The sequence below is a fragment of the Nicotiana tabacum genome, chromosome 24 (genome assembly GCF_000715075.1).
Source record: "Nicotiana tabacum cultivar K326 chromosome 24, ASM71507v2, whole genome shotgun sequence".
Taxonomy (NCBI): domain Eukaryota; kingdom Viridiplantae; phylum Streptophyta; class Magnoliopsida; order Solanales; family Solanaceae; genus Nicotiana; species Nicotiana tabacum.
Genome location: NC_134103.1, coordinates 7,171,436 through 7,243,524, shown reverse-complemented (window position 1 = coordinate 7,243,524; position 72,089 = coordinate 7,171,436). Strand labels below are relative to the sequence as shown.

The window sequence follows — 72,089 nt, the reverse complement described above, 5'->3', positions numbered from 1 at the left end:
CTGACTTAATTGTTGGAATAAAAGGTGAAGTTGAAAATTTACTACAAGATCTGAATGACTTCAATGCTTTCCTCAAACAAGCAGCTAAATCGAGGAGAGACAATGAAGTCTTGAAATCACTAGTAAAGAAGATAAGGAAAGTGGTAAATGATGCTGAAGATTCAATTGATAAGTTTGTGATTGAAGCTAAAAGACATGACGATAAGAACAAATTTGCTCAGTGGTTTCATCTTACTCATGTTGCTAGAGCTAAAGGGGTTGCTGATGAGATTAAAACTATTAGGGAAAGGGTGAAGGAAATTCGCCGAAATGATGCTTATGGACTTCAAGCTATTACTTTTGATGATAATTCAAACAAAAATGCTCAGGAAAGGAAGGTATGAGAGTGGATTTTGTGGTCTTTATTTCGAAATTATATCACAATTCATTTGATTTATTGGGTTCAAAATTAATTATTTGTACTTATTTAGAAGGGGAGCCTAGGTGTAACCGGTAAAGTTACTGCCAAGTGACAGGTCACAGATCGCAGATATGCAGAGTAAGGCTACCTACAATAGATATTTGTGGTTCGGTCCTACCCGGACCCCGCACATAGTGGGAACTTAGTGCACCGGGCTGTTATTTTATTTAGTAAACTTATTAAGACATACAGAGTCTGAGCCAAAGTTATTGGGCAGGGTGAACTTATAGGTTGATCTCTACATACGACCTTGCTAGTTGTTTTCGTACCTTTTTTATGCGGTAGAAAATATAAAGAACGTCTAGTCTAGTCTAGTGCTTTTCATTTTTATTTTATAATTATGTTGAGTGGATATGAGCTTGAATAGACCGACATAGATAGTGATGATTCGTATAGCGGTATGGAAATTGTATAATGATTCTTTAAATGTACCTTGGTTATGCATCAAATGGTATTTATGTATATTAAGCGCAATATATTAAGACTTAAGTTTTACCACAGGTTTGGTGTTCACAATATTTTTAATGTTACTTCATAGTTTAAACCAATTAGGATTGGACTAAGTAATTCGGAAAGGATAGAATTCGTGTTTTTGTATGCTCTGCACTTGAAATTAGAGAAATTAGATATATGAAAGAAAAGGTAACACTGTGAAAGCTAAAGTATTCCCAACTAAAAGGAAGATTTTGAAATGTGGTTGCCATCAAATTTGTTGCTTTTTAATATAAAGATGGCTGTTTACTACTAGAATCTACATGTAACCAAAATCGCGTTAAGAATTTTGTTGTATTGAGTGCCGACTTTCTACATAAACTGATGTGCTCTGTGTATTGTGTAAATGGAGTCACATTGATCTATCTGACAAAGAAAGTAGGGAAAAAAATATAACACTCCGAGGATGGCTATATACGTGTTAAATCGCCACATGCATAATGTCAGCATTTCGTAAAATCTACTTACATTAGCACGTTTGTTTCAATATCATGTTTTTTCATCTTTTATTAAAAGTCAATTCTAATATCATTTCTGTGACCTTTTTCCTTCTTTAAAAACAGGTCCCTGTAGTAGAGGAAGACGACGTGGTAGGTTTTGATGAGGAAGCGAAAACTGTAATTGATCGTCTCATTGGAGGATCGGATTATGTTGTGCCAGTCGTTGGTATGCCTGGTCTTGGAAAAACAACTTTGGCATATAAGATTTACAAGGATCCTAAGGTTGAGTATGAGTTTTTCAACCGCATATGGGTATGTCTCTCAATCGTTCAACAGAAGGGAAATATTTCTCAACATCATCAGCAAATTCACTCGAAACACCAAACAATACCATGATACACCAGAGGAGGAATTAGCAAATGAAATAAAGGAGCTTCTTGGGAAGGGTGGGAAATATCTTATTGTTTTAGATGATGTGTGGACAAGAGGGGCTTGGGATCGGATCAAAATTGCTTTCCCCAATAATGATAAACGGAATAGAGTCTTGATGACTACTAGACAAAGCAATGTGGCTAAGTGCTGCAATGATAAACCTCATGATTTGAAGTTTTTGACTGAAAATGAAGTTGGGAGCTACTTGAGAAGAGAGTTTTTCACAAGGAAAAATGTCCACCTGAGTTAGAATTACCTGGAAAAAGTATGGCCGAAAAATGTAGGGGCTTACCACTTGCAATAGTTGTTATTGCCGGAGCTTTGATAGGCAAAGGAAAGACGACAAGGGAGTGGAAGCTGGTGGCTGACAGTGTGGGTGAGCACCTCATAAATAGAGATCCAGAGAACTGCAAGAAATTGGTGCAGATGAGTTATGATCGTTTGCCTTATGATTTAAAGGCGTGCTTCTTATATTGTGGGGCTTTTCCTGGCGGTTCTGAAATTTCAGCTCGGAAGTTGATTTGTTTATGGATCGCGGAAGGATTCATACAATACCAAGGACCATTGACTCTAGAGGATATAGCAGAGGACCACTTGAATGATCTTGTCAATAGGAACTTAGTGATGGTAATGCAAAGGAGTTCTAGCGGTCAAATCAAAACATGTCGTGTTCATGACATGTTGCATGAGTTCTGCAGACATGAGGCTATGATGGAGGAAAATCTTTTCCAAGAAATCAAACGAGGGCAAGAACATTCTTTTCCAGAGAAACAAGAGTTAGCCACTTATCGTCGCTTGTGCATTCATTCGTCTGTTTCTGAATTCTTGTCAACAAAACCCTTTGGTGAGCATGTTAGGTCGTTCTTATGCTTTGCCTCGAAAAGATTTGAGATGCCTTTAGGTGAAATACCAGCCATCCCCAGAGCCTTTCCTTTGCTTAGGGTACTAGATGCTGAATCAATCAAGTTCAGTCGTTTTTCTAAAGAGTTCTTCAAATTATTCCATTTGAGGTACATTGCTTTCTCAACTGACACGATTATGACCATTCCTACAAACGTTGGGAATCTTTGGAATGTACAAACACTTATAATTGAGACACAACAGGGTACTCTTGACATTAAAGCAGACATTTGGAATATGACAAGATTAAGGCATGTGTGCACAAACGCCTCTGCTACATTGCCTTCCCCTAAGCGCCCCAAGAGCAGCAAGGACAACTTGGTGAATCGTTGCCTACAAACACTTTCTACTAAAGCACCTGAATGTTGCACGGCAGAAGTTTTTACTAGAACTCCTAATCTCAAGAAATTAGGTGTTCGTGGAAAACTAAATGCTCTTCTAGAGACCAGTAAGGACGGGTCCAGTTCTGGTTTGTTCAGCAACATAGGTAAGTTAGATTGCCTCGAAAAGCTGAAGTTGGTAAATGATACTCGTCAAAGTAGTAAACAGCTACACCTTCCACCAGCATATATTTTTCCTCAGAAGCTAAAAAAGCTCACTCTGATAGATACGTGGTTCGAATGGAAAGATATGTCTATATTAGGTCTATTAGATTACCTTGAAGTGCTGAAGTTGAAAGAAAATGCATTTACGGGACAGTCTTGGGAACCAGAGGAGGGCGGTTTTCCTCGTCTGCAGGTCCTATGGATTGAAAGGACAGATCTATCTTCTTGGAAGTCCTCATCCGGGAACTTTCCACGACTAAAACGCCTTGTTCTTATAGCATGTGATAATCTTAAGGAACTACCAGCTGAACTGGCAGATGTGGAAAACCTCCAGTTAATGGAACTCCAGAGTACCAGTGTGTCTGCTGCTAAATCTGCACGAGCAATACTAAAGAAGAAACAAGAAAAAGAAGGCAGCGGATTCAAGCTTTCTGTAATTCCTCCGGATCTTGGATTGTAACTTTAAAGACTGCTTCATTGACACTAGACAGGTTAGCTTCAAATCTGCCTTTGTCTTCAAATGATTTTATTCCACTGTTAAATTTCCTAAAATTACCAGTCCGATGAGTTGGCGTGGAATTAATGTGTTAGCTTGTCACGACCCAATTTAGGATCATGACCGACGCCTGGGAGCAAGTGCCCCCAAGTAAGCCTCATCGGTATTTTACAGAAAATCGGACAGAGTTTCCTCTGTTTTAGGACTATCCAAAAATAAACCTGTATTAGAAATCAACAACACAACCAAGGGAAAACCATAACTGTATGCTAGTTATACCTTCTCACTAGCGAGGGCTATAAATGTACTCGGTAATCGGTAAATACAAGGTGCACCAAGTCTAATGAACTCGCCACTAGCTACGGGATCTTTCAAAATCTCCTCCCATTAATACTCTTTCTTGTAAACAGTAAATACTCGTACAAAAGCATTTTCAAAATAATGAAGGGCATATCATTTCTTATCAAATCTTGTAATTTTATTTCGGTAACGGTAATCATGTCTCGAGTAACAGTAAAACATGTTCAGTAACAGTGAAAACATTTTAAATAACTGTTACATCTTAAGTAACGGTAAAACATATCTAGTAACGATGAAAATATTTTGGTTAACCGGTAAACATTTCAAGTAAACTGTTCGGTACCATATCAAGTAAAGGACTTGTCTCACATGCAAATTTCAAAGCATACGTAACACATTTATTTTCAAAATCATATATAAACCATGTAGGTTATGAAAATATAAATTATGGTAAGATTACTACTCACAGTACTCGTGTCGCAATACCAAACACCTCAAGCAATCTGTATGACTTCTAAGCGATCCAAGTGCTCAATTCGTGTGAAATCTATAAATCAATACAAGTTTATGTTACCATCTGCTAACCACGAAATTCAGTAAGTTTAAGTGATAGCGAGTCATAATTCCTATGACCCATGTCTCAATGTTACTCAAAATACCATCCGCCAGACTACCTATAATGCTATCAAAACTAACTCTTAATAGCTTTTTTTTTAATTCCAGGTTCATGGTTATTCGTGAACTAGTTTATTTCATCATGAAAATCCATGTTACTGTTACCCACCATAGTTAAATACCAAACTTAATTCTAGTATTCCAATTGAAGAGTTAAACAATATGAAACCAAAATTCTTCTAGAAGACTTACGTTGTTAGTTCTTGTAGTTTCTTGTTATAACTCTTTGATGCCAAACATAGTACTTTTACTCAAGAAAAAGAACTGATGCGTATTGCTCCTCCTCAAGCATCGTGTCCCAGCAGCAGTTTGGGTTTTTGACTCCAAGTTGCTGTTAAATTTCTCGTTCTCACTTTCCTTACGGATTAGAGTTGTAGATATTTCTCCAATTTTCCAAGTTGTACTCTATTTGTTGGCTGGCAAGTCTCCTCTCCAAACCCTTATCAAACCCACGCCACACCTCTGATGGGCTTTGGCCTTTTAAATTGCTTTATCCCCTTTTTTTATAGCTAAATGACCAATTTGTCCTTGGTTAAAATTATGGGTTATTACATTCTTCTCCTCTTATAAAATTCGGTCCCCGAATTTCAAATAAAGTGCATGCCTATAGACTGAAATAAGTAAGGATATCTGACTCACATAGTATCTTCCACTTCCTAAGTAGCTTCTTCAACGAAATAGGTTCCAGAAAGACCTTCGCAAACATAAATTCTTTGATCGTAACTTTCTTATTTATCTGTCAGCACTAGCGATCGACTCTTCTTTGCAAGTTAATTTCTCATCAAAGTTGGATAATCAGTGCTACAAGCATATAAGAGAAGTCCAATATATATTGTTTTAGAATAGAAACATTGAACACTAAATGAAAAAAAATAACTCAAGAAGAAGTGTCAAACGATAAGTATGACTTCCATCCCATCAAGTACCTCTTATAATCTTATAAACCTTAGATTCATTTTCACTCTTTTTTTTTTCAAATTGCATCACGCTTTTCATAGGGAGACTCGTAGGATCATTCGGTCTCTTGCTATATATTTTAAGTTTATTTTCATGTTATTTGCACAAGACTTTTGTCTGCTTTGTGATGTGAGCAATCCTATTTGAGTCAAATGAACTTATCAGTCACTTCTCATAACAAGTCTAGTCCTAATTATTTTTTTAATTTGTAAGTATAGTCTTAATACCTTAGTATCACCGACTTAAAACCAACTGACAAGGCTTTATATGGATCCATCTCGATGCTTAACTACAAGCTAGTGTTATAAACAAACTCAGGTAAAAAGGTCGATAAGCAATCAACTATCTCAAAAATAAAGAACATTTATTCTCCAAGATTTGTACATTATGTTCAGATTACCCATCTGACATCGGATGAGAGGCATTACAAAGATCTACTCGTGTACTCAATACTTGTTGGAAAGATATTTCAAAAGTATGCGGTAAATTGTGATTCTCTATAAAAAATATTGGACAATAAAATCCCATGGAGTCAGATAATTTTTTTTCCATTCATGCATATATGTGCATATTTCACCTCATTGCTAGAAGTTTTGACTAGCAAGGAATGTGCCTACTTTGAAACCAATTACAATTTTTCAAATATAATCATAACCTTTAATCGTTTGAGATAGTTCTATCATAAAATTAACTATAATTTTATTCCATTTTCACTTTAAAATCTCGAGTTGTTGTAGTAGTCCTGCAAATCGCAAATTCTAACCTTGACATGCTACAAGTCAAATAATCATAAACAAGTTAAAGAAATCTTTCTTCTTTATTTTCTCACAAATATAATTTTCTTCTAGTCATGGTACATTTTATGGACCTGAGATATACAGTGTATCTAGAGTTGTGAGCTGTATCACGAATAGCCTGTCTCAATCCATATATGTTTGCTACACCTAATAGATTACCTAGTCGGAGAATATTATTACTATTAATAGTCATATCCTTATTTGTTTTACCAGCTAGGATCTAATCTCGGTACTTGGACAATCGCTCATCCTCCTATTGACTAACCTTTATGCACTCTACATCAGGCTTGACCAATAGCCAATAATATCTTTGATTTTTTTTCTTTTCACATTGAATCTAATACGTGTACCCTCCGGTCTATGCATATTTTTGTCTTATCTTTACAGGAGCTATATGCGCCAAATTATCCATGTTTTCTTTTTTGCATAAGTTATAATATTTATCTTTCCCGAATAGTACAAAATAGTACAGTTATATCTTCAGTAGTTCCCTCCATTAGCATTGCTACATATTTATATCTTTGTTGGTTTTAAATGTACTCCAGGCTTTTGTGCTAGGTATAAATCTCATAGTTTTCTTCGTATAAATAGTGTCTCTAAATCTTAAAAAAAATACAACTATGATCATCTCCAAATCATGAGTGGCATAATACGACTTGAGCTTCTTCAATTTCCTTGAAGCATAGGCTATCACGCGGCCATTTTGCATGAAAATATATCATAATCCTACTCTCGAAGTATTATATAACATCGTGAATTCTTTATAGCCTATTGGAATAAGGCTAACATTTGTGTGATTGTCAAACACGCTTTGGGCTTCTAGAATCTCGTTGTACATTTCTCTATCCACTGAATTTTAGCGATTTTCTATTTTAACTTGGTGAATGGTGGTGCTATTCTAGAGAAATCCTACACAAATGCCAATAGTAGCATGTCAAGCCAAAAGAAATCTCTGTAGGAAAAATGGGTCTCGGCCATTTATGAACTAATTCTATCCTCTTAGAATCTACCATCTTTTCATTCTTAGATACCATGTGTCATATGAATACCATTGAGTCTAGCTAATTGAAGAACTTGGTAAAAAGCTAATTTTCCTGCAACGTCTTTAACATATTTTTCAAGTAATTCTCGTGCTCTTCCTGGGACCAAAATATTGTAAGTAAAAACTATGAATTTTGTTTCAAAAATAACTTTGAACACCATATTCATTATATACATCTATAAAGTTGGAGCATTGGCCAACCTAAAGGACATCACAAGTAACTCATAATGTTTGTATTGAGTACTAGAGGCAAACATCGAAATATCTTCCTTTCTTATTCTAAGCTGATGATAACAGGCCAAAGATCAATGACTCCTTGTAACTGATCAAACAAGTTATCTATACAAGACAAGGGATATTTGTTGTGTATTGTTATCTTATTTAATTATATGTAGTTGGCGCACATACTTAAAGACTTATCCCTTTTTTTCCAAATAATATTGGCGTACCCCATGATGCAACATTCGGTATGATATAACTTGTATCCAGTAAGTCTCTCAATTATTCAATTAGCTCTCTCAACTCTGTTGGTGCCATATGATATAGTTTGTGTATTAGGTGTCAGCTCAATACCAAAGTTAATTTTTCATATTGGAGGTAGTCCTAGTAAATCCTAAGGAATAAATTAGAAAATCTCTAGATGCTTCTTTTTTTCTCAAACTAAGTGTTTCTTCTCTTGTGCCCCTTACCGTAGCTATGAGACCCAAACAACCTTTCTTTTATAACCTATAATCCGCTTTTTGGACAAAAGCTAGCTTCTAAAGTCCACCAAACCTAATAGTATTTCCATAATAATCGAGGGTAGCGTGGTAAGAAGATAATTAATCCATATCCATCTGTACGTTAAAGTCAACCATATTAAGTACAACTTGGTTAGTTAGGGTTTCCTTCTCTTAACTTGAATCTTAAAAATTTTAAACACATGTCTAACTACTATAGTTTTTTCACAGAAGTGGCAACCCGAAAAGGATCGCTTAATATTTCAAAACGTTCTTGATTTTTAAATCTTTGACTCATATTAAAATCCATACTAAAAGATATTCTAATCTCGAGATCTTCTTATGTGAGTTCTTGCACGCCTATCATGTCCATATTTTCAATCTTTCTGGTAAGTACAACTGCTAAAAAGTAGGTTTAAGTCTTCAATCTTCATATATACAGTTACTACCTTATTTAAACAACTAACCAACCTTTCAACAAGCCTCTAAACTTAAGATGTTGCTTGCGCATGCAGATAAGAAATTTTAGTGTTATATGTAAGTATACTCATCGTCTAAATCAATTTCTTAAATGATCTAGCAGGCAAGTTCACGTTACAAACTGTCAAGAAGGAAGTGATTCATAAACACTTTAGTAAAATTATTCCAAAATTAGCTGTGTTGCTCTTGTTGGCATCGCTAAGAGTACAATAGCATTTCATGTATTCGCCATGTTCTCTAGTCTAAAAGTTGCCTGTTCCATAGACCTCTTCATGAAATATCCTATAGCTCATAACGTGGTAAGTATTTTACTACAACATTTAAGGATCCTTTGAATTATCAAAAATAATAAACTTAGTAGTTTCAACTTTAGGAACTTTATTAAGAATATTGTGTTGTTCCCTATAATCTTCTAGGTACATGAGGACTTTAGAGCCCCTGTTCTGTTGCTCATTCTTCTTATGTTTATCCATTATACCCATAAAGATCTCAATTTTTTTTCTTTTTCTTTCGTGGAGGTAAGTACCTTTTTGTGATAGCACTCCTCTATCGGTATAGTGGTAGACTAGTATAAATTTTCAAAATAGACTCTATTACGCATCTTATTAGGAAGCACCTCATATGGCACAATAAACCTTTCACTGGTTTTGTATACTACTTTTGTAGCATTTCTTTGCTTGGAGATGGTTGCATGTCCATTGGCGAAATTTGACGTCTTTGAAGTTTGAACCTCTAGCCAAATTCTATTATAGGGTAATTGGTCTGAGCCATACACGAATAGAAAAAGTAATGACAGATTCAGTTATTTGACTCTAATCGCCACACACGTAGGGGGAATAAGAAAGAAAGAAAGACAAGACACATCCTATCACACCTTCGTAAAATCACGATTATGGGAATGGCCGGCTACATAACCATAATTGAAATTCTATTATCGACGTGTGCTCCATTAGTCACAAGAATAACCTAGGCTCCGATATCAACTTTGTCACGACCCAATTTAGGATCATGACCGGCGCCTGGGAGCAAGTGCCCCCAAGTAAGCCTCATCGGTATTTTACAGAAAATCGGACAGAGTTTTCCCTATTTTAGGACTATCCAAAAATAAACCCGTCTTAGAAATCAACAACACAACCAACCTATATCGACCAAACAAGTTATAATCCTCATTCACGAAATATTTCCAACACAATAATACTAACTTCATCTCCAATTATAAGATAGAAAAGTCTAATACGAGCCACCAATTCTATATCAATAAAAGAATACTTATGACACTCGTAAAAATGACTATGGAGCGAATCTAAGGGTTTCAAGAAAGAGACTATAATAAATAAATAACAATCTTTGCGGGCGAATAAATGCGGGGCTCACCAGGAACTGTCAAATCGTGTACTCTAATTAACAGAATCATCGCCTGCGTCTACTGCTGTCTCTGTAAAAATAATAGCGGGGAGTGAGTCGCTAGCTCAATGAGTAATAATACTTAACCATAACCGTTTTAATAGGGGACAAGTATGCTTGTATAATAATCACAAAATAATATGCTTTTTGTTTTAAAAAAAACGGTAATAATAATCAATCTCATCATGTGTTTTCCGTAATAAAATCAATTTAACAATTCAGTAATAAACTCGGTAAATACTGTATCATAGCAAATCTTTATATTTGGGAGATTTCTAGAAAAGGATCATGTATAGAGTATCATGTGCTGCCTAAAGCCGAATGTTAACCATCTTTATCAAGACAAACATTATAGAGTATTATTTCGGTTTCTTTAATATCTTCCATAGGTTCCATTGTCCTGGTAATATGTGGCCGATGTTCACTTAAGCTCATCATGCATTGATTTGCACAGATTTGCTGAATTCTGATACTGGAGGGACTCAGCGATGTATCAACCTTTCTGCTTGCTACTATACTTCATTTACCTCGCTGGTTTTAACAGAGAAGTCTCCTGCATTTTGTTTCAAGTTGGATGAACCTTAAAATAAAAGCTGCATTTGGCTTCAAAGAGAGTTCAACTGCACTATGTCAAAATGCAGATCAGCTTGGAAGATTCTTATCTATTATTGTGTCCGGATATCTTCACATTAAAGCAGAGCCTGAAGAATGACATTAGCGATTGTTTACACTTTTTTCTATGTGTACTGTTGCCATGTTGATTGTGACTCCATTCTTGAAACTTGTTTTTGTGCTCTTTTTAATCGTTGGTCTATCGAAAACAGTCAGACTCTCTACCTTCACAAAGGTAGGGTTAAGGTTGCACATACACTACTCTCTTCGTTGGGTATGTTGTTGTTATTGTTTTTGTGCTCTTTCTTTGTATTTCTTTAAATCGTCTTGTTTTTTCCCTCTCTGGAGTGAGTTTTTGATGTACATGAATGAATTGTTGCATAACAGTAGAAGGTTATCGTTATTGTTGTTATTTATATATCTGGGTGAAAATAAAAGGAGAAGAACCTATAAGGTACTAAACGAACAAGAAAATATTCTATTGTGATGTTAATTATGTTGGGATATACTATTAACTATGCGGTTTAGACATAGTATTGTGTTTTATGATTTATGAAACAATTATTTATTTAAATAATTCAATTCAATAAAATACTATTTTATATAGATCATTTGTTATATGTGTGTCCTTTAGTTATGTAGTAGACAATTTAGTGTATGGAGTCTTAACTCATGTACAGAAGATTAAATTGTCGGTTCTCATAATTAATAAACTATGTTCACAATCGAAGATATTATTGGGCAAAATATCTTGATGATTGTAGCACAAGATTATAGTATAATTTGTCTTGAGTATGATAGTGATTTTACTCTGATTTCTTGTGCTAGTATACTTAGTGTATATTGAACGGACCAAGTAGAGAAAAAATATTTTTGTACTGAATATATATAAAATAATTTCTCTAATTCATTGAATGAGCTTATACTCCTAATCTTGATATAGTTATTATGATCAATGTGATTTGTTTATTGGTTTGTTTTATAAAAAATATACAATTCTATTTAGAGTTAGTGTATGCCTGATAGATTGGACAATAGCGAATAACATTTGTGAAATAATAATTAGTTGATAAAATCCATGATTCGTTTTTGAGTTTGATGATACCCCTTTATGTAAGCTTATAAGTTTTCATGTAAAAATCCGGCCGGTGGATTTTGTATCCGTCACATGAAATAGTTTAAGCGGAATTATAAAGAATTTAATTAGTTGATTGAATTAAATTATCAGTGATTAAATTTAATTGACTGGTATTTGGGATCTTAACATGGGGAGTTAAAATAAGTGTTGGTAAATTTTTGAAATTCATATTGAAGAGTTCAATTGCACTTTTTAGTGGAATAAACTGCAATTAATTATAGTAGGGATTAATTCATGCAAAAATTCGAATTAATACTATAATTAGTAGCCTCTTATTATTTTTGTGGTTCCTATTATACCTAGTAAAAATCTGGACTGACTTAGATAAAAAGTGACTTGGGAGAAAAGTCATCCGGTAGAGTTAGAGTAGGATTCTACTTGCACAAGCAGAATCCTACACGTTTTTGGAGCCTTTTTTGGCTGAAAAACGAGTCTACATAAGGAAGATTTTTATTTTCACCTAATAACTTTTTAGAATTGCATTGTTCTTTCCCACTCAAAGAAATTTCGTCCAAGGTTTTACTAGGATCATAGCAGAAGACTGCAGCCCTGGATTCTTGCTCTGTGGATGACCTGTGCAACGATTTCAAGAGGTTAGTGCTTCTAATCTCGTAATAATATCATTATCTAGTTTACATGTATGTGATGCCTATATTGTATGCTTGCTTCCACTGCGCATGTTCTAACAATTGGTATCAGAGTGCCGTCTTACATCTAATTAGATAATGTAATACAACATGGATAAAGTAATATTAAAACGTGTTGTTTAATGATACATGTTTGGTGTGATTATTCTATGTCAAAAACGTGACTGTTTTTATTAGTATTTTAATTATGAAATTATGAATTGATATACATATGCATAAACAGTGGTGTTACATTTAATGACAATCTGTTTAGTTGCGTTTTTGTCCATAATCACAGTATTATTTTAATAAAAATGTGTCTGTTTTGAATGCTATTAGTCATGAAATTATGGATTAATATACGGAATTATGAACAATGGCATTTGAACGGGTGAAAAACATTCTGTTTTTTAACAATTTTGTTCGAAAATAGTTTTTATATAACACTGTAATAATAATATTATTTTGAGTTCTGAAATCATGAATTAACATACATAAGTATATTATGTGCTTTGAACGAGTCAAAATAATCAGAACCCTAAAAAACGCCAAAAATAGAATTCTACAAATAGGTCATGAATTTGGAATTCTAAAATTCTGTCGAACTCCGATTGACCTCACATTTGGTAGATTCATCGAAAATGTAACGACCCGGTCGGTCGTTTTGAGTATTACGGCCCCGTTTCCTTATTTACTGTTTAATTTATACCTTACAGTTAATTTATGACTTATCGAATTAGTTGGTTCGGGTCCGAAAAGGTTTTAGAGTGAAATGAGACACTTAGTCTCATAATTGAAAACTTAAGTTGGAAAAGTTGACCTGATATTGACTTATATGTAAACAACCTCAGAATTTAATTCTGATAATTTCAATAGCTCCGTATGGTGATTTTGGACTTAGAAGCGTGTCCGGAATTATTTTTTGAGGTCTGTAGTGGAATTAGACTTGAAATGCCGAAAGTTGAATTTTTGGGAAGTTTGACCACGGGGTTGACTTTTTGATATCGGAGTCGGAATTCAGTTCCGAAAATTTTCATAGCTCTGTTATGTCATTTATGACTTGTGTGCAGAATTGAGGTCAATCGGACTTGATTCGATAGGTTTCGGCATCGAATGTAGAAGTTGGAAATTTCATAAGACTAAAGTTTCAAGTGAGTTCGCACAAGACCTAACTTCAAACGAGCATACCTCTCTTGATATGAAGAGTTATAATATGCGTTACCTATCAAAAGAAAGGTCTATGTGTCTAGTTTCCAACGCTTCAAATCGTTCGTCATTTAGACATTCCTACATGAAGTTATGACCAAATTACCAAAGGCTGGAAAATATACAATTCTACGGTCAGATGCGCGACCGCTGAATTATTATGCGATCGCATAATGACACATTGTGCGACGGCAAAAATGGTCGCCGATATGCCCAGCGCAGCCCAATTTTCGACAACGATTTTGCGGTCCATTGTGCGACCCGCATACCCATTGTGTGGTTCATTGTGCGACCGCATACGTGTTTTCGGAGGGGTAATTTTTCTATTTTCATAACTCTACCCTATTTTGATAAATAGGTTTTGGGGCATATTTTGGGGCAATTATCTGATGATTTTAGAGAAAAGTGAGAGTGTTCTAGAGAGAGGAATTAGATAAAGTGTCTTATTCATCAAATTCTTGTCCAAGCCTTGAAATCCAACAAGAAATCCCTCAAGTTCTTCATCAAAGAGGTAAGGTTCTAACCCATAATCTTCAATTTCGAGTTTGGGTAATGATGGGTGATTAAGAGTATGATTCATGGGTGTAAGAGTATTATTAATACGTATCAATAAGGTTTATGGAAAGAGTGCTGAGTTCAAATGGGTAAAGATTGGGTTGAAAATGGTAAAAATCTTTAATGACTTTAATTGAAGATTTGAGGGTCGAGTTGATGTCGGAATTTGGTAAAATTTATATGGTTGGACTCGTGGTTGAATGGGCTTCCAGATTTTATAACTTTTGTCGGGTTCCGAGACATGGGCCCCATGGGCAATTTTTGAGCTAAATTTTGGATTTTTATGGGAAATTAGTATTTTCTTATGAAATTAATTCCAATAAATTTTATTGACTGAATTGAATTATTTGTGGATAGATTCGAGGTGTTTGGAGGCCAATTCACGAAGCAAAGGCATAGCGGAGTAAAGAATTACACGGTTTGAGGTAAGTAACACTTCTAAACTTGGTTCTGAGGGTATGAATCCCCGAATTTGGTATGATATAAATTGTTTTGAGGTGACACTCACGATAGGTGACGAGCATGTGGACGTGCACCATATAAATTGTGTCTTGAATAAATCCTGTGCAGTTGTAAAGATTAAAGAATCATGTTATTATCTGAACATGTTAGAGAAATTGAGTCGAGGTTTTTATTAAAGATCATGTGTAGGCTACGTGCCGATATTTTGGGACCCATGTGGTCGTATTACTCTTGAATTAATTATTTCAAAAATATACATTTCACACTCAGTCATATTCGTCCATTGTGAGGATATTTATGGGATCGAGCTGCGCGCCGCAGCAAGCCATATTGGCTTTTATATATGTTATTATTAAATGGATCGGGGCTACCCGCCTGCAGCAGGCCAGAATGGCTTTATACATTATTATTGTTCTGGACCGGGGTTGCCCGTCTGCAGCATGCCTTATTGGCTTTACTATTTTATGGATCGGGGCTGCCCGCCTATAGCAGGCCTTATAGGCTTTGTTATTATACGAATCAGGACTGCACGCCTGCAGTAGGCCATATTGGCTTTGTATTACGCTTGGGCTGAAGGAGTCTCTTCGGAGTCTGTACACACCCCAGTGAGCGTAGATGATCATCGATATTCGGGATGGACTTCCCAGGGCATGGACTTGCCTTACTTACTGCTTATACATATATATTTGGGATGGATTTTCCTAGAGCATGGACTTGCCCTACTTATTTATATTATAATGAATTTACCTGGATATGGATCTTGTCCGTATCATTTGCATTTGGGGATAAATTACCCAGGGCTGGATTGGCCTTATATGGTACTGAATGACTGACTGTCAGTCGATGTGTATATATATATACGGGTTGGAACACCCCGGGGCTGGACTGTCCATAAACTGTACCGAGTAATAATTGGTGACAAGTATCTACAGGAGGTCTTGCTACTGAGATGTCATATTCCTCATATAATGCAATATCGATATATTTTACTTGTACTGAGTTTAACTGTTGAACTTGAAAGCATGCCTACATTTCTGTACCATTATTTTTACTGGACTGTACCTGCGGAGCTCATCATTTCTTTCATCCTAGAGGTTAGTCTTGTTACTTATTAAGTTAGTTGTACTCATACTACACTTTGCACCTCGTGTGCAGATCCAGGTGCTTTCGGACACGTAGATTTGTTAGATTTCAGAGTACTATCAGTTGGAGATTATCAAGGTAGCTTGCGTCCGCTGACCTTCTCCCTCTTTCCTTCAGTTATTGTACTATTCTATACTTTCAGACAGCGATTTTTATCAGTCAGACATTGTATTCATATTAGATGTTCATGTACTCAGTGACACCGGGTTTTGGGAGTGTTATATTTGAAATTGTGAGATTTTTTCAGTTGAATTTAATTATTTATTTTCAAATTTAAAAGATATGGTGGATTATTGAGATTTTCGGCTTGCCTAGTATTGAGATAGGCGCCATCACGGCAAGTGAGATTTTGGGTCGTGACAAGTTGGTATCAGAGCTCTAGGTAACATAGGTCTCACGAGTCATGAGCAAGTTTAGTAGAGTCTTGCGGATCGGTACGGGAACGTTTGTACTTATCTTCGAGAGACTGCCGAACCCTTATAAAAATTTAACTGTCTTCAAATTTAACTTTCTTGTATTCTATCGTGCGGAATCGATTCAGCTTGAAACATAACTCTTTGAATTCCTTCCATGCATTCGTATGCGCACATGAGCGCTCGGTATCAGCTGTGCATCGCCGACTTGTGATTCTATGAATGAGGTTCAAGATGTGTATTCTATGTTTTGGTGATGGGCCAGTCTAGAGGACTTGAGGCCAGGTTTAGACCGCAACTTAGGTTCGGTAGCTTCAGTTGTAATCTGTACATTTGGACACATATGTCCGGTAATGTCCTTATGAGTTGAATTTGTGGCTCGATGAGCGGTGGAATAGCTTTGTGATGAGTATGATATGACTGCGGGATATGTTAAAACGATTTGAATGTGACGAGAAGTGTTTCCTTGAAATGTAAAGGAAGGCCATTGGGTGCTGCATAAGCTTGAGAATAATTTTTGTTGAACTAACCGCAGTATTATGGCAGTAATGAAGTATGGGTATTATGAGTTATCGAGTGTTTTGTTCTATGGCTTTGAGCCAAGTGAGGGAGTCTGCTATTGACGATTCAATTTCATGGATATATGTTAAATTTTAGTTTTTGTTTGAGGCATGCTTGCGGGTTGGTTATGACTTACAAAGGTTGAGATTGGGGATGACTTGAGTAAGAAAATTTCTTGAATGCGGGTTATATTGCACTTTATGAAAAATTATGAGACAATTAAATTGTTATTTTGAAGGATGTAGTGCGCATGGAGTATGAATTTGATAGGTGGTATTAAAGTAGAGTTACTCCTTTGAGTGTTGTTGTGCTAATGGGGCACGTGTCTTTTGGCTCATTTGGGCGGTGTAATGTGGATTTGAACAAAGGGGGTGACTCTCGAGAAAGTTCTAATGGATTCTAGATTAATATGTAACAATTGAGAATTTTTGGCGAATTTGTTTATGGCTAAAATCTGAGATTTAAGTTGGATGGTGTCGAGACTTGTGGCATTTTTGTATATCATTATGAATTTTATATTTCGGTATCAAGAAGGTGAATGGAACGACCTTAGACTCAAATAAGGTATTTTCAGAGTGTGTTTCGGTTGTGGTATTTATAGGGGTAATTATGATGTGGTGAGACTTTACAGATATTTTGGTGGCAATATTCTTGGGTTTTGGTGACCTACGTGGTTTGGTCGAGTTAGAGGAATTTAGTTCTAATAGCTTGGTTATGTGCAGATGGATTTTAAAGTGTTCTTGATGGTTTCTACCATGGTTTGAACCAGATATTTTCTACTAGTGTGGGAAACGTGTTGTGTATTGTGATTTCCTCCTGGAAGGAAGCAAGAGGAATATTTCTAACTAACCGGGTATGTAATTTGCTGGTGACTCAGAGTTAGTAATGGGATTCTTGTGCTTGTCACATGATGGCATAATAGATGTGGTGTGTTGTGAGGGATTAGGATTTACATGTACAAGGTGTCAATTCAGTCTTGAAGAGAAGGTAACGAATGTTGGACAGCATGGTCAGTTTCAGATATTTAGATGAATATTATAACTACGCGGTAATCCCTGAGAAGGGTGCGCATTTCAAAAGACGCATTGTGTTCTGACTTTCGGATGTAATCGGTATTGCGATACTCACCTAGTTAATAGACCACTGATATACGAGTTATTGATATGTGGCACGGAGGAGTTATGGAAATATTCCTAGTGGGATGATCGTGCATGAAGGATGTGATAGCCATGCGAGTGTTGTAGTTGTGATTAGTTACGATGGTTCATGTGTACTTATTTGATTGCTCCTGTATGATATGCTTGGATTAGAGGTCTGTGACAATTCCAGGTGGATTATGTTATTAGCACGTGAGTTGTCCGTGCAGATCCATGTACTGATAGTTTTGGCATGTGAGTTGTCCGTGCAGGTCCAGATATTTATATTATTGGCACGTGAGTTGTCCGTGCGGGTTTAGATATTTATATTATTAGAATGTGATTTGTCTGTGCGGGTCTAGATATTGATACTATAGCACGTGAGTTGTCCGTACGAGTGATGTTAATGTGAGCTCTAGAAGAGCCGATTACAGTTATTAAATTTGCGTGTCTTGGTTCTACTATATAATGAGCTTATATCATTACAGGTGTAGTGGTGGCTGGAGTTATATTGATGTGGCGTGTCTGTGGGATAGTTGTGTTTAATAATATAAGGTCATTGGACCTAGAATGGGTACTATTAGGTTTGATTCCGGTATATTGGAAGGATAATATTGAAATTCGACTTAGAAAGTGATTATGGTTCTAGTTGGGGCGAGAGAGCTCCATTACTTGTTGATCTGATAAGGGGTCTCGAGATTTCTGCGTGTTTCTTTCATTATCAGCAGTGTGCGAAAGTTTTAGAATGAGGTTTTGTTTGATATGGGGTTTAATACTATTACCGGGTTACTTAAGCGTAGTTAATGTGATAGAAAATAGTGTTGCGAGCATGCGAGTTGTGTAGTATGTTAAGTGATTATATCTGGGGTTATGGTTATGGCTCAATACAGCTTGTTCAGACTCATACAACTTGTTAATGTAAGATTCGTGTCTTGAAAAGAAATTCTGAAGGTTGGGAATTGAATTCCAAGGTTTTTGGGCTAAGGTTAAATTAAGGATTTTTAGTTGTATTGTGTTGTCAGGCCTATATAGAATAGGGTGATGTGAGATCACCCCCGGGTACGTGTGTGGTAAGATGGAATAGTGATGTGGTGGATTGGAAACAACTCCTGTCATGTTCGAGGATGAACGTATGTTTAAGTGGGGGAGAATGTAATGACCCGGTCAGTCATTTTGAGTATTACGGCCCCATTCCCCCATTTACTTCTCAATTTATGCCTTACAGGTGATTTATGACTTATCGGGTTAGTTGGTTCGGGTCCAAAAAGATTTTAGAGTGAAATGAGGCACTTAGTCTCATAATTGAAAAAGTTGACCGGATATTGACTTATATGTAAACGACCTCGGAATTTAATTATGATGATTCCAATAGCTCCGTATGGTAATTTTGGACTAAGGAGCGTGTCCGGATTTTTTTTTGAGGTCTGTAGTGGAATTAGGCTTGAAATGCCGAAAGTTGAATTTTTGGGAAGTTTGACCACGGGGTTGACTTTTTGATATCGGAGTCGGAATTCAGTTCCGAAAATTTTCATAGCTCCGTTATGTAATTTATGACTTGTGTGCAAATTTGAGGTCAATCGGACTTGATTCGAAAGGTTTTGGCATCGAATGTAGAAGTTGGAAATTTCATAAGACTAAAGTTTCAAGTGAGTTCGCACAAGACCTAACTTCAAACGAGCATACCTCTCTTGATATGAAGAGTTATAAGATTTGTTACCTATCAAAAGAAATTACTATGTGTCTAGTTTCCAACGCTTCAAATCGTTCTTCATTTGGACATTTCTACAAGAAGTTATGACAAAATTACCAAAGGCTGGAAGAAATGTGATTTTGCGGTCAGATGTGCGACCACAGAATCATTATGTGATCGCATAATGACACATTGTGCGACCGCAAAATGGTCGCCGATATGCCTAGCGCAGCCCAATTTTTGGCAGCGATTTTGCGGTCCATTGTGCAACCCGCATACCCATTGTGCGGCCGCATACCTGTTTACGGAGGGGTAATTTTTTTATTTTCATAACCCGACCCCATTTTGATAAATAGGTTTTGGGGCATATTTTAGGGCAATTATCTGATGATTTAAGAGAGAAGTGAGGGTGTTCTAGAGAGATGAAGTAGATAAAGTGTCTTGTTCATCAAATTCTTGTCCAAGCCTTGAAATCCAACAAGAAATCCCTCAAGTTCTTCATCAAAGAGGTAAGGTTCTAACCCATAATCTTCAATTTTGAGTTTCGGTAATGATGGGTGATTAAGAGTATGATTCATGGGTGTAAGAGTATTATTAATACGTATCAATAAGGTTTATGGAAAGAGTGCTAAGTTCAAATGGGTAAAGATTGGGTTGAAAATGGTAAAAATCTTCAATGACTTTAATTGAAGATTTGAGGGTCGAGTTGATGTCGAAATTTGGTGAAATTTGTATGGTTAGACTCGTGGTTGAATGGGCTTCCAGATTTTATAACTTTTTTTGGGTTCCGAGACGTGAGCCCTACGGATAATTTTTGAGCTAAATTTTGGATTTTTATGGGAAATTAGTATTTTCTTATGAAATTAATTCCAATAAATTTTATTGACTAAATCGAATTAATTGTGGATAGATTCGAGGCATTTGGAGGCCAATTCACGAGGCAAAGGCATAGCGGAGTAAATAATTACACGGTTTGAGGTAAGTAACACTTCTAAACTTGGTTCTGAGGGTATGAATTCCCGAATTTGGTATGATATAAATTGTTTGGAGGTGACACTCACGATAGGTGACGAGCATGTGGACATGCACCATATAAATTGTGTCTTGAATAAATCCTGTGCAGTTGTAAAGATTAAAGAATCATGTTATTATCTGAACATGTTAGAGAAATAGAGTCGAGGTTTTTATTAAAGATCATGTGTAGGCTACGTGCTGATATTTTGGCGCCCATGAGGTCGTATTGCTGTTGAATTAATTATTTCAAAAATATACATTTCACAATCAGTCATATTCGTCCATTGTAAGAATATTTATGGGATCGAGCTGCACGTCGCAGCAGGCCATATTGGCTTTTATATATGTTATTATTAAATGGATCGGGGTTGCCCGCCTGCAGCAGGCCAGAATGTCTTTATACGTTATTATTGTTCTGGATCGGGGCAGCCCGCCTGCAGCATGCCTTATTGGCTTTACTATTTTATGGATCGGGGCTGCCCGCCTGCAGCAGGCCTTATAGGCTTTGTTATTATACGGATCGGGACTGTCCGCCTGCAGTAGGCCATATTGGCTTTGTATTACGTTTGGGCTGAAGGAGTCCCTCCGGAGTCTGTACACACCCCCAGTGAGCATAGATGATCATCGATATTCGGGATGGACTTCCCAGGGTATGGACTTGCCTTACTTACTGCTTATACATATATATTTGGGATGGATTTTCCCAGGGCATGGACTTGCCTCACTTATTTATATTGTAATGAATTTACCTGGACATGGATCTTGTCCGTATCATTTGCATTTGGGGATAAATTACCCCAGGGCTGGATTAGCCTTATACGATACTGAATAACTGACTGTCAGTCGATGTGTGTGTGTGTGTGTGTGTATGTGTGTGTGTGTGTATATATATATATATATATATATATATATATATACACACACACACACACACGGGTTGGAACACCCCGGGGATGAACTGGCCATAAACTGTATCGAGTAACCGAATAATTGGTGACCAGTATCTACAGGAGGTCTTGCTACTGAGATGTCATATTCCTCATATAATGCAGTATCGATCTATTTCAATAGTACTGAGTTTAACTGTTGAATTGGAAAGCATGCCTACATTTCTGTACCATTATTTTTACTGGATTGTACCTGCGGAGCTCATCATTTATTTCAGACCAGAGGTTAGTCTTGTTAAAATATTGAGTTAGTTGTACTCATACTACACTCTGCACCTCGTGTACATATCCAGGTGATTTCGGACACGGAGATTTGTTAGATTTCAGAGTACTATCAGTTGGAGATTATCAAGGTAGCTGCTTGGCGTCCACTGACCTTGTCCCTCTTTCCTTCAGTTATTGAACTGTTCTATACTTTCAGACAATGGTTTTTATCAGTCAGACATTGTATTCATATTAGATGCTCATGTACTCAGTGACACCGATTTTTGGGAGTGTTATATTTGAAATTGTGAGATTTCTTCTGCTGAATTTAATTATTTATTTTCAAATTTAAAAGATATGATGGATTATTGAGATTTTCGGCTTGTCTAGTATTGAGATAGGAGCCATCACGACAGGTGAGATTTTGGGTCGTGACAGGAAATGACCCAGTGAGCAATACACATCAGCTTCGCTCATGATGTACGTCATTTTTTGGGCATTCGGAGTCGTTTAGATGGGTTTTTGGCCATTTTTTTATTTTGTGAAATAATTTTTTTTTAAGAAAACAGTGATGGTAGGGTTCAATTCCCATGGTTTCCAATCATGTTTTACTATAATATAATGAATTTATATGTTGACATAGGTCTTCTTCCACACCGGACAAGTTCATTATAGATGATTAATGTAGCTTTGCCTCTAGTTATTTGATTACTTGTATTAACTCTCCAACTGAGTTACATGTTGATTCAATAAAAACTAGAGTTTATAAAAGTGATATTTACCTATCTTAAATTAACAGTTTACTCTCCACCTGAGTTGGTCCTGTTTTAATTTATGGGGTAAATATCTTACGTAACTCATATATTTTGCATGAATAGTTAAGTTTCCCTAACAAATCTAACTGTTCAATGAGCATGGTTATATGTTGTCACGACCCAAAATCCAACTAGTCGTGATGGCACCTAACCCAACCCGCTAGGTATTCCAGTTAACCACTAACCAATTCCAATAACAATCAATAAAGCAATTAAGTAAAGAAATAATCTGAATATGATACATTCCCCAAGAACTGGTAATACAAATCATGAGCTTCTAAGAATAGAGTTTACAAAGCGGAAATGAAATAAATACATCGTCTATTTAAAAAGTACATAAACAAAGTCTTATAGATCTAAGGCTACCACGAACAAGAGGCAGCTACAACCGGGACACAGGTACATCTTCAAATCCAGCTCTCATCGAACACAACAACATTAATAGCCAACATCTGCACACAAGGTGTAGAAGTGTAGTACGAGTACAACCGACCCCATGTACTCAATAAGTAACAAACCTAACCTTAGGTTGAAAGTAGTGACGAGCTAACAGAAAGGTCAGGTCCAACACCAATATTCTACAACAGTTCATAACAGCATAGTACACGTAACCAAAAGAGTATCTCAGAAATAAAAGGCTCAGTCCGTTCACAGTTCCAGAAAATTAGGCATTTCTTTTCAAGTATCTCAGTGAAAATCTAAAATCTTTTACCAAAAAAGCCAAAATATGAGTAAGTTTGAAAACTGTGATTTTCCCTAAAACTCCTTTCAACAAATAGTAATATGTTTCATTTTCAGATAGCATGAGGAAAGTACTTCTCTATGCCTACATGTCAAGATACAGGTAAAATCACAAATGTCCCCAAAACTAGGCAGCAGAAGGAAATGCACCTCTATGCATGTACCTCAAGTACGCATGTCAAATGCAATGCATCTTGATGATGAGGTCATGTACTCACACTCTCAGAGTACTCAATCTACTGTCTCGCATTCTCTCTCACTCTGCTCAGCACACTCAATCACTCAGCGCTGTACCATACCCGTTGTGGCGTGCAGCCCGATCCATATTTATAGTCGACTGCGCTCACTGGGGTGTGCAGACTCCGGAGGGGCTTCTTTCAGTCCAAGCACTATAATTCGTACGGACAACTCACGTGTTGCACGAACAACTCACGTGCCATAATATCAATATCTGGAATCACACGAACAACTCAAGTGCCGCACGGAAAACTCACGTGCTATAATATCAACATCTGGAATCACACAGATAACTCACGTGCTGCACGGACAACTCACGTGCTATAGTGACAACATCCTCACAAACAGGTCCCCGGCCTCACTCAGTCATCAATCTCTCCAGTCTCACTCACATGCTCACAATGTCATGAAACTAGCCCGGAAATAATGATATGATGCATCAATAAATAACTGAGACTGAGATATGATATGAATGCATGAATATGACTGAGTACGAAATATCAATGAAATTAGTGAGATGACAGTAACAAACGACCACTATGGGTCCAAACAATATCGGCATAATGCCTAAACATGATATCTAGCATGATTGACAGCTTAACTACTTTATCACATGGTGAAAACACAGATATCAACAAAGTAGGACCACTATATTGTGCCATGGAAACAATAGAGTCCCAATTCACATGGTGCACGCCCACACGCCCGTCACCTAGCATGTGTGTCATCTCAATACCAACATAACACGTATTTCGGAGTTTCATACCCTCAACACTAAGATTAGAAGAGTTACTTACCTCGAACAAGCCAATACCAATGCCGAGCAACCCAAGCGGCACTCCAAAGATGCCATCTCGCGCGTTCCGACCTCTGAATGGCTCGAAACTAACCAAAAACAACCCAAGTACATCAAGCAATGCTAAAGGAACCAATCTCGATCGAAAAAGATCAAATCTTGAATCAACAGCCCAAAATCGGCCAAAAGCCCAACCCGGGCCCACAGCTTGGAACCCGAAAAAATTCACAAAATCTGATAACCCATTCAATTACGAGTCCAACCATACTAATTTCACTCAAATGCGACTCCAATTCGATGTTCAAAACTCAAATATTCATATTATAAAACTTTAGGCCAAAACCCCCAATTTCCTCTTTAAAGTTCACAATCCAATTACCAAAAATGAAGGTAGATTCGTGATATAAGATTAAAAATGAGTAGAGAACACTTACCCCAAGTTGTGTGGAAAATTTCCTCTCCAAAATCACCCAATCCGAGCTCCAAAATCCGAAAGTGAAGAAAGAAACCAAAAACCTCGAATTATAGGTTCTGCCCAGCGATTTCCATATTTGCAGACAATCGTCGTATCTACGACCACCACTTCTGTGGTAAAAACTTCGCTTCTGCGAAAATAGCCTTGCCCAGCAACCCCCGCAGCTAGGGATATCAAATTCCGCTTCTGCGAAGATTTTTGCTCCTGCGCTTCCAATCTTGCACCTGCGCGCACGCAAGTGTGCTAAAAAAACTCGCTTCTGCGGTCTTCCTCACCCAGCCTCTTCTCACTTCTGCAACTTCACCAACGCTTCTGCGACCATCGCACCTGCACAAACCAGCCGCAGGTGCGGTCATACCAGAACCAGCAATAGCAACATTGAAGAAAATGATCCGAAATCAATCCGAAACACGCCCGAGCCCCTTGGGACCCCGTCCAAACATACCAACAAGTCCCATAATATAATACGGACCTAATCGAGGCCTCAAATCATGCATAACAATATCGAAATGACGAATCGCACCTCAAATCAAAATCTATGAACTTTGAAACTTCAAACTTTCACAACCGATGCTGAAACCTATCAAATCACATCCAATTGACCTCAGATTTTGCGCACAAGTTCCAAATAACATAAAGAAGCTATTCTGATTCCCAAAATTACAATTCGAATCCGATATAAAAAAATCCACTCCCGGTCAGACTTTCCAAAAATTCAACTTCCGCCATTTCAGGCCAAATTCCAATACAGACCTCCAAATCACAATTCGAACGCGCTCTTAAGTCTAAAATCATGCAACAGAGCTAATGGAACCATCAAGACTCCGTTCTGGGTTCAAATTCACAAAAAGTCAAACTTGGTCAACTCTTTCAAATTTAAAGCTTCTTACTGAGAATCATTCTTTCAAATCAAATTTCGAATAACCTGAAAACCAAAACCGACGATTCACATAAGAGATAATATATCATATGGAGCTACTCATGCCCTCAAACAACCGAGCAAAGTGTAAATGCTCAAAATGATCAGTCGGGTCATTACATCCTCCCCCACTTAAACATACGTTCGTCCTCGAACGTGCCCAGAATTATTCTCAAAGCCATCAACTGCCGTGTAACCTTACCATGCACACACCCGGGGGTGATCTCAAGTCACCCTATCCCATATAGGTCTGATAATACAACATAACCGAGATTTCCTTAATTCAACCTAGCCCATAAGCCTTAGAATCCAACTTCCAACATCCAAAATTTCTATAAGATCAGAATCTCGCATCTACATACTGTATAAGTCTGAACACGCTATACCAAGCTGCAACCATAACCTAAGACACAATCGCATGATATATCACATAACACAGATACTCGAAGCAATGATTCCTAATCACAGCAGCTTCTCAAAACAACCCAAAGCCGGTAATAAACCTCATATCAAACAAGACTCCATTATGAAACCTTCGTACACTACCGATGATGAAAGGAACATGCATAAACTCATAACCATTCATCAGATCAACCAGTCATGGAACTCTCTCTCCTTCGACAAGAACTATAGCAAATTCCTAAGCTGACTTTCGATATTATCCTTCCAAACATGCTGTAATCAATTGACATAGGGCAATGTAGGTCTAGGTCCAGTGATCTCATATCATCTAACACAACCACTATAGTGACATACCACATCAATACAATCTGACGCCATAACCCGTGCAATCCGTGCACCAACAAGCAATCTTCCAAATATACTCAAATCATGGAAAACTGATTCAGATGGGAGAACTGTCCCGCAAACTCAACAAGTACCACCACAACGCAATACACATCACCTTCGCTCATGAGGTACATCATTTTTTGGGCATTCGAGGTCGTTTAGAGGGGTTTTATTTCCATTTTTCTATTTTCTGAAATAATGTTTAATTAAAAAAAACAATGATGGTAAGGTTCAATTACCATGGTTTCCAATCATGTTTTACAGTAATATAATGAATTTATATGTTGGCATAGGTCTTCTTCCACATCGGATTAGTTTATTATAAATGATTAATGTAGCTTCGCCTCTAGTTATTTGATTACTTGTATTAACTCTCCAACTGAGTTACATGTTGATTCAATGAAAACTAGAGTTTATAAAAGTGATATTTACCTATCTTAAATTAACAGTTTACTCTCCATCTGAGTTGGTCCTGTTTTAATTTATGGGGTAAATATCTTACATAACTCATATATTTTGTATGAATAGTTAAGTTTTCCTAACGAATCTAACTGTTCAATGATCATGGTTATATGTTGTCACGACCCAAAATCCAACTAGTCGTGATGGCACCTAACCCAACCCGCTAGGTAATCCATTTAACCACTAACCAATTCCAATAACAATCAATAAAGCAATTAAGTAAAGAAATTATCTGAATATGATACATTCCCCAAGAACTAGTAGTACAAATCATGAGCTTCTAAGAATAGAGTTTACAAAACGGAAATGAAATAAATACATCGTCTGTTTGAAAAGTACATAAACAAAGTTTTATAGATCTAAGGCTACCACGAACAAGATGCATCTACAACCGGGACGTAGGTACATCTTCAAATCTAACTCCCATCGAACACAGCAACATCAGCAGCCAACATCTGCACGCAAGGTGCAGAAGTGTAGTATGAGTACAACCGACCCCATGTACTCAATAAGTAACAAACCTAACCTTAGGTTGAAAGTAGTGACAAGTTAACAGAAAGGTCGGGTCCAACACCAATATTTCACAACAGTTCATAACAGCATAGTACACGCAACCAAAAGAGTATCTCGGAAATAAAAGGCTCAGTCGGTTTATAGTTATAGAAAAATAGGCATTTCTTTTCAAGTTTCTCAGTGAAAATCCAAATATTTTACCGAAAAATCCAAAATACGAGCAAGTTTAAAAACTGTGATTTTTCCCAAAACTCCTTTCAACAAATAGTAAGATGTTTCATTTTCAGATTGCATGAGGAAAGTACTTCTCTATGCCTACATGTCAAGATACAGGTAAAATAACAAATGTCCCCAAAACTGGGTAGCTGAAGGAAATGCACCTCTATGCATATATCTAAAGTACGCATGTCAAATGCAATGCATCTCGATGATGAGCTCATGTACTCACACTCTCAGAGTATTCAATCTCATTGTCTCGCATTCTCTCGCACTATACTCAGTGAGCAATACACATCACCTTGCGTTGTACAATACCCGCTGCGGCGTGCAGCCCGATCCATATTTATAGTCGACTGCGCTCATTGGGAGTGTGCAGACTCGGAGGGGCTCCTTTCAACCCAAGAACTATAATCCGCACGAATAACTCACGTGCTGTACGGATAACTCACTTGCCATAATATCAATATCTGGAATCGCACGGACAACTCACATGCCGCACGGATAACTCACGTGCTATAATATAATCATCTGGAATCGCACGGACAACTCACGTGCTATAGTGACAACATCCTCACAAACATGCCCTCGGCCTCACTCAGTCATCAATCTCTCCTCTCTCACTCACGGGCTCACAATGTCATGAAACTAGCCCGACAACAATGATATGATGTATCAATAAATAACTGAGACTGAGATATGATATGAATGTATGAATATGACTGAGTATAAAATATCAATGAAATCAGTAAGATGACAGTAAGAAACGACCACTATGGGTCCAAACAATATCGTCATAATGCCTAAACATGATATCTAACATGATTGACAGCTTAACTACTTTATCACATGGTGAAAACATGGATATCAACAAAGTAGGACCACTATAAAGTGCCATGGAAACAACAGAGTCCCAATTCACATGGTGCATACCCACACGCCCGTCACCTAGCATGTGCGTCACCTCAATACCAATCACATAACACTTATTTCAGGGATTCATACCCTTAGCACTAAGCTTAGAAGAGTCACTTACCTCGAACAAGCGAATACCAATGCCGAGCAAGCCAAGCGGTGCGCCAAAGATGCCATCCCTCGCGTTCCCACCTTTGAACGGCTCGAAACTACCAAAAACAACTCAAGTACATCAGACAATGCTAAAGGAACCAATCTCGATCGAAAAAGATCAAATCTTGAATCAAAAGCCCAAAATCGGCCAAAAGCCTAACCCGGGCCCGCACCTCGGAACCCGATAAAATTCACAAAATCCGATAATCCATTCAATTACGAGTCTAACCATACTAGTTTCACTCAAATTCGACTCCAATTCGGTGTTCATAACTCAAAAATTCATATTATGAAACTTTAGGTCAAAACCCCCAATTTCCTCTTTAAAATTCACAATGCAATTACAAAAACGAAAGTAGATTCGTGATATAAGTTCAAAATGAGTAGAGAACACTTACCCCAAGTTGTGTGGACAATTTCCTCTCCAAAGTCGCCCAATCCGAGCTCTAAAATTCGTAAATGAATAAAGAAACCAAAGACCTCCAATTATAGGTTATGTCCAGTGATTTCCACATTTGCGGACAATCGTCTCATCTGCGACCACCGCTTCTATGGTAAAAACTTCGCTTCTATGAAAATAGCCTTGCCCAGCAACCCCCACACCTGCGAATATCAAATTCCGCTTCTGTGAAGATTTTTGCTCCTGCGCTTCCAATCTCGCACCTGCGCGCACGCAGGTGTGCTAAAAAAACTCGCTTCTGCGGTCTTCTTCACCCAGTGTAACGACCCGGCCAGTCATTTTGAGTGTACTAGCCCCGATCCCCTATTTACTATTTTTCCCGTATCTATTTCTGCTTATTTGACTTGCCAGGAGGTCTTGTTTTTGGTTTTGGAGTATTTTGGGACACTTAGTAAATAAAACAGAAGCTTAAGTCTTAAGATTTTGACTGTAGTCAGAAATGTGTGAAAAAGACTCCGAAATATAGTTCTGTCAGTTTCGTTAGCTCCGTTGGGTGATTTTGGACATAGGAGCATGTCCGGACTGTGAATTTGAGGTCTGTAGCTAATTTAGGCTTGAAATGGTGAAAGTTGAATTTTTAGGAAGTTTGACCGGGGGTTGACTTTTTGATATCAGGGTCGGATTCTGATTCCGGAAGTTGGAGTAGGTCCGTAATATTGGATATGACTTTTGTACAAAATTTGAGACCAATCGGACGTGGTTTGGTATGATTCTGCATCGTTTGTAGAATTTGAAAATTTCAAAGTTCATTAAGTTTGGATTGGAGGGCAATTCGTGTTTTGTTGTTATTCGATATGTTTTGAGGGCTCAACTAAGTTAGTATGGTATTTTAGGACTTGTTGATATATTTGGTTGAGGTCCCGGGGGCCTCGAGGGTGTTTCAGATGGTTAACGGTTTGAATTTGGACTTATGCTAATGGCTGAAGGTTTCTGTAATCTAGTGGTTTCGCACCTGCGGTGGGAAGACCGCAAATGTGTACTCACACGTGCGGGTGAAGTAGCACAGAAGCGGGAGTTGAGGAGGTGGCCAGGGGTCGCAGGTGCGAGGACATTTCCGCAAATGTGCTCGAAGCTCCGCAGATGCGGAGAGTGAGATCGAGGGGAAGGTCGCAGAAGCAGACCTTTGTCTGCAGGCATACACACGTAGGTGAGGCCCCTTCGTCGCAGATGCGGACCCATCCCTTTAAGTCATTTCTACACCTGCGAGGGTAATTCAGCAGGTGCGGCGTCGCAGGTGCGACAGTGGGTCCGCAGATGCGGAAGAACTGGGCAGAAAATGGGATTTCGACGGTTTGATTTCCATTTCGATTTTGGGATTTTGAGAGCTCGGTGTGAGGCAATTTTTCGAGGTTTCTTCATAAAGATTATTGGGGTAAGTGATTCTAACTCATATTGGACTATATTTCATGAATCTATTGGTATTTTCATCATCTAATTTGGGGGAAAATGGTAGAAACTTCATAGGCTAAAATTTCGAGTTTTGGAAGGTGATTTAAGGTTGGATTCGAGTAATTCTTGTATAGTTGGACTCATGAGTGGATGGGTGTTCGTATTTTGTGACTTTTGTTGGATTTTGACACGTGGACCCGGGGCCGTGCGGATATAGCGCTTGGGCTGAAAGGAGCCCCTCCAGAGTCTACACACCTCTAGTGAGCGCAAATACCTATTGAGTGTGAGTACTGAGGGCTGAGAGCCGAGTGATTGAGTTGTTGTGACGAGTTGAGTGTCTGTTGCCCTGAGAGGCTGTACTTGTTTTCCATTTGTTGATGCACTTAGTTGCTATCTGTCATTGTTGTGAAATTTTTAAAAGATTCTATATCCGGATTACCTGCACTGTAATTGTATAAACTGATTTAACTTGAACTACTGCATTTGAAAGCATGTCTATTCTTTGTTGGAATTATTGAAACTTATTTAATTCTGTTACTTGCTGAATTGGTTGTACTCATGCTACACCCTGCACTTCATGTGTAGATCCAGGTGTGTTTGATCACGGATGTCGTTGAGTTCGTGCGCGATCGAGTACCGGAGACTACAAGGTAGCTGCCGGCGTCCGCAGACTTTGTCTCTCCTTCTATGTTTTCTTTCTTTTCAGTATTGATACTCAGACACTATTTATATTAGACTGGATATCTAGATGCTCATGATTCAGTGACACCCCGATGTCGAGCTATTTTTCCGCACTTATGTTTTATTTGGGTTTTACTCCCATTTTTATGAAAGACTCCGGTTATTTTAAATGTCTTAATTCATTTCTGTTAAATTTTGAAAGTATTTTGGAAAGGTCAGCTTGCCTAGTACCACGATAGGCGCCATCACGACGGGTTAGGTTTGGGTCGTGACAACAACTGATCTATCACTAGGTTACATAGGTCTCACGAGTCATGAGCAGGTTTAATAGATTCTTGCGCATCGGTACAGAGATGTCTGTACTTATTTTCGAGAGGCTGCCGAACCCTTAGGAAACTTCACATTCTTGAATTCTTGTCGTGCGAATCTCTTGATTCTGGTAACTAAATTTCTGTTGTTCAAATTCTCTCACAGATAGTGAGGACGCCTACTACGGGGCAGGATAGACAATTACCAGTACCACCAGTCAGGGCTGCGAGAGGCCGAGGTCGCGGTAGAGGCCGTGGTAGGGGCAGAGGTGCAGCTCACACTGTAGATAGGACAGCAGCTGCAGATCCACCAGTTGCTCTAGTTTAGGAACAGGCTCCAGTTGTGGAGGAGCCGATGGGACCAGCTCAGGCACCACCTGTGCCCATGGTGATTCCAAGACTTCAGGAGGCCTTAGCTCAGATTCTGACTGCGTGTACCAGTCTTGCTCAGGCGGTCTCTGTTCCGGCCGCAGCAGCCACTTCTCAGGCCAGAGGAGGTGCTTAGACTCCCGCTGCCCGCACACCAGAGTAAGTGGTACATGGATTCCAGACACCGGGGGCACCACCAGCCCAGCCGGCTGCAGTTGCTCAGGACTATGTGGTGCATGTCATGCCTGATGATGAGCAACATCGATTGGAGAGGTTTGGGAGACTCCAGCCTCCATCTTTCAGTGGTACCGAGGGAGAGGATGCACAGGTCTTCTTGGACAGGTGTCAGAGGATACTCCGTACAACAGGTATTCTGGAGACCAGTGGGGTCTCATTCACTACCTTTCAGTTCTCTGGGGCTGCCTTCAGTTGGTGGGAGGCTTACGAGAGGCGTAGGCTAGTCGGTGCAACACCCTTTACATGGCAGCAATTCTTCGGTCTATTCCTGGAGAAGTTCGTGCCTCAATCCCGTAGAGAAGAGCTGCGCATGCAGTTTGAGAAGCTTTGTCAAGGTGATATGTCTGTGACGCAGTATGAGATGCGATTCTCTAAGTTGGCCCGTCATGCTATCTGGTTGGCTCCCACATATAGGGAGATGATCAGGAGGTTCATAGATGGCCTCACTTTTCAGCTGCGATTGCTTATGACTAGAGAGAGAGTGTTTGGTGCTACTTTCAACGAGGTTGTCGACATTGCTCGTCAGATTGAGATGGTTCACAGCCAGGAACGGGTTGAGAGGGAGGCCAAGAGGCCTCATGGACAAGGTGGATTTAGCGGTGTCCTTTCTAGGGGACAGTTCCATCACGGTAGGGGTCGTCCTTTTAGACATGCTCAGACGGCTTGTCCAGTCAACCGTGGTGCATCATCTGGCCACGGGTCGCACAGTCATCAGCAGGGCCAGTCGTTGTTCAGTGCACTACCAGCACAGAGTTCTCACCAGGCCTCGTCTACTCAGGATTCCACGGGTAGTTCCTCTGCGCATTAGGGCAGCAGTTCCATCAGAGAATGGGTTGTTTCAAGTGCGGAGATTTTGGTCACATTAAGAGATATTGCCCTAGGTTGTTTAGTGGGGCTTCACAATAGAGTACTCGGTTGATGGCACCAGCACCAACAACTCCACCACCCGCCCAACCAGTTAGGGGTGGGGTTCAGTCATCTAGAGGTCGCCCTAGAGGGGGAGGCCGATCAGGGGACGGTCAGGCCTGTTTCTATGCTCTTCCTGCTAGACCAGATGCCATTGCTTCAGATGTTGTGATTACAGCTATTGTCTCAGTTTGCCACATAGATGCCTCTGTATGATTTTACCATGGTTCCACTTATTCATATGTCTTCGTATTTTGCTCATTTTTTGGATATGCACTGTGAGTCCCTAGTTTTATCTGTTCATTTATCCACTCCAGTGGGCGATACTATCATTGTGGACCGTGTATATCGATCATGTGTGGTGACTATTGGGAGTTTGGAGACCAGAGTAGATCTTTTGCTGCTTAGTATGGTCGATGTTGATGTGATATTAGGTATGGATTGGTTGTCTCCATGTCATGCTATTTTAGATTGTCACGCTAGGACCGTGACGTTAGTGATGTCGGGGTTGCCCAGAGTTGAGTTGAGCAGCTCCATAGACTATGTTCCCAGTAGAGTGATTTCATACTTGAAAGCTCATCGGATGGTTGAGAAAGGTTGTCTATCTTATCTAGCCTTTGTGAGGGATGTTAGTGCAGAGGCCCCTACTATTGATTCTGTTCCGATGGTGCAAGATTTTCCGAATGTGTTTCTTGCAGACCTGCCTGGCATGCCGCCCGACAAGGATATTGATTTTTGTATTGATTTGGTGTCGGGCACTCAACCCATTTCTATTCCACCGTACCGTATGGCACCGGCTAAGTTGAAGGAGTTGAAGGAGCAGCTTCAGGAACTCCTTGATAAGGGATTTATTCGGCCTAGTGTGTCACCTTGGGGTGCACCAGTTCTATTTGTGAAGAAGAAGGATGGTACTATGAGAATGTGCATTGATTACAGACAATTGAACAAGGTCACAATCAAGAACAAGTGTCCTTTGCTGCGTATTGATGATTTGTTTGACCAGCTTCAGGGAGCGATGGTGTTCTCCAAGATTGATTTGAGGTCAGGGTATCACCAGCTGAAGATTCGAGACTCAGATATTCTTAAGACAGCTTTCAGGACCCGATATAGCCATTATGAGTTCCTTGTGATGCCTTTTGGGCTGACCAACGCCCCAGCAACGTTCATGCATCTGATGAACAGTGTTTCAGCCTTATTTGGACTTGTTCGTCATTGTATTCATTTATGACATTCTGGTGTACTCTCGTAGCCAAGAGGAGCATGCCCAACATCTGAGGATTGTGTTACAGAGATTGAGGGAGGAGAAGCTTTATGCAAAGTTTTTCAAGTGTGAGTTTTGTCTCGGTTCAGTGGGGTTCTTGGGGCACGTGGTGTCCAGCGAGGGTATTCAAGTGGACCCGAAGAAGATAGAGGTGGAGCAGAGTTGGCCCAGACCATCCTCAGCCTTGGAGATTAGGAGCTTTCTTGAATTGGCGGGCTATTACTGTCGTTTTGTGGAGGGTTTCTCATCTGTTGCATCGCCCTTGACCAAATTGACCCAAAAGGGTGCTCATTTCAGGTGGTCGGATGAGTGTGAGGAGAGCTTTCAGAAGCTCAAGACTGCTTTGACCACGACTCTAGTTCTAGTTCTTCCATCAGCTTTTGGTTCATACACAGTGTATTGTGATGCCTCGCGGATCGATATTGGGTGTGTTATGATGCAAGAGGGTAGAGTTAATGCTTATGCTTCATGCCAGTTGAAGCCTCATAAGAAGAACTAACCTGTCCACGACCTTGAGTTAGCAGCTATTGTGCACGCCTTGAGGATTTGGTGGCACTATTAGTACGAGGTTCATTGTGAGATTTAAACCAATCATCGGAGTTTACAGCATCTGTTCAAGCAGAAGGATCTTAACTTGCGTTAGCAGAGGTGGTTGGAGCTTCTTAAGGACTATGATATCACCATTTTGTACCATCCCGGGAAGGCAAATGTGGTGGCCGATGCCTTAAGTCGCCGGGCAGAGAGTTTGGGGACCTTAGCATATCTTCCAGCAGCAGAGAGACCATTGGCATTGGATGTTCAGGCCTTAGCTATCCAGTTTGTTAGATTGGATGTTTCTGAGCCGAGTCGAGTAATGGCTTGTGTGGTCTCTCGGTTATGATCGTATCAGGGAGCGTCAGTGTGATGACCCCCATCTTCTTGTCCTTAAGGTCACGGTCCAGCACAGTGATGCTAAGAAGGTCACTATTAGGGATGATGGTGCATTGAGAATGCAGGGCAGGCTATGTGTGCCTAATATAGATGGTTTATGTGAGTTGATTCTCCAGGAGGCTCACAGTTCGTGGTATTCTATTCATCCGGGTGCTGCGAAGATGTATCAGGACTTGAGACAGCATTACTGGTGGAGGAGGATGAAGAAGGACATAATGGAGTATGTAACTCGGTGCCTAAATTGCCAGCAGGTGAAGTATGAACATCAACGACCAAGTGGGTTCCTACAGAAGTTAGAGATTCTGGAGTGGAAATGGAAGCGGATCACTATGGATTTCGTTGTTGGGCTTCCACGGACTCAACGAAAGTTTGATGCAGTTTGGGTGATTGTGGACCGGCTGACCAAGTCAACTCATTTTATTCATGTGATGACTACCTATTCTTCCGAGCAACTGGCTCGAGTGTATATTCGCGAGATCGTCAAGCTTCATGGCGTACCGGTATCTATCATCTCTGACCGGTGTACGCAATTTACATCACGGTTCTGGAGGGCCGTGCAGCATGAGTTGGGTACTCGAGTGGTGTTGAGCACAATATTTCACCCTCAGACGGATGGACAGTCCGAGCACACTATTCAGATATTAGAGGATATGCTCTGTGCGTGTGTGATGGAGTTTGGGGGTTCGTGGGATCAGTTCTTTCCACTAGCGAAGTTTGCCTACAACAACAGTTATCACTCGAGCATCCAAATGGCACCGTATGAGGCTCTGTGGGTTAGTTCGAGCCGGGCGATGCTAGATTATTAGGTACAGACTTGGTTCAGGATACTCTGGAGAAGGTTAGGGTGATTCAAGATAGAATACGCACAGCCCAGTCCAGACAGAAGAGTTATGCAGATCGGAAGGTTCGCGATATTGCATTCATGGTTGGAGAGTAGGTCTTGCTCCGGGTGTCACCCATGAAGGGTGTTATGAGGTTCGGGAAGAAGGGCAAGCTGAGCCTGAGGTTTATCGATCCATTTGAGGTATTGCGACGTGTTGGGGAGGTTGCATATGAGCTTGCCTTGCCTCCTCGTCTAGCAGGAGTTCATCCAGTATTCCATGTTTCTATGCTCCGAAAGTATCACGATGATCCGTCTTACGTGTTGGATTTCAGCTCAGTCCAGTTGGACAAGGATTTATCTTATGTTGAGGAGCCGGTGACGATCTTAGATAGGAAGGTTCAAAAGCTGAGGTCGAAGAATATTGCTTATGTGAAGGTTCAGTGGAGGGGTCAGTCGGTCGAGGAGGCGACTTAGGAGACCGAGCATGATATGCGCAGTCGTTATCCTCATCTTTTAACCACTTCAGGTATGTCTCTATGCTCGTTTAAGGACGAATGATTGTTTTAAGAGGAGGAGGATGTAACGACCCGGCCGGTCATTTTGAGTGTACTAGCCCCCCGATCCCCTATTTACTATTTTCCCCGTATATGTTTATGCTTATTTGACTTGCCGAGAGGTCTTGTTTTTGGTATCGGAGTGTTTTGAGACACTTAGTCCCTAAAACGGAAGCTTAAGTCTTAGAATTTTGACCGTAGTCGGAACTGTGTGAAGACGACTCTGGAATAGCGTTCTGTCGGTTCCGTTAGCTCTGTTGGGTGATTTTGGACTTAGGAGCGTGTCCGGACTGTGAATTTAAGGTCTGTAGCTAATTTAGGCTTGAAATGATGAAAGTCAAATTTTTGGGAAGTTTGACCGAGGGGTTGACTTTTTGATATAGGGGCCGGATTTTGATTCCGGAAGTTGGAGTAGGTCCGTAATGTTGGATATGAATTGTGTGAAAACTTTGAGGTCAATCGGACGTGGTTTGGTATGATTCGACATCGTTTGTAGAATTTAGAAATTTTGAAGTTTATTAAGTTTGAATTGGAGGGCGATTCGTGTTTTTGTTGTTGTTCGACGTGTTTTGAGGGCTCGACTAAGTTCGTATGGTGTTTTATGACTTGTTGGTATATTTGGTTGAGGTCCTGGGGGACTCGAGGGTATTTCGGATGGTTAACAGTTTGAATTTGGACTTAGGCTAATGGCTGAAGGTTTCTGTAATCTTGTGGTTTCGCACCTGCAGTGGGGAGACCGCAGGTGCATACTCGCACGTGCGGGTGAAGTAGCACAGAAGCGGGAGTTGAGGAGATGGACAGGGGTCGCAGGTGCGAGGACATTTCCGCATCTGCGAGCCCGTAGATGCGCTCGAAGCTCCGTAGATGCGGAGAGTGAGGTGGAGGGGAAGGTCGCAGAAGCCCACCTTTGTCCGCAGGCGTGCACACATAGGTGCAGCCCCTTCATCACAGATGCGGATCCAGCCCTTTAAGTCATTTCTGCACCTGCGAGGGTAATTCCGCAGGTGCGACAATGGGTCCGCATATGCGGAAGAACTGGGCAGAAAATGGGATTTCGAGGGTTTGATTTCCATTTCGATTTTGGGACTTTGATAGCTCGGTGTGAGGCAATTGTTCGAGGTTTCTTCAAGAAGATTGTTGGGGTAAGTGATTCTAACTCGGATTGGACTATATTTCATGAATCTATTGCTATTTTCATCATCTAATTTGGGGGAAAATGGTAGAAACTTCATAGGCTAAAATTTCGAGTTTTGGAAGGTGATTTGAGGTTGGATTCGAGTAATTCTTGTATGGTTGGACTCATGAGTGGATGGGTGTTCGTATTTTGTGGCTTTTGTCGGATTCCGAGACGTGGGCCCGGGGCCGACTTTTGACCAATTTCGGATTTTGGCTTGTAATTTCATATTTTTCTTGTGGAATTGATTCCTTTAGCCTATATTAATTATCTCGTAATGCTTGTGGCTAGATTTGGGACATTTGGAGACTGATTCGAGGGGCAAAGGCATTGTGGAATAGAATTTTTACGTGGTTTGAAGTAAGTAAAAGTTTTAAATCTAGTTCTGAGGGTATGAAATCCCGAATTATTGGATTATGTGAGTATTTTGGAGGTGACGCACATGCTAGGTGATGGGCGTGTGGGCGTGCACCATAGGAATTGGGACTTGGTCCATTCCGTGAAACTGTAAAGTTGAATAACTTGTTGCTAGCTATATTCTCTCCCTGTGTTATAGAAATTTAAATTCAAATCATGTTAGAAATCATGCTTAGGCTATGTGATGGTACTGTTGGGACCCGGAGAGGTCGCGTACTTGTTGAATTACTTGCTAATTGCTGTCTTGTACTCAGTCATGGTTTTACTTGCATATCATATCTCAGCCTCTTTTTGATTTTGTTGATACACTATGTTATCTTTGTTTGGGCTGATTTTTGTAATCTCCGAGAGCCCGAGAGACTAGAGAGGTTGATGACTGAGTGAGGCCGAGGGCCTGTCTGTGAGGTATTTATGCTATGGCACATGAGTTGTCCGTGTAGCACGTGAGTTGTCTGTACTGTTCCAATATTGATACTATAGCACGTGAGTTGTCCGTGCAACACGTTAGTTATCCGTGCGGATATAGCGCTTGGGCTGAAAGGAGCCCCTCCGGAGTCTACACACCTCCAGTGAGCGCAGGTACCAATTGAGTGCGAGTACTGAGGGCTGAGAGCCGAGTGATTGAGCTGTTGTGACGAGTTGGGTCTCTATTGCCCTGAGAGGCTGTACTTGTTTTTCATTTGTTGATGCACTTAGTTGTTATCTGTCATTGTTGTGAAATTTCTGAAAGATTCTATATCCAAATTACCTGTACTGTAACTGTATAAACTGATTTGACTTGAACTACCGGATTTGAAAGCATGTCTATTCTTTGCTGGAACTATTGAAAATGAACTGTATTTGTATCGCTCGTCACTACCTTTTCAGTTCTTTATTAATTTATGTTACTTGCTGAGTTGGTTGTACTCATGCTACACCCTGCACTTCATGTGCAGATCTATGTGTGTTTGATCACAGAGGTCGTTGAGTTCGTGCGCGATCGAGTACCGGAGACTACGAGGTATCTGCTGGCGTCCGCAGACCTTGTCTCTCCTTCTATATTTTCTTTCTTTTCAGTATTGATACTCAGACACTGTTTGTATTAGGCTTGATATCTAGATGCTCATAATTCAGTGACACTCTGATATCGGGCTATTTTTCCGCACTTATGTTTTATGTGGGTTTTACCCCCATTTTTATGAAAGACTCCGGTTATTTTAAATGTCTTAATTCATTTCTGTTAAACTTTGAAAGTGTTTTGGAAAGGTCGGCTTGCCTAGTATCACGATAGGCGCTATCATGGCAGATTAGGTTTTGGGTCGTGACACCCAGCCTCTTCTCGCTTCAGCGGCCATCGCACCTGTGCAAACCAGCCACAGGTGCGGTCACACCAGAACCAGCAATAGCAACATTGAAGAAAATGATCTGAAATCAATTTGAAACACGCCCGAGCCCTCGGGACCTCGTTGAAACATACCAACAAGTCTCGTAACATAATACGGACCTACTCGAGGCCTCAAATCACGCATAACAACATCGAAACGACGAATTGCACCTCAAATCAAAATCTATGAACTTTAAAACTTCAAACTTCCACAACCGATGCCGAAACCTATCAAATCACGTTTGATTGACTCAAATTTTGTGCACAAGTCCCAAATAACATAACGAAGCTATTCCAATTCTCAGAATCACAATCTGAATCCGATATCAAAAAATCCACTCCCGATCAAACTTTCCAAAAATCCAACTTTCGCATTTCAAGTCAAATTCCACTATGGACCTCCAAATCACAATTCGGACGCGCTCCTAAGTCCAAAATCACGCAACGGAGCTAATAGAACCATCAAGACTCCGTTCCGGGTTCAAATTCACAAAAAGTCAAATTTGGTCAACTGTTTCAAATTTAAAGCTTCTAGCTGAGAATCATTCTTTCAAATCAAATTCCGAATAACCTGAAAATCAAAACCGACGATTCACATAAGTCATAATACATCATACAGAGTTACTCATGCCCTCAAAACATTGAGCGAAGTGTAAATGCTCAAAACAACCGGTCTAGTCGTTACATATGTGTAATGTGCTATTTTAAATTTAATTATTCTAAATACATAACTAATGATCTATTTAATGTGAATATCTCTCAGATTAACCATTTCTTCATTCAACCCACTTACCTTAATTTTGAACCAAAACAAGTTAGAAGGACCGAATTATGTTGATTGGAAAATGAACCTTGATATTGTCCTAACCGCTGAAGGTTACAAATTTGTAACCACTGAGGAGTACCCAGAAAAACCTGATGAAGATGCTACTGATGATCAGGTTAAAGCCTATGACAAATGGGTCAAGGCTGATGAGATGGCGCGATGTTACATGCCTGCCTCTATGGTGAATGTTTTTCAACATCAACATCAGTCTATTGGGTCTGCTTATGACATGCTCGAAAGTCTCAAAGAGATGTTCAGTGAGAAAAATCGTGCGGCTAAGCAGATAGCCATGAAAGCCCTTTTGAACACCAAAATGGCTGAAGGATCATCAGTCAGGGACCATGTTATGAAGATGATGGGTCTTCTTAATGAACTGGAGGTCCTTGGAGCTGTGATTGATAAGGAATCTCAAGTTGAGATGGTCCTGCAGACTCTGCCTGACAGTTTTTAACAATTTCGCTTGAACTATAATATGAACAAAATGGATTTGTCACTGGCAAAATTGTTGAATGAGCTGCAAGCGGCAGAATCTATCATCAAATAACAAGCTCCAGTTGTGGAACTGAATGTTGAGAAGGCTTCGGTTTCTAAGTCGAAAGGCGGTCAGAAAAAGAAGAAGGCTCAAAAGGTTTTGGTACCTGGAGGTGCGGCTGGTGTGAAAAAGCCCAAAGGAAAGTGTTATCATTGCAAGCAACCTGGGCATCTAAAAATCAATGCCATGCCTATCTGGCAAAGTTGAATAAGTAAGGTAATTCAAATTTAAATATCGTTGAAACATGCTTAGCGGATGTCTCTACCATGTTTTGGTGTGTAGTTTCAGGAGCCACTAATCATATATGCACTATTTTGCAGGGGTTTCAGGAAACGCGATGGCTAAGTAAGAATGAAGTTTGCATTTTTAGAGCCAATGGCGAGCCAACACCAGCTTTAGCATTAGGCGATATTAGAGTTTCGTTCAGTAGTAATAGTTTTGAAAGATGTTCTCTATGTACCTTCTATTAGAAGGAATTTGATTTCGGTTTCGAAAATAATGGATGCTGGTTATAATGTTTATTTTGCTAATAACTTTGTTGTTATTAAGTTTAATAAACGTTTTATCTGCACTGTTGCTAGAGTACATGACCTTTTTATTCTTGATATATCTCCTCATGTGCTACAATAACCAAAAGAATTAAATAACATTAATCTACCACATAAAAGAAAACCAATTTCTGAATTGAGCCAAACTTATATATGGCACTTACGTCTAGGTCATATAAATCTAAATAGGATTTCGAGATTGGTTTCTGATGGACCTTTGAGTTTATTGAAAGTAGAGGCACTGCCAACATGCGAATCCTGTTTAGAAGGTAAAATGACCAAGAGACATTTTCCCTCAAAAGAAAATAGAGCCAGCAATAAGTTAGAATTAATTCACTCTGATTCGTGTGGCCCTATGAATATACAAGCAAGAGGTGGTTTTGAGTATTTTGTGACTTTCACATACGATTACTCAAAATATGAATACATTTATCTGTTGCGCTGTAAGTCTGAATGCTTTGAGAAATTCAAAGAATTTAAGACGGAAACTATCACGACCCAAAATCCTAACCTGTCGTGATGATGCCTATCGATGGTACTAGGCAAGACGACTCTCAAAAATACTTCCAATGTTTCACAAAAGATAAGTCAAAAGCTTTTACATGACAGAGTTTTCGTAAAAATAGGAGTTAAACTCAAAGTACCGTGCGGAAAAATAGCCCCAAACATCGGGTATCACCAAGTCATGAGCATCTAAACAACCAGTCTAAGAAACAGTGTCTACAAGAGTCTGTGTCCAAAATACCAATACAGAAAGAAAAGATAACAAGGAAGGAGAGACAAGGACTGCGAATACCGGCAGCTACCTCGTGAATCTCCGATGCTCAATCACACACGAGATCAACGTCCTCCGTGACCAGAAACACCTGGATCTGCACACGAAGTGCAGGGTGTAGCGTGAGTACAACCAACTCAGTAAGTAACAATAATAATTAAGGAACTGAAAGGTAGTGACGAGCTATACAAATACAGTTCATTTCAGTAATTTCAGCAATGAAAGTAGACATGTTTCAATTCCGGCAAATTTAAGTCAAGTGAGTTACATATTACCCAATTCAGGTAAAACCAGATACGATATTTTCCAGAAGCTTCAGAACAATGACATAAATCATCTAAGTGCACCAACAAATGAAACAAGTGCAACCTCTCAGGGCAACAGTCCCTCAGGCTCTCTCAATAGATCAACACTCGGCTCTCAGCCCTCAATACCCACACTCAATAGGTACCTGCGCTCACTGGGGGTGTACATACTCCGGAGGGGCTCCTAGAGCCCAAGCGCTATAATTCGCACGGACAACTCACGTGCTGCACGGACAACTCACATACTATAGTATCAATATGTGGATCCGCACGGATAACTCACATGCTTCACGGACAACTCACGTGCTATAGTATCATATCAAGATCCGCACGGACAACTCACGTGCTATGGTATCAATACCTCACAACCAGGCCCTCGGCCTCACTCAGTCATCAGCCTCTCTAGTCTCATGGCCCTCAGTAATAAAGGAGAATCAGCCCAAAATAGAATGATATAATGTATCGGCAGGTAATAACAGAGACTGGGGTATGATATGCAAGTAATACTACGACTGAGTACAAGTAACAATAAGCAGGAAGGTTCAACAGGTATCACGACAACTGAGGTCTTTATAGCACCAACAAATAGCCTAAGCATGATTTCTAGCATGATTCACCGTCAAATTTCTATAGCACACAAAGGGAACATAGCTAACAACAAGTTTATTCAACTTTCCAGTTTCATGGAATGGACCAAGTCCCAATTCCCACGGTGCACGCCATACAACCGTCACCTAGCATGTATGTCACATCTAAAATACTCACATAATACAATAATCTGGGATTTCATACCCTCAGGACCAGATTTAAAACTGTTATTTACCTCAAACCGCGCAAAACTCTACTTCAAGGTGCCTTTGCCTATAGAATCAGCCTCCAAACATCGCGAATCTAGCCACAAGCAGTACAATACAATTAATATAGGCTAAAGGAATCAATTCCATAAGAAAATACGAAATTATAAGCCAAAATCCGAAATTGGCTCAAACCGGCCCCCGGGCCCACGTGTCGAAATCCAACAAAAGTCACAAAAACCTGAAAGTCCATTTACTCACGAATCTAACCATACCAAATTTACTCAAATCCGATAATAAAATCACATTCAAAACCTCAAAAATCTAACTCAAGAACACTTCCTCCTTTTCCCCAAATTTCCACCCCAAATCACAAATTAGATGATGGAATTAAAGATATAATCATGGAATTTAGCCAAAACAAAGTAAGAATCACTTACCCCAATCAACTCCACGAAAATTCCTTCAAGAATCGCCCAAATCCTTGGTCTCTAGCTCAAAATATAAAGAATGGGTTCAAACCCTCGTTTTTGAAATTAAATATTGTTCCCCAGATTTCCTTATTCGCGAACGCGACCGTCCTCTCGCGCTCGCGTAGACCAATTTGACTTCCTCTTAGTTTAACTCTTTGCGAACGCGACCAACGCTTCGCAAATGCAATGCTTTACCAACTCCGACCTCCACGAACGCAACCCATGCCTCGCGAATGCGTAGACCAAAAGGTTAGGGGGGTCCCCAGCTGCCTCACTCCTCTTCGCGAACGTGACACCACTCCCACGTTCACGATGAACACACAAAACACACCTTCACGAACGCGAGGCTCCTCTCATGAACGCGTAAGAGGAAACCAGAAAAACACAGCAGCAGACATCAGCCATCAACCAAGGTCCAAAACTGATTCGTTAACCACCCGAAACTCACTCGAGGCCCCCCGGGACTTCAACCAAACATACCATCAAGTCCAAAAATATCATACGAACTTAGTCAAATCCTCAAATGACCTCAAACAATATCAAAACACAAATTACACACAGATTCAAGCCTAATGAACTTCAAAATTTCCAAATTCTACAAACAACGCCGAAACCTAACAAATTACGTCCGATTGACCTCAAATTTTGCACACAAGTCACAAATGTCCCCACAAACCTACTGCAACTTTTGGAATCAGAATCCGACCTCGATATCAAAAAAATAACCCCGGTCAAACTTCCCAAAAATTCGACTTTCGCCATTTCAAGCCCAATTTGACTCTCGACCTCCAAATCACAATCCGGACACGCTCCTAAGTCCAGAATCACCCAACGGAGATAATGAAACCATTAAAATTTCAATTCGAGGTCGTTTACACATAAGTCGATATCCGGTCGATTTTTCCAGCTTAAGATTTCAATTAAGAGACTATGTGTCTCAATTCACTCTGAATTCACTTCGGACCTGAACCAACTAACCCGGTATGTCATATAACAATTGTAGGACACAATAGAAGAAGAAAATGGGGAAACGAGACTACAAATCTCAAGACGACCGGTCGGGTCGTCACAGAAACGAAGAAACGACATGATAAACATATCAAAACATTGCGATCTGATCGTGGTGGTGAATACCTTTCTGCAGAATTCATTAAATACTTATCAGATTGTGGAATGACATCTCAATTATCTGCTCCAGGAACACCACAACAAAATGGTGTGGCAGAAAGAAGAAATAGAACCCTTATGGAAATGGTTAGATCAATGTTAAGTTATTCCGATTTGCCTTCTTCCTTTTGGGGATGTGCTTTAGAAACTCCAGCAAAGTCAGTACCTTCAAATCCAGCAGCAAAGTCAGTACCTTCCTTTGGTTCCTTCAAAGTCAGTACCTTCAACTCCAGCAGAATTGTGGACTGGGTGCAAGCCAAGTTTACGGCACATTCGGGTTTGGGGTTGTCCAGCATATGTGCTGAAAGGGAAAACAGATAAATTTGAATCGAGGACAGAAGTATGCATTTTTATTGGATATCCAAAAGGAACTAAAGGCAATTTATTTTATTGTCCCAAAGAAAAGAAGGTAATTGTTAAGACAAATGCCATATTTTTAGAAGAGGACTATTTAATAAACCATATTCCTAGAAGTAAACTAGTTTTACAGGAATTAAGTAATGGAGTAACTAATGACTCATCTCTGAAACGTATCCCGAAAGCCAGTATTGACATACCACTGCATTATCGTAGTGGGAGAAATGTCAATAGGCAGCAGAATGCACAAGAGCAATTACCTGACATCACATTATCCCAAAGTAGTGGGAGTAATGTTGAGCAACCTCGGATTATTGTGCAACTTGAAATTGTTCTGCTGCCTGCACTCCAAGAAGAAGTTAATGATATCCCAGCACCGCAAGGTGTGGAAGATAACATTGAGGCTTCAATTCCAGAAAATGATGTTGTGATTCAACAAAAATATCAGACTGCACCTGGAGTGACTAGTCGTAGTGGGAGAATTATTAAAACACCTCTCCGGTTTGCGCTCTTGAGAGAATTTTATGATAGAATCCCTGAAGAGACTAATGTAGAATCTCTTAATTACGACGAAGCACTACATGATACAGATGCTGATAAATGAGTTGTTGCTATGAAATCTGAAATGGAGTCCATGTACTCCAATCAAGTCTGGGATCTTATAGAACCACCTACTGGAGTCAAACCCATTGGTTGTAGATGAATCTATAAGAAAAAGAGAGGACTGGATGGAAAAGTACAAACTTTTAAAGCTAGGCTTGTTGCAAAAGTGTTTACTGAAGGGATCGATTATGAGGAAACTTTTTCACCAGTAGCCATGCTTAAATCCATTAGGATTCTCTTATCCATTGCTGCTCATTACGATTATGAGATTTGGCAAATGGATGTCAAGACGACTTTTCTTAATGGAAGTCTTGATGAGTGCATCTATATGGCACAACTAGTTGGTTTCATAAAAAGTGGCAATGAGCACATGTTGTGTAAATTAAAGAAATCCAATTATGGATTGAAACAAGCTTCTAGAGCATGGAATACTTGTTTTGACACATCGATTAAAACCTTCGATTTTGATCAATGTGAAAATGAGTCTTGTGTCTATAAGAAGTGGGATGGAGATAAAGTTACATTTTTTATTTTGTACGTGGATGATATTTTGCTCATAGGAAATAATGTGAGCATGTTGAATTTAGTAAAGGAATAGTTGTCCTCGCGTTTTGATATGAAGGACTTGGGACAAGCGGCACACATCCTTGGGATCAAGCTTATGCGAGATCGCAAGCGAAGGATATTAGGCTTATCCCAAGCACTTTATATTGATACTATTCTCACCAGATTTAGCATGCAAGATTCCACGAAAGGCTTTCTCCCTTTTAGACATGGAATCTCTCTGTCAAAAGATCAGTCCCCAAAAACGACTGATGAGATAGAAAAGATGAAGGCGGTCCCTTATGCTTCTGTTGTAGGGAATCTCATATATGATATGCTATGTACTAGACCTGATATATGCTATGCTGTTGGCATGGTTAGTAGATTTCAGTCTAACCCTGGATGAGAATACTGGACTGACGTTAAACATATAATCAAATACTTGAAAAGGACTAGGGATTATATGTCGGTTTATCACTCAGGTGATCTTGCACCCATTGGCTATACTGATTCAGATTTTTAGTTAGATAGAGATTCTAGAAAATTTACCTCAGGATATATTTTTACCTTAGGTGGTGGAGCCATAAGTTGGAGGAGTATCAAGCAATCATGTGTTGTTGATTCCACCATGGAAGCCGAATATGTGGTTGCATCTGAGGCAGCTAAAGAGGTTGTTTGGCCTGGGAACTTTCTAAAAGAGCTTAATATAGTTCCTTCGGTTCAAGCACCGATTGTACTTTATTGTGACAATAGTGGTGCAGACTTTTGATAAACAGGTAGAAAGAATGGGTATTAGAGTTGTAGACGCATGGTTATGAGTCTAAGTGGGATATTGTTGGGATATACTATTATTTCAAGAGGTTAGTGCTTCCAATCTCGTAATGATATCATTGTCTAGTTTACATGTATGTGATGCCTATATTGTATAGTTGCTTCCGCAGCGCATGTTCTAAAAAATTACTGTATTTTTTTCTTCCTCCTTACTTTCCCTAATACCACAACAAGTTTCAAAAGTACATAACAAAATGGACTGAGGGAAGGTATACGTAACAACACTAATTGAATAATTACTAGTATCATCATTCAACAAACAAATTTATTAATTAATGTAATAATTACATAGTTAAACAGTACACACTATCAGTTGCGGAAGCACCCTTGTTCAATGAGTGTCAATTGATTTCATCGTGTTTTTACTTTTTTATATTTGGACGCCCCTTAGCGAGAATTATGGCTCCGTCACTACACCTACCAAATACAATCAAGCAAATATTGTAGCAACAACACCATTCTACATTTGCTCCAATTGGAAGGTATATATCAAAGAAAGAAAACGAAAACTCATAGCACAAACAAGCACACTGCACTCCAGATAAAAGAGCCTAACGACCCATGGTAAATGTAGGAATTGGTGGCACAGTTACTCCTTCTCGTTTCCATTTCTCCACATTACCTTCCCATCCTGATGTTATAAAAAATATTTACACAATCAGATTACTTATAAAATAATTATAAAAAAAATTACACAATCAGATTACTTATAAAGTAATTATAAATAAGTCTCTTTGTTAAACATTAGTTGATAACCTTATAAAATGATGGAAAATAAAGGAGCAGCTCGGTGCACAAAGTATTACACGTTTATGTAGGGTTCAGGGAAAGGCAGTGTGAGACAGTCTACCCTAATACAAACATTAGTAGCTGCTCTCATGGTCGAACCCGTGACATATAAGTCATATGGAGACAACTTTACTTGTTTCAAAGGTCCCCTTCAACCTTATAAAATGATGATAGCTTGTTATCATACGTTAAACTATACTGATAATGTTAAAAGTCTTTAAAACTAGTCTGTGTTTATAACTTGAATCCTTAGTTTTTAGTTTTTACCTAGGGATGGATCGACGCCGCGATTTTGAAGTTCCCTGTACTCTTGACAAATACCACAAACGCAGCAGCAGCAACTAATCAAAGTGTCCGAGTATGGAGTCTCTGGTAATTTGAAAAGTTCTCTCAATTTTCTTCGATATTTTCTTCCATAAATCCATCCACAGTGAATGGAACCCATAGCATAAGCAAGAAGACAAGCATCTCCTTTAGCTGTCGTTCATGTAAGTGGCACTATAGTTAAGCATAATGTGTTAGCTTTTTTATAAGCATATGGTTATTTCTGGTACTCACTGGCCCGACTAATTCAGATTCATGATGCATATAGGAACCAGTTATGGAGCCTGAATTTTTACCATAAGGAGATTCGAAATATTAAAGAATAAACATACAAACATGCTAAGGGTATTCAACATCTATTATTTATGCATAAAAAATAATTATGACCTTACATATACAGTTAATTTTTCTACGAAGAGGATTCAGATGAACCCTTTCCGCCGTCCTAACTTCGCCCCTGGCAGAAATTATTATTAAAGGAGGAAGCGCTTCCTACTAGGGATCCCGAGACCATTGATTAAGAGTAAAATGATCTTATCCATTCCACCACATTCATTGGTAATATGTTATAGTGTGATATTACAGGTAAAACTTTATTTGGTGTTAATTAAATTGAAAATTCTTGGTTTAATAAGGAAACCTGTTATTAAATGTTTAAAAGTTTTCTTACATGTAGCCCCTTGATCAAGTATCTCAACAACCTCTCCTGTGGTAACACATGGACAAAAGCAAGTCTTCACACCTTCAAAAAGATAAAATTACAAAAAAGTTAAAAAGATTTAAGGCTAGAAAAATAATTAGTAAAAGAAAAAAAGTATTCTTCCACCAAAAGAAGAGTTTATCAGAGTAATTACAAAGAGAACTATCATCCCAACAATCGAAGAGATTTGTTGTCCACTGGCCTTCAGATTTGTCATATTCATTCTTGTTTGCAGTCATATTTTTCTTCTTCTTCTTCTTCTTCTTTTCTTTTTTCTTTTTATTTCGGGAGAAAAGTAGGCTTTTTTTCTGGTTATTGCAGATATATAGGAGATTGAAAAATAAAGATTGAGATATTCCTAAAACTTAGTTAGGGACCCTTTTATACTTTCAGGATACTGGATAATATAAAGATTTTGCACATTATAATTTTTCCAGGAAATTTCATGAATATATCTCTCTAATATTCAATTCTTGTTTTTTTGGACTTAGGCAAATATATGAATGACCTCACTAGTTTATTTTATTATCTATGATTTAATGAATATCCGATTTGACTATAATAATTTAATGACTACCTTCAAAATCATAGTGACACACGAAAGCTTCACATTTTCTAGGATATTTCGTTTCTCCAAATGAAGGTTAATTCTTCTTTATATATAAATCTATAGTTCAACGGCTCCTTCGGAAAAAATAAAAATAAAAAACTTAGGGGTGTCAAATGGACGGGTTGGACTTATTTGGGCTAGGCTGAAATGGGCTGGGCTAAGATATTGAAAATATAGGTTAGCCCCACCCGCCAACTCTTATCAAACTTTAATGTGTATTATTCTCTTATGAATTGTTTACTTATCAAATAAGAATTTTCTTCTTTTGTTCTAGTCATATATAACATATCAGAAAAAAGAAAAAAGAAAAAAGAAAAAAAATATATATATATATATATATATATATATATATATGAAGGAAGGAATAGCAAAGTTACTCATGGATTAATTTGATCTAACAATCAGCCTAATCTTAAAGAAGCTGAGATGAGTTGGATCAAGATGAGATGAGTTCAATAAATGGGTAGGTCAATGACCGACCTAACTTTGGACGGATTGAGCGAGTTAAATGAGGTTGGGCTCAAATTGACCCCCAAGAAATAATGAACGTAAAAAGAAAGGAATGATTATGATAAAAAAAAATTAGAGTGCATTTAACCTTCCTTCATCTAAGTATTAAAGTTTCATTTATCTGGAAACTGTGGACAAATTTATAAATATTCTTTCTCCTTTTAGTCAAAATCTTTCTTTGACCACTTAAGGCGGTCAAAAGCAACTCCTACCAATAGTCATGGTATCGCTTACGTATCTTACAAGGTATTATGATAGTCACTGAAAATGTATTATACATTGAGTCAAAACTCAAAACAAATATCAGAAAAAAGAAAGTATTTCTTTTTTGTGCAATTACGTGTATGCTACATCTGCTTAAATTATTAATTGTCAATTCTTTTTACCTCTTCTTTTGTTTATCATTTCAATCAAATCAAAATATTCGAATCTTACACGTGGCCGCCCTTTCAACTAACAGCGGTAATGTATCAATTGTGTCACATCGTAGTGAGAATCAAAATTCAACAAAACCACATAAATTAGTATCATGATATGGTTTAGAGTCTTTAGACTAATTAAGAACTCATTTAGGTTTGATCAGTTACTTGATTGTATAATGAATTTGACTTAGCACAATTCATGTCTAGGTATTTAAATCTAATCCAAGTTTGCTTTGAATTAAAAGTTATGAAGCTATCCTTGTTTGTGAATGTATATAAAAAGGTCTTTGGCTTTTGAGGTTTTTTTAGTTTGAAGATTTATTATGAGCTAACTTTTGAATACTTAGTATTACTAAAAAAAGATATATTAAGCAATTTTTGCTCTAATTTGGAAAAGTTCTCTCAGCTTACGTCTCAAATAACGCCCAGAAAGTTGGCTTGGAAGGTTGAGACTTCAGACTTACGTGTAAGCGAACGAGTTATACTTGCGCCCCGCCAGTAAGACCTGATGTTTTTTTGGAATTTTTACCTTCCTATACTATATATGAAACTTTATTACCCTTCCTAATCAAGTTTTAGCTTAATTACATGGTCATATACAAGTTACCAATTATATACAAATTAGTTATAAATGAGTATCCCTTTATATTAGGAATTGAATAAGGAATCAGTTATTTTCGATCCATGTTCTCTCTCTCATGCGCTCTCTCTCTCCGTCTCTCTCTGTCTCTCTATCTCTTATTCTCTGTTCTTTCCCCAATTTTTCTTCCTCTGATGTTCTCTACTTTTTATCCTTTCATGTTGTATATATTTTTAATTGAATTCATCAATGGATTTCAATCGTTTTACTATAGAGTTTTAACTTAGCAATTTCCTTTCATGTTGCACAATTGGTGTTCAAATTGAAATTGACAATCAATAAATTTTGAAAATGTTTGACTCTCCACCATTGACAGCCATTAAAAAGCTTTGAATTTGAATTTGAATTTGAATTTTCAAAAACCATTATTTGTTTGGATTAGGTGTTGTTGCATACAATTGGGAATATTGTTTGGAGTTTATATCTCAATTTTAAGGGTGTTTGGTAAAGAAGAAGAAGAAGAAGAAGAAAAAGAAGAAGAAGAAGAAGAACACATGACATACAATATACTTACGAAATTGTAGTAAAATTATATTATAATTGTATGTAAATTATATTCTTTTGTAGTTATATTTTTTTTATTTGAATGTTGTATGAAAATTAAAAAATAATTGTATAATATATGAATCATTGTATAAAATTTGTATTTAAGTTATCAATACTATATTTTTACATAAAATTGTTGATATGTATCAAAACTGTATTAAGAGAGAAAATTTTGATTGGAATTTTAGAAAGGAAGAAGCACACACCACATACAAATTATATACAAATTAGATACAAAATATACAAAAGACATATTGTATAAAATTTGTATGAAAATTATATTTAAGTTGTATGATGTTGTAGTTATGTTTAATTGGGTATAAATAATGTATGAAAGTTGTAGATAAGTTGTATGAAATTTATTTTTACTATGTATGTTGTTGTAGATATTCAAATTTGCATTAAATTTGTACGAAATTTATTTTTAATTTGTATGTTGATGTACCATAGATTGTTCTTTTCTCAGTTGATTTATTAAGGAAAGAAAAGTGGAGAATGAATTCCAAATCGACTCATGTACAATGATTCATATTTATTTGAACGAAAAAACTTAAATATTGAGGGGAACTGAATAGTTTGAGTGGAGAAATTTCGAGTTTCACAGTAAAAGCGCCATCGTCGCACTTCGGAGAAACTGAGTTTTATGTGAAATTTTAATTTGTGTGAGAAATTAACTGGGTAGCATAGATTCTTGTTGGAAATACTAATACAAAGTTGAATCAGAAATTTGGAGGCGGTTGGATTTAATTTAAAATCTGCTAAAACTTCAAATCTGCTCAATTATGCCTTTTGATTCAACTACGATTGGTGTTGCAGTTTGATAATTTTGTTAAGAAATTGTTCAGTAAAAGCAGAGTAGAACAATCACAGAGATGGAAACAAAGAAAATTTTTGGCGACAATTGCATTCAAAACTGTTGTCATATTGTAGCGTATCGTTTTTTCTTTTTTTGTAACTGAAATTTCGTTTGTTAAGGCTTAAAATAGGTAATACACAACTAGAATGAGTCTTTTTTTTTAAGCAAAACATGATATATATATATATATATATATATATATATATATATATATATATATATATATATATATATATATATATATATATATATATATATATATATATATATATATATATATATATATATATATATATATATATATATATATATATATATAATTACAGCCAAGGGGAGTTGTAAATGGGAGTGGCTACATATTTAACTTGAATATACTTATGAAGTCCTTACATTCCCAAATCCCTTTCAAAGCCGTTGCTTTTGTATCCTCCATATGGACAATCCATATCAAAAGCAAAGTAACAGTTTATCCAGATAACTCCAGCTCGAATCGATCTTGAAACTGTGTTGGCAATGTTCAAGTTATTTATCATGGAAGGAGTCTTATTAAAAGAGGAATGGAGAGAAAATAGAAAAAAGATGTAATTAAATCCCCTAATTTAAGGCACTAATAATGGATTGTATATAATTTGTAAATAATCATTGTTTAGGGCGGGTAATATACAAAATTAGGACAATTTTGGTAAATAAGTTTCAAATATTGTATATGAAGAAAAAAATTTTAGTGCACCTCGTCCCACGAGGAGGGAAGTGCATAGTTAGCCGCTAATTAGAGTTGTATTTATTCTTAAGCCACTAATTAAAATCTATTTATTCTTTAGCCAGTGCTTTAATAAACTTTTACCCGCCCGGAAGAAAATACCTATGTGCTAGACATGGTGTCCTTAACTTCAAGAGTGTTGTATAAATATTAAGGACATGTGGTCCTTAACTTTATGAGTGTTGTGTAAACATTAAGGACAAAGAGTCATGTATTTGCACGTTCTTTTATTAAACTTTAGGACATCATGTCCTTAACTTCATATGTGCAGTGTAAATGTTAAGGACATGGTGTCCTTAACTTCATGTGTGCAGTGTAAATATTAAGAACATAGTATCTTTAACTTTATGAGTGTTGTGTAAATGTTAAGGACATGGTGTCCTTAACCTCATGAGTGATATGTAAATATTAAGGATAAAGCGTCCTGTATTTGCACTTTCTATTGTTAAACTTTAGGACATCATGTCTTTAACTTCATGAGTAATGTGTAAATATTAAAGACAAAATGTCCTTAATATTTACACAGCACTCATGAAATTAAGGACACCATGTTCTAAATATTTACACAACACTCATGAAGAAAGGGTAAAACCATCTTTTCGTATTAATTTTAATAAAGTAGTGACTATTTTTGCTCAGCATTAAAAATGCTGGATAAAAACTAAATACCACATTAAAAAATGACTACCCCGCGCCATTTATACTCCCACGAGCCCCAAACTGGCCCAAATAAGTTGATCATTTGTCCAGCAGCTCTATTGAACAAATTTATGGTATCATGATTGCTATTTTTGGGTCTGCTTTGGTTAGAAGGACCACATCTCCAGCCCAAAACAAATGCCAGAGCTGAGGCCCAATCCTAGATATATCAATATGGGGTCCAAATATTTTGAACGACTTCATTATTTATTTGTCTTGAAAGTACTTCCACGCACACGATGTAGGACATATATATAGGATCTCTTGCCAAATGCCTTTTAATAAAAATATTAGTGGGAAAATCTTTTGTTCGATCTACCTGGGTGGTGTTTGACCAAAAAATATATCTTCGATTAAACTATTAAATTTATATAATAACGAGTCAAATCTAATTAATGATAATAACTCTAGATGTAAATCTTAAAAACGCATGGAAGGTGGAGACAAGTCCCGTAAATGATTGATGATAATAAGTGTAAAATATTCTCAAAGTATGAGAAATAATGGAGACATAACTAGTAATAAATAACAATAAATAGCATTTGAGTAAATAATGAGAATGATTCACCCAATAACTGATGGACTGAGCGAATATTTCTCCTGACAATGATGAGTGACATAAAGATTCAAAATTTGTTTGAACAATCCTTGGATCTGGTGGAAAGATGTGGAATAATACGAGTAAGAATCTTTATCAAAAGACAATCTTTGTATTTTTATAAGAGGGAGAGATTCTTCTTCTGAAAAGTGTTCTTATCAAATGAATATTACATGCCTCTATCATTGTCTCTTCTCTTTATATATATGGGATATTTTCCTAATAAATTCTAGTAGTACATGTGCAGAGAATATCCATTAGAATATTCCCTTTTAATATCCTACCCCGACAAACTAGCTGTTGCAGCTCCTGTCATCAATATTCTGCCTCGACCTCAACCCTTGTTGACATCTTGATTACGGCCCTCGTCGACACCTCGACTACGGCTCATGGCTAACACCTCGACCAATGACTTTGCTGCTTCCTGGTCCACTCCGACCGACTCTTTCCTTAATATCATATTACGCTAAGTATCCTTAGAGCAGATTTTGGCCTATACAGTTAGTCCCTCCGCTTATTAAGGCTAATCGCAGGCGGCCTTGATGAGCGGACTCTATTTTTCGTGGTTGGAGAAATTGGTCGAGAAAGTCGAGTAATGGCGTTTCGGACGAGGTGACGATATGACCTTTCGTGAGCCGCAACTTTTGGGGTCGCATCGTTTCAGAATGACGTCATGACATCATGCGTCATTGTGGCGCACTTTTCCGATGCTTTGCATCGTTTTCTGTGCCTCTGCCATTTCGATACCTGCGCTAGTAATGATGGCATGATTTCTCGGTCCTGGCGCTTGAACTCTTATAAATAAGGAAGCTAGACCATTCGTTTGTGTTTCGCATACTCTTAACATCGAATCGTTGTGTCTTCTTCTTTATTCTTCACATTGAATCCTTGTCTTCTCTTTGCTTTGTTGTTGCGTATCCACTCCCCTGATTCTGGTGATTCTAGTTGCTTCTAACCCTTCCTTACTTATAATATCTTCTCTCGAAAGTATGGTTAACGTATCTTCTGGTTCCGGTGCGGCATCTGACCCTATCTCGTTGGCGGGGCGTGATGTGTGACTATAATTATATATTTTTAGTGCATTAATTACCTTACATTTAGGTGCTTTAATGCTAAATTATATTATATGTGTGCTTAATTGAGTTTATTTTATGTGTAGGTACGTTGGAGATGAAATTAGAAGTAACTAAAAATTTTATGTGTATTTTATACACTACAAAAATAAATTTATAATTATTTAATTATGGGATATATAATGATTAAAGTTTAACATTACAAAGGAAAACAAAAAGAAACAAAAGAAAAGAATTGAAAAGTTAAGGGAAAGAATGATAAATGAAGTAGAAGTTAGGCAGCAAGTAACGTGAAGCAGAAAATAAGCAGGCGAAGCGAGCAATTTTCCTCGCGTTTTGCCTCGCGACACGAGGGTTGCAGTGAGGTTCACCGCGCGTTTTGCCTCGCGAGGTGCTTCGCGTGTTCCGGGTTTCAAGCCTATTTTATCTCATTTTTGGTTTTGGAATTGATTATTTCGTCTAGGCCTTTTTCCTACACATATAAATAGTCATTAAACACCATTTTTAAGGGGGGGTTTGGGACTTTAGACGAACGGAGAGTATGGAGCCGCCGTGGAGGCCGGAATTCATCAGATTCTATCTTTCTTCCATCAAACTTAGTAATCTTTACTTTTTCTTGATGATTTGCTGTTTTGCTACCATGTCTATGTGAAGCTAAACTTCACGTTCTAGGGTTGTGGTTGTCATGAATATTGAAGTTTATTAATTATATTATCATTAATTCGAGTTATCATCTTTGGTTGTTTCTCTAATTCTGTGCATAATTGCTTAATTGTTTGGCCAGCAGTTGAGTTCTATTTACTATCTATGCTATGCTTGAGAAAGCCGTACTTAGATTAGAGAAGAATTGGAGAGAGCTTTGAACCCGTGGCTTGGGAAAAGGTTTCACGGTTAGGATAAGAATATACCTAATAGTCTTCCTTAGTTGAATACCGTATTATATTCATTTATGATAGATTCAATACCATAGGAATATAGAGTTGATATATTATGGATAGATGGATAGTATTGTGGGAACATGCTATTTATATAAACGATCCGGTCAACTAGCAATCATAGATAATTTGGATTAACAGGTATAATTACGAACTCAATAGGATTGATAAACCGACCACAGCCCTAGAATATATATTTCTCTTGGTTACGTGTTTAAATTTCACAATAGTAATTGTAATAGAAATGTTAAGCTTTTGATCATCTTGGACAGTAAGTTGATTTTAGTTTTTAGTTAACGGTTAATCTAAGTCTCTGTGGGTTCGACATCCGACTTTCGAGTCACTTTATTATTTGACGGCCACGTATACTTGCGTGTACTTAGGGAACCAATCAGGGCGAATGCCTCCTCATGATGGCAGCGTTTCTGTTGCCATTGAAGACGAGAATTTCCCTACGGTGGAGGAAGTAATCCCTCGTAGTGAAAAAGTTAGGTCCGACTTTTCAAAGATGCCCGAGGACGATCCCGAGGTCCCGGAATCAACAATGAAAGAGATCGATCTTGATGAGTTTCGGGCGAGGTTCGAGATTCCTGCCCATATCGATCTGATCCCAGCGAAGCGCAACATGGTATAAGTACACCACCCTGGGTATTGCGCGTTCTACGCATATCCTTTCTATGTTGGCTATTCCTTTTATCTTCTCCCATTGACAGAGGAATTTTATCGTTTTTACGGTGTTTGCCTGACCCAACTTTCTCCATACATCTACAAGCTCATCCGCATATTAACAAAATTTGCGGAATTGGCTGGGGTCGAGGTCACACTTCGTCACTTGATGTATCTCTTCGCCCCTAGTTTCTATAGGGGGATGATGATGCATCATCACTAACAAGGATGTAAATGCTTGGTGGTGAAGATGGACGATAAGGCAAATCGCAAGTTCTCGCTCAATTACTTCTTCATCAGAACCGAGGACGTGGTGGCCAACGTGAGCGGATTCCCTGAGACTTGGAATTACTCCCGTAAGTATCTCTTCTTCTTCTTCTTCTTTTTCTTTAGTCGGGCATTTGGTTTGCCTATTTTAGTTGTGGTCTGTCATTCCGTCCCTTCTTCGTGCAGCCGAGACTATGCCCCCTCCTTTGGTCGGGGACATTCATGATTAGGTCAACCGAATCTTGCCTTACAGAGTGGGAGTTTGTGAATGGCCAGTCTTTCTCAAGAAGTTCGGCCCTGCGACTTCCGCGACCAATGAGTTCACCTATACACCTGTTTATCTATATTGTTTTGACCTCATGGTTTCTTACTCGTTGTGGTTTTATGTAGGAAGTGATGATCTTTTATTCTTTCCTTTTTCAGCCTGAGGACCCTCGAATAGACCAAAGGCCCCTCCTCCTGCATTTCGTAAGTGGAAGGCTGCTTCTTCTTCGGGGTATGTTCTTGATATGGTCGCGATCAAGCCCGCCAGATTGTCCGCTTATATTCCTTCTTCTTCCGCAGCTAGATCTATCCAGTCGTCGACTACGCCTACAGCAGGACTTCCGACTTCCCCTTTGCATCATCTAGTAGATGAGGACAAGGAAGGGGAATCATTGCTGAGTGGAGGTAACTTTCTTCCCCGCAGGAGTAGATTAGTGATGCAGGATTTCGTCATCCGAGAGATGGCGACTATAGAGGTTGAAAGTGACGCCGAATTGCTGCCCATGATTCTGCCATCGTATGAAGCCAACGAGGGTACATCTCTCCCTGAGGCCATGATCGAATTTGAAGGTCCATCGGCGGGAGTCCCTAATGACCTGCGGTAGGACGAGCCGTCGGCCTTGCGACCGGCCGAGGATCCTTCTTCGAGGGCCGACATAAAAGGAAAATGCGTGGCTGAGGAAGGTTACGAGATGGGCTCCGACATGGATGTCGAGGAGGTGAGGATGATGGGGGGAAGGACTCACTCGACTCGAGGTGAGGTTGTAGGGAACCACGAGGACTATTGCGATCCCTATGGATCGGGATTTGCTGGCAGACACGGAGGACGTGGTCCCTTCTCTTGGTCCCCTTTGTTATGACGTGGAGGGTAAAACCCTCGAAAAGTTGAAGGATGCCACTCTGTCTAGGAGCATAGCCGGTCTCTCTCTGAGGGTAAGTTTTTCAATCCCTCTTCGTTTTTGCATGGCGAGTTTAAAGTTTCGTTCTTACTTCTTTGTCTTATGTTTCTTTTTCTTTCAGACTGTGATTTTGGAGATTGAGAGAGCCCGACGCGAGGAGAGGAGTAAGACTATTTTTCAGAAGATGAAGCGGAAATATCGTGAATATCATAACAAGCATCGCGAGATCTGCAGACTATTTGGTGAGAGTGGCAGCTTTCGGGCTCTCCGAGATGAACTGAAGGAGAAAGATGATGAGTTGGTATGAGTCATCGGAAAATGCAGATTTCTTGAGGGGGCGTTAAGGTAAAAGGATGAGGAGCTTGAGGTGAGCAGGGGGGTCGAGGCCCAATGTGCTGACCTTCAAGCCTAAATGGTCTCATTGCGCGTCGAGCTCGAGGAGTGTCACCTCAAAGCGGACGCTCTGAGTGGTGAGGTCGCTGAGAATGCAGCGGGTTTAGAGAAGGCGGAGTTTTCCTAGTTGTTGGCTACGAGGAAAGCGGAGGCTTTAGAGGTCGTGATCTGCATTCTCCATTGCTGCTCTTGAGGCCGAGAAGACACAGTTATTGGCTCAGCCATCCTCTTCTCGGAATTCTATTTTTCCTGATGTTTCGCGTGATTTGTAAAAGGAATTGATTCAAGCCGAGGCCTAGCTGGATATATTTAGGGTTCTGACGGGGGCGAGAGCTGTATCAGAAGTCGACTTCGAGAACGCTCGTGCTAAGGCACGTAAAGCTCGGTTTGCTTGTGGCTACCATCCCGCTACACCGGAGGCCGATGATGACGAGGAGGCTGCGGGTGTAGATCAGATAGACCAGGACGCCTGGTACGAGGATGAGTATCCCGCTGGCGATGGCGACGAGGTAGATGGAGATGGCCTGTGCGATCAAGCTGGTGATGCTGCTGGGCCTGGTGGCGATTAGTTGCTCTTCCTTCTCTTTTCTTTTGTTTAGTCGCAGACTTGTGTGTATTTTTTATAGACGTGTATTCGAGCCTTTGTAAAAACTATTTCTAAGTATGAAATGTTAGTTCTGTTATTTGTACCTAATTCTTTTTCTTTTGTTCGGGTTTGTATGTTTTTTTTGATTTTGTTGCTTGGTTGCCTTAGTCATAATAACTTTGTCCGAGTAGGTCGAATAAGGTGGAAACAAATTATAGGTTTGATTATGGAAGAGGGCCAGTAGGTGTTGGTTCGAAGGAGATCGAACACGTCACATGTTTGTTTACGGCCGAGGGCCGATTAGATGTTCATTCAAACGTGGTCGAATATAACCTTCATTTAGTTAAGGCCATGGGCCGAGTAGGTGTAAATTCGAACGAGATCGAAGGTAACCTTTATTTAGTTAAGGTCGTGGGCCGAATATGTGTTAATTCAAATGAGGTCGAATGTAACCTTCATTTAGTTAAGGCCATGGAACGAGTAGGTGTTAATTCGAACGAGGTCGAATGTAACCTTCATTTAGTTAAGGCCATGGGCCGAATAGGTGTTAATTCGAACGAGGTCAAATGTAACCTTCATTTAGTTAAGGTCGTGGGCCGAGTAGGTGTTAATTCGAACAAGGTCGAATGTAACCTTCATTTAGTTAAGGTTGTGGGCCGAATATGTGTTAATTCGAATGAGGTCAAATATAACCTTTATTTAGTTAAGGTCGTGGGCCGAGCAGGTGTTAATTCGAACGAGGTCGAATGTAACCTTCATTTAGTTAAGGCCGTGGGCTGAATAGGTATTAATTTGAACAAGGTTGAATGTAACCTTCATTTAGTTAAGGCCGTGGGCCAAGTAGGTGTTAATTCGAACGCGGTCGAATGTAACCCGTGCTTTGGCAGTGTCACGACCCAAAATTCGCATGTCGCGATGGCGCCTATATCAATAATAGGCAAGCCAACAACCTCAATAAACCATAATTTCTTTTAAGTTTGAAAACATAATATTTGAATTCAACAGAAAATCTCACAAATACTGATACAACTACACTCCCAAAATTCGGTGTCACTAAGTACATGAGCATCTAAATGATAACAAAGTCTGACTGATAAAAATAATGTCTGAGAATACAGAACAATACAATAACCGAATGGAAAGAGAGTCAAGGGTCTGCGGACGCCAGGAAGCTACCTTGATTTCTCCAATAGATGAAACTCTGAAATCTAGCAGTCGTCATATCCGGAAGTACCTGGATCTGCACACGAGGTGCATGGTATAGTATGAATACAACCAACTCAATAAGTAACAAGACTAACCTTTGGGCTGAAAGTAGTGACATGCTCAACAGGTACAGTCTAGTATAGAAATAACAGTACAGAAATGTATGCATGCTTTCAAATTCAACAGTTAAACTCAGTACAAGTGAAATAAATCAATTCTGAATGATATGAGGAATATGACATCTCTATATCTACATGCCAATGTACGTGTTGCATGTGATGCACCTCAATGGAAAACCTCGTGTACTCACAAATCTCAAAATTCTCAATCACTCGGTACTGTATATGGCCAATCCAGCCAGGGAAGATCCATCCCATATATATATACATCAACTGACAGTCAGTCACTAAGTACTGTATAAGGCCAATCCAGTCCAGAAATATAAATGCTTCGGACAAGATCCATGCCCAGGGAAGATCCATCCCTAAGATTATTAAATAAATAAGGCAACTCCATGCCTTGGGAAGTCCATCCCAAATATAAATATCAACTGCGCTTACTGTGGAGGGGTGCAGACTCTGGAGGGGCTCCTTCAGCCCAAGCGCTATATAAAGCCAATATGGCCTACTGCGGCGTGCAGTCCGATCCAATAATAATAAAGCCTATAAAGCCTGCTGCGGCGTGCAGCCCTGATCCATTTAATAATAATATATATAAAGCCAATATGGTCTGCTGCGGCGCGCAGCTCGATCCCATAAATATCCTCACAATGGATGAACATGACTGAGTATGAAATGTATATTTTTAAAACAATTAATTCAACAGCAACATGACCCTGTGGGTCCCAAAATATCAGCACATAGCCTAAACATGATCTTTAATAGGATCCTCAACTCAATTTATCTAACACGTGGAGGATATGCGGATAATAACATGATTCTTTAAAATTTTCAACTCCACGGAATTTATTTAAGTCATAATTTCTATGGTGCACGCCCACACGCCCGTCACCTAGCATGTGCGTTACCTTCATACGATTAACATAACACATAATTTAGGGATTTATACCCTCAGAACCAAGTTTAGAAGTATTACTTATCTCAAACCGTATAATTCTTTATTCCAATATGCCCTTGCCTCGAGAAACGGCCTCCGAACGCTTCAAATCTAGTCACAATTAATTCGATTCAGCCAATATAAATTATAGGAATTAATCCCATATGAAAATATTAATTTTCCAACAAAATCTGAAATTCCACTCAAAAATCATCAGTGGGGACCACGTCTCGGAACCCAACAAAATTTACAAAATATGAATGCACATTCAACCACGAGTCCAACCATACCAAATTTATCAAATTCCGACATCAACCCAACCTCCAAATCACAAATCTTATTTCATATCCCTAGGCTCAATTTCTCGAATTACACCTTAAAAATACGTAATCTAGTTGGAATACTCAATGATAATTTAATATTATTGACTAACAATGATCACAAGGGACTTACCTCAAGTTTTCCCGTGAATTCTCGCTCAAAATCGCCTCAACCCGTGTTCTTTCGCCCAAAAATATTGAAATGAGCTAAAAAAATAAAATTGCTCAATAAAAACATTAATCTGGTCACTAAAAGTCCTTTTCCCGTCACTAAAAGTCAATTTCCCATCACTAAAGATCTGCACCAGAACCTGCTTGCACCAACAATTTATTGTTTCACTAAAAAGGTTCTAATTCCATCATACGAACTCGGAATTCGATGATTCTTGTTCCTGTGAGTCACAAATAATAATACGAACCTAGTAGTTCAATCGAAACTCAATCCGGAGATCATTTGTTCAATGCGATACCAAGTTCGCTCGTTAAACAATTAACTCATGTTTCGCGCTAAAAACCCAATCGCGAATTGATGAAATTAGATCAAACATTCCATATCATTCCTATAATTCATTATCAAACTACCGGAAGTCTCAAAATCGAATTTCGATCTATAAAACTAAAATTGGACCTTTGGATCATTACATGCTTATACTCAAAATACCAAACTCTTCCAAAAACTCTTCCGAGCCCCATGGGACTCCAACCAAGTATACTAACAAGTCCCAAAACATGACACGAACTTAGTTGATACCTCAAATTACATCAAGCAGCACAAGGTAAGTGATTCCCACCTATTACAAGTTAAATACATGATCTATATGTGGATTAGAACATGAAAATTAGTAAAATTTTGGAATTTTAGTAGAAAACCTAGAATTGGGTATTTTTAAAGTTTGACCACCAAATTGGATATGGAATTGACAATAAATTATATATTTGAGTTCGTGGTGTTATGAGTAAGGTTTATCATCAAAAAAATTCGGAATTCAGGCACGTGGACCTGAGAGTTGACTTTGTCGACTTTTCGAGCAGAGTCGGAAATTGTTTAAATTGATTAATTATGGGTATTACAATATATTTTGATTGGTTTTCACGTTGTTTGAATAGTTTTGGATCGACGGGCTTTGATTTGAGGTGTTAGAGAGTCTTTGGAGCCGGTTATGAAATTTCGGAGCGAGGTAAGTCTCCTATCTAACTCTGTGAGGGGGAAACTAACCCTAGGTGAAGTATTTGTTATGTGCTACTTGTTGTGGGGCTACGTACGCACAAGGTGACAAGAGTCCGTACGTAGCTAGATTTATGTTACGTTCGGATAGACTTAGGTTCCCACCATGCTATAACTATACTATTTGAGTTGTCTCTTGCCTATTAAATTCCTTTATCTTACATTACGGCTTGAGACTAGACTTGCATAGAGTGATAGACTTACTGTTGTAGAGATTTGACGGGCTTCATGATAAGCTGCGGATTAATTGTACTCTCCTTACGAAATTCTCCCCCATTATGCGTTCTCATCGAAAAGTTCCCTTAAAACCTATAAATCACATGACTATTTGTGAGTGGTGTCGAGGATTCGTCAAAGCTTCTTATTCTAATGGGATCGGGCTATTCTTGGTAGGATATATATATCTATGGTTCATGCCGTTCAATCCTCGATAGTGCACACATTATGATGGATCGGGTCGTACGCCTCGACAAGATTATGTACCACACTCTCATGGGAGCGGGCCGTTTGCCACGACAATATAATAGATGTATCTATGGTTGGGAAATATCATGATGGATCAGGCCATACGCCTCGACATTTCTATAAAATACTCTTATGAAATCATGCGTAATAATTGATAAGAAGGCAGTATATCTGCGAGTTTTCCTGATTTGAACTGTGGCGACCTATCTGGTGAGGTCCATTATATACTCCGATTGATGAGGTAATTACTAGCTGAGAGATTGAGTTATTGCTGAGAGGAAAATTTTACCACATATTTATACTTGTTATTTCATTTATTCCCCTGATTCACATATGTTTACTTCTATTGTATCTGTCTTATTGGACCACTAGTAAGTGTTGATGTCAACCCTCGTCACTACTTCTCTGGGGTTAGGCTAGATACTTTTTGGGTACGCATTGATTTACGTACTCATGCTACACTTGTTGCACTTATTGTGCAAGTATATATATGTCTGGTGGTCTTTTGGGCACAGAGGCGCGGCTATTGCGGGGACTTTACCGTGAGCTGCATTTCATGTTACAATATACAGCCTGCAGAGTCTCCATCAGAGCTATTTATATTCTCCTGTATAAATTATATTCCAGACATATGTTGTATTTTATTATATTTTCTAGTTGATGCTCATGCACTTGTGACACCGGGTTTTGGGGGTTCCTACGAGTTTGTCGTTATTGTGATTCGTGTAATTCTATCTCATACTATTTAATTAATAAAAATTATGATTTTAAAGTACTAGAATGAGTAATTAAATTGATCAATCACTGTTGGCTTGCCTGACGGCGATGTTAGGCGCCATCACGACCTATAGTGAATTTTGGATCGTGACAGGAAGAACATAAATAAACTCCATGTATTTATGCTTTGTTTATATACTTGGAGAGATTTACATATTTTCCGAGCGCTGGCTGGCAGTTCAGTCCCAGTCCCGGTCTATCTAGTCTCTTCATTGGTCGAACATGAAAAGTAGTGAGAGATCGAGCAATGAACTAGCCCTCCAGTGCCTTCGTCTGTGCGCGATTCAATCCTAAAGTATCCCCATCGTCATCTCGTTAAAAACCTCCTCGAGAAAATCCAATCGGGACAAAACTTCAGTGAGGGAAAAAGAGTGTGACCAGTTGTTTGGTAGTTGCTTTCCTTCTATTGTTTCTAGTGTGAAAGACCATTTGTTTGCTGTTGTCGTGATTTTGTAGGGGCCGTCCCAGTTTGTTCCTAGTTTGACTTCTCGCAGGTTTTTGCTTGCTTTTGTTTTAGCTTTAATCACGTAGTCCCCGAATTTAAGTGGCCTGATTTTTGCCTTTTTGTTATAATAGTGTTTTTCTTGTTGCTTTTGGACGATCATTCTCACGTAGTCCCTATCTCTTCGTTCCTCGACTTCGTCGAGTATCTGCATTCTACTGTCATCGTTCTGGGATCCACTTTTGCGGGAGTACCTTAAGCTGGGCTCCCCGACCTCGACCGGTATTACTGCATCAGTCCCGTAGACTAACGAGTATGGTGTTTCTCCTGTGCTCGTCTTTGGCGTTATTCGGTAGGCCCAGAGTACTTCTGGTAATATTTTCGGCTACAGTCCCTTGGCGTTTTCGAGTTTCTTCTTCAAGTTGTTCAGTATTGACTTGTTAGAGGATTCCGCTTGCCCGTTGCCCGAGGGGTGGTAAGGCGTTGAGAGTATTCTTTTGATGTGCCATTTTTCAAAAAAGTCGGCAATATTCTTTCATGAAATTGGGGTCCGTTGTCGCAACTGATTTCTTTGGAGAGACCAAAATGGCATATGATATTTTTCCATATGAAGGCGATCACTTCTTGTTCGCGTATTTGGGCGAATGTTCATTCTTCCACCCATTTAGAAAAATAGTCAGTTAAAATCAAGAGAAATCATACGTTACCTCGTCCTGTCCAGAGGCGGATCCAGGATTTGATGATTACGGGTGCCACTGTCTTTAATGTAAACTTACCTCTAGTCAAGAAGGTTGAATTAGGGTGTACATTTGGCTAGTTCGCTAAGTTTTTATTTAACTCGGTTCGGTTCGATACGATTCGTTTTATTTTTCAATTAATCTGGTTCACTTCATAAGATTTTTGGTGCATAAATACATACGTGATAACCAAACTAAAAATGTTGGTCTTGAAGAAAAAAATAATATTAACCAGATCAAAAGAAAAATGATTAAAACATATTGAAATTTCACAATTCAAGATTTAGAAAAGAAAAATATAAATAAATATACTCTTATAATTTAAATAACTAATAAAAATGGAATTGTATAAAGAGAGAATACAAAGATGAAAATAAGAAATTAAGAGAAAGAGAAGAAAACAAAAACCTAAAAAAAGAAGGAACAAGGAAAAGCTAAACATGCTTTGTTAAAAAATAGAGTGAGAAGAGATTCGAACATGAGTCTCGGGCCTGGCAGGAAGCACTTGGACCATGGCACCTACCGTAACTTTGTTACTCAAGGTGCCACAACTTTATTTTATACCCTTTTTACATAAAATATTAGTGGAATACCAATACTAATATGAAATTCTACCAGAGCGACCGGGTGGCGTACCACCCCCTTCCCTCTATATAGATCCGCCCCTGGTCCTGTCGGAAGGGGGCTTACGATGTCCATTTTCCATTTGATGAACGGCCAAGGGGAGGTTACTGAGTGTAGGTGTTCGCTTGCTTGGTGGATCATTGGGGCGTATTTTTGGCATTACTCGTATTTTTTCACGAAGTCCGCGGCCTCCTTTTTCATGGTGGGATAGTAATACCCTGCCCGTATAAGGCATCTGACTAGAGCTCGATTGCCAGAGTAAGCTCCACAGTGTCCTTCGTGTACTTCTTCAAGGACACGCCGCATCTGATTTGAACCTAAGCATTTCACCAGAGAGCCACCATATGTCCTTTTATACAGGTCATTGTGGATGATGTTGTATCTATCTGCTTGCGTTCGTAGTTTTTGTGCTCTTTTTTATCGTTGGGGAGTACGTCGTCCTATAAATATGTAATAATACGGTTGCACTAGTCCCAGTCAGGTTTATAGTTCTTACCTCGATTTGATCTATCGACGAATTGAGGAGGTGGACCACATTTCTTTCTCCGGTTGTAATATTTCTGGTGGCTGCGGCTAGCTTGGCGAGGCCATCCACCTCGGTGTTCTATGCTCGGAGGATCTGGTCGAGTTGACATTCGTTGAACTTGGGCAGTAGCCTGCAGATTTCGGTCTGGTGTTTTTACAATCTTTGCTCCTTGATTTGGAAAGTCCCTGCGACTTGGTTGACTACGAGTTGAGAATCGCAGTGCAATATTAGTCGCTTCACCCCGTATCCGAGTGCTAGTCTCAGTCTTGCAATTACGGCCTCATACTCGGCCTCATAGTTAGTCATGTCCGGGCATCTTATAGACTGGCGAATCACTTCGCATGTCAGGTCTTCGAGCACGAGTCCCAGCCCGAATCTTGACGCGTTAGACGTGCCATCGGTGTACAGGACCTAGAGGTCTTATGTATGGGGAGAAGTGTACACGACTTCTTTTTCGACTTCGTACATTATTTTTGAGCTGAAGTCAGCGACGAAGTCTGCGAGGACCTGTGACTTTATCATCGTTCGTGACCGATATATAATATCATGCTCGCTCAGTTCAATGGCCCATTTGGTCAACCTGCCCGATAGCTCGGGTTTATGTAAAATGCTTCTCAAAGGGAAAGTCATGACGACCGAGATGGGGTGGCATTGAAAATACGGTCTAAGCTTTCGTGAAGCTATTACCAAGGCCAGAGCCCGTTTTTCGAGATGGGGGTATCTTGTCTCGGCGTCGACTAGTGTTTTGCTAATGTAATAGATGAGAGATTGCGTATCTTTATTTTCTTAGACTAGGACTGCGCTCACAGCTACTTCGGACACGGTGAGATAGACGAGGAGGGGTTGTCCCAGTTCTGATTTTGAGCGCAACGGTGGCGAGGACAAGTACACCTTTAGCTCCTTCAGGGCTTGGACGCACTCAGGGGTCCATTGGAGGCCGTTCTCCTTTTTGAGTACGCCGAAGAACTTATGGAACCTATCAGATGATCGCGAGATAAACCTCGAAAGGGCGGTGATACGACCAGTTAACCTCTGGACCTGCTTTTTGGTGGTCAAGTGTTCTGGTATCCCTTCGATGGCCTTGATTTGGTCGGGATTGACCTCGATACCTCGCTGCGACACTAAGAAATCCAAGAATTTCCCTAAGGCCATGCCGAATGTACATTTTTCGGGGTTTAGTATCATGCCGTATTGCCTGAGTACGCCAAAGGCTTCTCTCACGTGGTCAATGTGATCTTCTTTCACATTGGACAAATTTGTAATTGGAATGTACTTATTTTTTTCTAATATTTAAAACTTTAAAATTTAACTAAATTTTATTTATTAAATTCTTCCTTATTTGAACTAGGAAAAAACTCTTAATATTTAGGAATCTAAAATTAAGTTTGATTTTACTTATACGACTTTTTCCATATTTAAATTATGTAAATATTTCCTTAAATGTTTCCAACTTTTTATCACGTTAGAAATTTTGCCTTTGTTTTAATTTTGTAGTTCTAACCACGTAAGAATCATCAAACGTGTCAAAATTCAATTTTTTATTTCTTTTTTGAACCATGTGAATATTGTTAATTCTAATATTTCACATGTGCATGAAGTCTTAAGGTGATTTATGAATTTGTTATTTTTAATACAAACTGTTTAATTATTAATGATCGATATACATTATATTATACATTAAATATAATGTTATCATTTAATTATTTTAATATTTAAAATTAACTAAAAATATTTCTATAATAGGACCTCCTAATATTCGAAAATTCAAAATCGAATAACATTTTAACTTATATGAATTATTTTTTGATTTAAATTGCATAAAATAACTATATAACTCCTTAATCTAAGTCATATCCAAATAAGAAAAATTAAAAAATTAATTTTAATTCCTTATTTGTCAAGATCTAATAACAATCATGAATATTAAATATAAACGAACTAAGTTGCACTTGTTTTAACAATAGTTTTTTGAATTAAGAATGCGAATGTTAAGGTATATTATCTCATGTTTCAATTGATAACCCCAATCAAAATTATCAATTCAAATGAGAAAATGAGTTTGGATATAATGATAAACAAGAATACTTAATATAAAAAAGTTTACAAAGAATAAGTAAGAACTAATTGTTACTAAAATTTATAATACCGGCCGATATCATTCTATATTCGACGATATTTTAGGTTCTCAGGATCTATGATTTTTGCTTTGTAAATATATACAATGTATAAATCTCTTTTTAGATGTTACTATCATTAGAGCTAATAGTTTTAAAATTTATTGTAATATTAGTTAATAACCAAAAACACAAAAGGAAATTTGCATTTTTATTAATAAAAAAAAACATATTTTTTGGAGCTTTGATATGAAGAAATATTGGAGAGGATATCTAATAATAAGAGAAAAAAGATGCTATAGAAAGATAAATCTGGTCAAAGTCTAGAAATTTGAATACGGAGATATAATCCTTTCTTTAAAGTTTGAGTAAGAGATAAGTGATAAGCTCAAAGATAAACCAAAGTTTGAGCCTTTTTGTGAATGACAATAATAGTTCATTAACCACAATAAATAGAAAGATATATTTAAAAAGCTCTGTATAATTATTAGGCGAGGAAAAGCAGTTAAGGTTATCTTATTAATTCTACAAAAATTTTAATAAATCAATAATGGACTATATTCTTCGTATTCAAATTGATTATGGAATTTTTTTTGGGACGCGAAGGAAGAAGCTACGGGTTGATCAAAATCGATCTAAATATATGTGTTGTTTGAATTTATATTTTATATTAATAATTTATTTAAAATTTTATCCTATTAGTGTTTGCATTATATTTCTGAAAATTTATTATGGCATGACTTTTTTTTTAATCGATCTATCTAAATATCATTAATATTATTTATTTCAACAACTTACACTTTCTAAATTTTTATTTTGTAACTTATTTAAAAAATTTATTTTGTTTATTATTTTTAAATTATATACTCATTGATGTAGGTACGCGCGCAACGCGCGTACACTAAAACTAGTTATTATAAAAGCATGAATAATTTATGTTAAATGTTGAACGACTAAAATATCCCTAAAACATTGATCGACTTTTATAACCTTAAGTATTTGTATAATTTAAGGATATAGTAATTATGTAGGGCATTACATGGTCAAGGGCAAAGTTCTGATTAGAGAAGAGAATTTTGCCTTAACTTTTGATTTGAAATGTGACGCCTATCATGGAATTGTAATGGCATTGATACCTTAAATTAAAAGCCATTGTGATTAGGTTTAGGCCAGTATCAACTTGGTGCTTTGATGGAACAGCATATGGTACTAGTCCGATCTTTATGTAATCGGATTGTTATTATCTTTGTTTGTGTGATGACCAAAATATTATTTTTAAATTTAATAAGTAATTATGTGTTCTAAGATCTCTAAAAGCACTATTTATCATTCCTCGACTTGCATCCGTAAAATTTTCTGGAAAGTTTTTATGTGAAAAATGGATTAAAATGTGAAATAGAGCCTTAAAACTCAGCTGAGTTGACTTTGGTCAATATTTTAAGCAAACGAACCCGGATCAGTATTTTAATAGTTACGGTAGGTCCGTATCGTGATTTAGAATTTGGGCGTATGCCCGCAATTTAATTTAGAGGTCCCTATCTCAAGTTATGACCATTTAACGAAAACTAGTAATTTAAAGGCTAAAGATTTCCAAGTTTGACCAGGAGGTTGACTTTTTGATGTCGGAGTCGAAATCCAGTTATAAAAATTTTCATAGCTCTGTTATGTCATTTATGACTTGTGTGCAAAATTTGAGGCCAATCGGACATGATTCGATAGGTTTTAGCATCGAATGTAGAAGTTGGAAATTTCATAAGATTAAAGTTTCAAGTGAGTTCGCACAAGAGCTAACTTCAAATGATCATAAATCTCATGATACGAAGTTGTGTAGGGTGCATTACCTATCAAATGAAATATCTTTGAGTCTAGTTTCTAACGCTTCAAACCGTTCGTTATTTGAACATTCCTACAAGAAGTTATGACCAAATTACCAAAGGCTGACAGAATGTGATTTTGCGACCATTATGCGATCGCAAAATGGTTATGCGACCGCAAACTGGTCGCAAAATGGTCCAGAACAGCCTAGTTCTGGGCACCGATTTATGCGATCATTTTGCGACACGCACACCAATTGCGCGGTCCATTATGCGACCGCATACCTATTTTCGGAGGGGTAATTTTTCTATTTTCATAACCCGACCCTATTTTGATAAATAGGCTTCGGGGTTTATTTTGGGGCATTTATCTGATGATTTTAGAGAGAAGTGAGAGTGTTCTAGAGAGAGAAAGTAGATAAAGTATCTTGTTCATCAAATTCTTGTCCAAGCCTTGAAAACCAACAAGAAATTCCTCAAGTTCTTCATCAAAGAGGTAAGGTTCTAACCCCTAATCTTCAATTTCGAGTTTGGGTAATGAAGGGTGATTAAGAGTATGATTCTTGGGGTAAGTGTTCTTTTTTCTATATTGATTATATTTCATAATTCCATACTCATTTACATTATGAATCCGTGAATTTAGGGAACAAAAATCAGATTTTTATAAATTCTTCCAAAAACGAGAATTTAAGATTTGAAGGTCCATTTGATATCGGAATTGGATAATTTTTGTATGGTTGAAC

The 72,089-nt window shown here is 38.4% G+C and overlaps 3 protein-coding genes and 1 pseudogene across 3 annotated transcripts; 3 read left to right on the top strand and 1 right to left on the bottom strand.

Annotated features, from left to right (window-relative positions):
• The window catches only part of LOC107792613 (putative late blight resistance protein homolog R1A-3), an 11,121-nt pseudogene extending 127 nt beyond the window's left edge, over nucleotides 1-10,994 (top strand).
• A 29,600-nt stretch (nucleotides 10,995-40,594) lies between these two features.
• Nucleotides 40,595-41,026, top strand: LOC142178002 (uncharacterized). The gene has a single exon (XM_075247315.1). It carries the CDS (start codon nucleotides 40,595-40,597, stop codon nucleotides 41,024-41,026), a length of 432 nt encoding a protein of 143 aa, XP_075103416.1.
• Nucleotides 41,027-41,605: 579 nt separating this feature from the next.
• LOC142178001 (uncharacterized) lies at nucleotides 41,606-46,130 on the top strand. Its single transcript, XM_075247314.1, has 2 exons — nucleotides 41,606-41,689; nucleotides 45,315-46,130. Exons 1-2 carry the CDS (start codon nucleotides 41,606-41,608, stop codon nucleotides 46,128-46,130), a joined length of 900 nt encoding a protein of 299 aa, XP_075103415.1.
• A 1,621-nt stretch (nucleotides 46,131-47,751) lies between these two features.
• LOC107792612 (protein PLANT CADMIUM RESISTANCE 9-like) lies at nucleotides 47,752-49,707 on the bottom strand. Its single transcript, XM_016614847.2, has 4 exons — nucleotides 49,471-49,707; nucleotides 49,287-49,358; nucleotides 48,560-48,769; nucleotides 47,752-48,134 (listed from the first exon to the last, which is right to left on the bottom strand). Exons 1-4 carry the CDS (start codon nucleotides 49,553-49,555, stop codon nucleotides 48,055-48,057), a joined length of 447 nt encoding a protein of 148 aa, XP_016470333.1. The 5' UTR covers nucleotides 49,556-49,707; the 3' UTR covers nucleotides 47,752-48,054.
• Nucleotides 49,708-72,089: the final 22,382 nt, after the last annotated feature.

Coding starts and splice junctions, on each gene's coding strand:
- LOC107792612 (XM_016614847.2), bottom strand. CDS start 49,555: ATGACTGCAAACAAGAATGAATATGACAAATCTGAAGGCCAGTGGACA. Junction 49,359..49,470: donor TTGGGATGATAGTTCTCTTT/GTAATTACTCTG, acceptor ATCTTTTTGAAG/GTGTGAAGACTTGCTTTTGT. Junction 48,135..48,559: donor CGGCGTCGATCCATCCCTAG/GTAAAAACTAAA, acceptor TTATAACATCAG/GATGGGAAGGTAATGTGGAG.
- LOC142178002 (XM_075247315.1), top strand. CDS start 40,595: ATGAACCTTGATATTGTCCTAACCGCTGAAGGTTACAAATTTGTAACC.
- LOC142178001 (XM_075247314.1), top strand. CDS start 41,606: ATGGATGCTGGTTATAATGTTTATTTTGCTAATAACTTTGTTGTTATT. Junction 41,690..45,314: donor TTATCTGCACTGTTGCTAGA/GTACATGACCTT, acceptor GATGTGCTTTAG/AAACTCCAGCAAAGTCAGTA.